This window comes from Phyllostomus hastatus, unplaced genomic scaffold, assembly GCF_019186645.2.
Source record: "Phyllostomus hastatus isolate PE091 unplaced genomic scaffold, TTU_PhHast_1.1 phas_scaffold_501, whole genome shotgun sequence".
NCBI lineage: Eukaryota > Metazoa > Chordata > Mammalia > Chiroptera > Phyllostomidae > Phyllostomus > Phyllostomus hastatus.
The window spans coordinates 32,433,499-32,505,587 of record NW_025334033.1 but is presented as its reverse complement, the minus strand read 5'-3'; the positions used below and the strand labels follow the sequence as shown (position 1 = coordinate 32,505,587).

Below are 72,089 nucleotides of genomic sequence, written 5' to 3'. Positions count from 1 at the left end.
ATTCCTCCCTCTAAGTGGGCCCATGGGCCTCTACAGGAATGCCCCAACCTCCCCTCGCAGGGCTCCTTTCTGTGGTTGACACCATTGTGGTGTCTCTGTCCTCTCCGCTGCCCCTCTGGCAGGCCCTTCTTCCTCCCTCCTCTCCACTGTGCCCTCTGCTCCTCTGTTTCCCCTTGAACCCCTTATCTTAAGGAGCAGCCCCCTTTCCACTGAGGAAACATGCATTAAAAAGGGGATGCAGTTGGGGATGGGGTGAGCTATGTGATTTTCTATGTTATTCCAGAATAGGTTTGTGGTTATTTTAATTGAAAAAAATAATCAATGTTCCCTCCAAATCTTTGAGGACATTTGATTGCAGGAGCGTGTGGGCCATGGCCAGCCTGTGGCTGCATGCTCTCACGGCACTCAGCAGAATGTGGCTGACCCCTAGATATGAGGACCCAACATGAGGAGCAAGAGTGATTCGGATTTTTACTTTTTAACAAGAATCTCTTTCCAACAAACTGTGAAACTCTAGAGGGCAGGGGTTCTCTGATAATGAATTTCATGGTCCTGCAATAGTGCCTGGAAAGGAGTAAGTGTTCTCCGGTGATTTGTGTTTGTTGGACTACTATCATTCCTTTAAAAAAAATTTAAAGTCACTCTCTATTCTCAAGATGCTGCATGTGACAGTGTTTAGGCCACGTGCATGTTGAGAAATTGCACATATATCGTCTACATCTCATATCACCGGGACCTGATGTTACCAAACCTCTTGTCTCAGCCACCATTTTATTATCTGTGCTTAGCAGACTCAGAAGTAGCAAACCAGAAGAGACTTTAGGAGATGCGCAGACTGATGAGGGCATTTGAGACAAAGAAAACCAATGGAGTTCTACAGCAAAATGTAGAGTAGAAAGATGGTCGTGCTGTGAAGTGGCCCCAAGCCTCAGACCTGTCCTCGAGGTCGCTGTCCACCTCGAGGGCCAGGGAAGATACTCACCTTCGGCCTCTCCACTGCGGTGGGACTTCCTGCTCGGTCAGGCCTGGGGGAGGCGGCGAAGGAAGTGCTGTGGGTGAGCTCAGCAAGGCAGATGAAAGCACAGCACACCCCTGGGGCGGCGCAGGGAGTTGGCTCAGGATAGAGGAAGATGCAGGGTGGAGCACCCCCTCTGCAGAAGTGGCTTTTGCCCCCTTGTGCCCCAAACACACACTCCAACTAAAAAGTAATAATTGTGCATAACTCTGAAGGCAGGTCCACACCTGTGTGTATGTGCTGCCAGATTTCTTTGTTCCTGAGGAGAAACATAAGCTACAAACATCACATTCCTTTTCAGTGTTGAATTACTACTGCTTGAAAAGTCAAAGGAAAAGCGTGCAGTCAAACCATCTATTAACAGATACATTTAAGTGAGAACAGTGCAAGTTCCTGCCAGTGGCTGATGGACAGTTTTCCAGAACAGGATTGTGTGCTGTTGAGGCAGTTGATAAGTGTGATGACAACCACCAATGTGTTTATTTATTTATTTTTAAATATTGAAGCCCTCTGAGTTATACGTGGATCACTTACTTGAAATAATTCCAAATAGTGGCATTATGGTGACAGAGAGAACTCAGCCACTTCCTGGCAATAACAAGTATTTCATTTTGTACTTTCTAAAGTTTAGAAGTCACTTCGAAATGAACTCTAAAGAAATCTTCCCTAGTCTCCCTTGAGTTTGCTGATCCCAACAAGGGGATCATGGGCAGGATCCTCTGGGATATATTCTGAGGAATGAGATTAAGGCCCCATCCCTCATGCTGTCTGTTGCCAACAAGCCATGGCACTGGGCCCAGAGGGCTGTGTGTTGGTCATAATGAGCCATCTGGCCACCTGGCAGAAGAATCCCATGGGAACAGCTGTCTGGGATGTTACTGACATTACCACTGACCTTTGCAAGGAGTTGGTTTGGTTTTAGCCTGAATGGCTCAGCCTAGAGGTAAGAATGGATCTTCTTGGTCCAGGATACTTTCAAGCACTAGGCTCAAAATTCTTAACCACCAAATTGAATACGTTCTTGAGCAATGGGGCCAGTGTTGCACTGGGTTGTACTGGGATCTCATCCTGTCCATGTCTCTCCCATTCACAAAGCCCTGACAAATCACAATGGCAGAGCCAACACTTGGCTCTTGGAGGTTGTTTTTTTGTTTGTTTGTTTGTTTAACATCAACCAAAGCAGGTTTATTTTTTTTAAATTTATTGATTATGCTATTACAGTTATCTCAGTTCTTGCCCCTTTGCCCCCCTCCACCTAGCACCCCCCTCCCTCAGGCAGTCCCCCAACATTGTTTCATGCCCATGGGTCATGTGTATAAGTTCTTTGGCTACTCCATTTCCTATACTGTACTTTACATCCCTGTGACTATTCTGTAACTACCTATTTGTACTTCTTAATCCACTCATGTCTTCACCCATTCCCCCATATCCCACACCTCCATCTGGTAAACATCAAAATGCTGTCTATATCCATGATTCTGTCTCTGTTCTTTTTTTTTTTTTGCTTAGTTTGTTTTTTATATTCAATTGTTGATAGATTTGTATTTTTTGCCATTTTATTGTTCATAGTTTTGATATTTTTCTTAAATAAGTCCCTTTAATATTTCATGTAATAGTGGTTTGGTGATGATGGACTTCTATAGTTTTTTCTTGTCTGGGAAGCTCTTTATTTGCCCTTCAAAACTAAATAATATCTTTGCTGGGTAGTGCAATCTTGGCTATAGGTCCCTGCTTGTCACGACCTTGTATATTTTTCTAGTCCAGTCTAGCCTGCAAAGTTTCTTTTGAGAAATCAGCTAACAGTCTTATGGGAACTCTCCTGTAGGTAACTAACTTCTTTTCTCTTGCTGCTTTTAAGTTTCTGTCTTTATCTTTAACTTTTGGCATTTAATTATGATGTGTCTTAGAGTGGGCTTCTTTGCATCCATCTTGTTTGGGATTCTCTGTGCTTCCTGGACTTGCATGTCTATTTCCTTCACTATATTAGGGAGGTTTCCTTTCATTATTTTTCAAATAGATTTCCAACTTCTTGTTCTTTCTCTTCTTTTTCTGGCACCCCTATGATGCAAATGTTGGAACACCTGACGTTGTGCCAGAGGATCCTTACACTATCCTTATTTTTGGGGGTTCTTTCTTCTTCTTGTTCTGGTTGGTTGTTTTTGCTTCCTTATATTTCAAATTACTGATTTGATTCAGGTTCATCCACTCTGCTGTTGTTTTCCTGTAAATTGTTCTTTATTTCAATTAGTGTATCCTTTGTTTCTGACTAGATCTTTTTTATGCTCTTGAGGTCCTCACTAAGCTTCTTGAGCATCCTTATAACCAGTGTTTTGAACTCTGAATCTGATAGATTGTATATCTCCATTTTGTTTAGTTCTTTTTAGAGTTTTGATCTGTTCTTTCATTTGGGGCGTGTTTCTTTGTCTCCTCATTTTGGCAGCCTCCCTGTGTTTGTTTCTATGTATTAGGTAGAGTTGGTTTGACTTTATGTCTTGGTAGTTAGCCTAATGCAGTAGGTGTCCTGATGGCACAGCCTATCACCCAAGCTGGGTACTCGAGGTTCACCCTTTGCATGGGCTGAGTATACCCTCCCCTTGTAGTTGAGCCTTGATTGCTGTTAGCAGATCACTGGGAGGGAATTACCCAGGCCATCCAGCTGCAAGGACTGGCTGTGACCACTAACCACCAACTTCCACCATCTGTGGAGGATCAGCTGTGCAGGGGCAGGGTGGTGGTTGCTCTGACATAGTCTGTAGCTGTCCACTGGGTGCACTGGCCCTGGGGTTTCCTGGGTGGTGCAGTCCAAGGTTAGCCCCCACCTGTGTTTTGCCTTGGCTGCCCTTCCTGAGCCATAAAACAGTCTGACATGGCTGCTACTTTTGCTGGGCTTAAAGATTCCCAGGCCAAGCTAAGCTATGATTCTAGTCTGGCTGCTGCTAGTGCTGGGCCTGGGAGCCACTTAGCAAGAAGTATGGGGTCTGGGGGCTTACTTAGATTGGCTGTTGCTTGTTTGATGTGATTTAAGGAATTGTGAAGCATGAGCCAAAATCAGCCATTCTTATGGAAAACTCACAGTTAACAACTTGGGTAGGCTCACAAGTTAGGTGTCATGGAGTCTCAGAGGATCTCCAAGGCAGGGAAAACAATGTTAGCCAGGTTGATAGTGTTTCAGATACGGCACCCACCTGCTGGCTCTGTAGTTCTGTTAGGGAAGGGCCCAACAAAGGACAATGGCCTCTGCCTGCCATTTTTTGTCTGAGAAAAAAACTGTCCCCCATCTCCCACGTTGATGTCAGACACTTCAGTTCCTCCCTGTGTGCCCCTGGTGCCTTTCAAGCTGCTACCCTAATGTGCCAGACCTCAGAGGGAGTGAGTCTGAGTAAGTCCTTGTGTGGGTTCTTGAAGAGGAACCACTTGGGACTCCAGCAATGTCTTCCACCAACTCAGTCCTGCTGGTTTTTATAGCTAGAAGTTATAGAGACTTATCTTCCTGGTATTGGAACTTTGGGTTGGGGGACCTGGTGTGGGGCTGGGACTCCTCGCTCCCGAGATACCCCCCCAAAATTTTATCTACCACATGTGGATCTGACACCAGCCTGTTCCACATTTCTTCCCCTCCTACCAGTCTGGATGGATGTTGTTTCTTTAATTCTATAATTGTCAGACTTTCATTCAAGTCAATTTCTGATGTTTCTGAGTGATGGTCGTTCTATACTTCCTTTAGTTGTAATTTTGATGTGATTGTGCGAGGTGGCAAAGCCATGTTTACCTATGCCACCATCTTGACTGGAAGTTCCTTTTTTAAAAAATAAATGTTGATTTATTTTTTTAAGAAAATGCCCTCTCCTCTCCTCCCCACAGCACATGTGCATGCTGCCCCCATTCCTGCTTGGGTACCCTGCAGGCAGTGAGGGGACACCACTCCCCTGTTCTCTCTGCCACTCCGAGGGAGTCTAGACACACATTCCAGATTAAAGTCAGCCCTGGGAGCCACTATGTAAAACATAAAAGCCTCCTCCCCATTTACTAAAGCCAAAGAATGTCAGGATTAAGCCATAATTGAAACTTTCAAAAAAAGAGCTAAAGGCAGCTTTAGCCTTAGCATTCCACAGTCCTGGGACAACTGGAGACACGTAACTGCATTCAAAAGCTCGTGTGAAGTAGACCTGCCTCACTGAGGCAAGGCCTACTTGTCAGGATTCTTGACATGCTCTTCAGACTCGAGGCTGACTCTGTGTCCCAGACCACAGCACAGTGGTGACAGGGCCCACATCTTCAGGAACAAGGCAGTAGGTGATCACAGTCAGGGCCAAGCACTGCTGGCCCCAGAGAGCCCTATTCTCAGGCTCCAAAGCTGGACCAGCCAAAAAACAGGTTTGTCCCGGAGCCCAAGCGCACCTGGCACCCCTGGAGCAGGACACTGGGCCACCCTGGCTGCTCCCTGAAGTCACACACTGACTTTCTCATGGGGGTCCACTATGAGCGCTGCCATTTCCTCTGGACTGAATAGTGTGGAATGTGCTAAAAGGGGCTCCAGAGTCAGAAAACATCAGACCCCTGTGAGCATCTTAAACAACATCTGCTCTGGGGTTACCAGTTGTGGCTGCTCTTCAGAATCACGTAGACCATGTTCAAAATACAGGTTCCCAGGCTGCAGCTCTCATACCTCCTTCCCCCAACACACACACACACGCACACGCACACACACGCACACGCACACACTGATTCTCCTGAGCAGGCAGGAGGTTTGGGAACCACTGATATTGTCCAAAGCCTTCACCTCTGTTTCTGAAATATAATCCCAGGTTACTTAACTTTTCCTAGGCCACTCAGCTGGTTCAACAGGACTGGGTCTCTTGACTGTAACCCAGGGCTTTTTCTATAGCACACCACCTCCTCCTGGATGTGCTCACAAAGGGGCTTCCAGACTACACAGAGATTCTGAATGTAAAAGAGGGTCAGAAGCATAGTCTTTGTGTATGTAAAGTAACTCCAGATAATTTCCCCATATTGGCTTCCGCTGTGGTTTATGACCCAGATGTCTCAGTCTCAAGTCATCTGAGCAGGAGATTCTGCTTCCAGCTCTATCGTTACCACAGTTTCACTTGTTCTTTGCAAGGTGGGGGAAAGAACTGTGTATGTGAGTATAGACTTCTCTGTGCCTCGCTTTACCTCTTTATACCATGGACAGAATGACTGGCACCCTTATGTCTGCTTGTTCAGCGCTCTGCAGACTGATTGAATGGCCACACAAAGGCATCTGGTGATTCACTCCTGGGGAGAAAAAGAAGCTTTCTGTACCCACACAAAGTTATTCTTGAAGTCCAGGTCACTCCTGCTACATTTTTAATAATTTGGATGTCAAAATATCATTGCGGTTTTTCTGGCTACCCTGCCTGTCCTCCAGGAAGGGCTGTCTGCCTTCTCTTGGTTTCTGGAGGTCTGGTAAAATATTTCCTGTGGGCGATCATGGGAGGAGCCCCAATTTTGAAGGACTGAACAAGATAAGAAATTAAATACTACCACTACTAATAAATAGCTAGCGCCGAGTTGTTATTAAGTACAGGCATTCTGCCAAACACTTCATATATATTATCATATTTAATCCTCGTATAAACAAAGTGTTGTGAGCATTCCCATTTACAGATGTGTAAAACAAGGCTCAAAATATTTGAACAACTTGCCCAAGATCACATGTCTGCTAAATGACAGAGCCATGATTCAAGCCCACACACTTCAGTGTCTAGGGGCAAAGATCTGACACAGGGGGTTGATGACAGGCCGCTGTCGTCATGAGCTTGACCTTTCCTGTAGCACTGCCTGATACTTCGTAGTGGATGTTACGCCCTGATGCAACTTAGGCCAAGGACAGTCGGGCACTGCAGCTGTGCTGGCATGCTGGGAGGTGAACAGCTCTGTCAGTTCAGGGACTGCCTGACCCAGCCTAACCAAATTAGAGCAAGAATGGGTGTGACATAATTTGACATGTACATTGTTAATTGAACCCCACAGGAGATGATTTTAAATAGAGACAAATAGCATGCTGTGTGAACTATTTGGGTTACGAAGCCCTTATTCCCTGACTCTTGCAGAAAGAAAGAATTGTGTCATGATAAACTGAAAAGCCCAGGAAGCTGTTCCAGGATCAGGAGAGCAGCAGACTAGCTGGATTGGGAAAGATTCTCCCCGGGAGTTTCAGGAATTTCTCTCACTTCCTAACATTTTACCCATAAAGCCCAAATGAAGAACCACTAACTCTACCCAGAGACTTCTGGGGGACTCAGAAGCCCAATCAAAAAGCCAGCCCTGGTAAAACAGCAAAACAGTCACAGTTTGAAGCCCCTACTTATTCCCCTCACATCCTGCTTTCCCTTTCTCAGGTTCATAGAACCAACAACCTCCCCAGGGGCCGTGGTGAGGGGCCCACACAGGTTCACTGTCTCTGGGCATCCCAATACCCAGCTCCCCCTCCGTTTCCTCATCACTAGCAAGGCTGATCTGTCCTATTTCCCACACCCTCATACTTGCTTCTGACCTTCATAGAGAGTATGTGTGCCCCCGTGGGCTAGCCACTAGTCATAATGTCCTAATATGTGCCCATCCTCTCAGGCAAGACCTGGTTGTATCACACAGAACCAGTATCCCAGAATGACCAGTAATGGATGACATTAAGAGGAGCAAAGATTCTCTGGAAATCCCATGCCTTACCCCAAACCAATGTTGGCATACTGGCTAGTAAAAATGAATTTGGGAGCAAAAGACCTTTGCCTTTTTAAAAGTGGAAAACTTTTAAATAACACTACCTGGTGAGAATGGCCAGGAGAGATACAGGACACGGAATGACCTCCCCACATGCATTCCCTCCCCCCTCCTTCCCATCAAGTTTCCATACTTCCCACCCATGCAGTTGGGAGGGATTAACGTAGCTGCCGTTGTCTGGGTGGACCTTGGCAGTCTTCAGCTATGCAGTGGGCTCCATGGTCCTCGCCATCCTTGCCACAGATACTGGTTTGGAGATGGCCCCCTGGCCCAGATGCAAGGCGACTTTAGCAAGGGCCTCTGGGATCTTGAGGTCATCAGGTGAGTCAGTCTAAGAATAAAGCCAGTGCTGTGGCAGGGTAGTAAGAAGCAAGGGAAATCCCTTGACAAATGGAATAAAGGAAACTGAGACAAAATAATTAAACAGGGCCAAATGATTTGAGCACTTTACAGCCAGCTAATGAAACATAAGATTTTATCTTCCTTAATCAAGGGCACTTAGGAGCAAATAGTTTACACATTCTACACTGTCCCAGGACAGAATGGCCTTGGTCCCCATCTTTCTTTGAAAAGATAATGAATATTCTGTTAAGACCCTCCCCTAGGATTTGGGTGGGCGGACCAAAGAACCTTTGGGCGCTCTCACTAGAGCACGCCCAAGCCTTGTATTCTGCTGTTTTTCTCCTAAACTGGAAGGGACCCCATGAGACTTGCAAAGAGGGGAGCATTGGGCAGAGGCAGCTCATCCCCAGCATACGCCCTGAACCTGTCTCCAAGGCCTCCTTTTTCACTGACTTTATCTCTCTCGTTGCTTTTTCTACCTTAAGCCCTTCCTTGTTTCACTGTCCTCAGCTGTAATAAACAACTCTCAAAAACACCAGGATTTGTGTTGTGAAATCTTTCCTGCATGACCTCAAGAACCCACACACTATCGGCGGGTCCAGTGCAGACCCGCTCCAGGTAAGGTAAACAGTGCCATGGCAGACTGGTACCGTGAAGTCACTGGGACGTCATTGACTTATCCAGCTACTATATAAGCCTACCTGATTTCTGGGCTTTTCACTGACATGACAAATAAAGCCTCTTTTTGGTTTAAGCTAAACATACAACCCAATATTATAACCCCTGGATTCTTTTTTATAACTGATCTCAGAGGCTGTATTTTTTTCATCTTAAATTACCTTTATCTTATAGCTTACATAACTTAAATAAACACACCAAAAAACAAAACTCCTAATTTTTCACTCTTTAGTCAAAGCCTTCCCAAGATCCCTAGGCTTGTGCTGTCTCAGGTGAATGAGGAAATAACAGTGATTTCAACAAAATAGAAATGTATTTCTCTATCATATGAGAGAAGGCTGGAATCTGGCTGGTGTTGGAGCTATCGTGTCATCAAGGTCCCAGGTTTCCTCTCTCTTTTTCTTCTGCTATTCTTACATAGCTTCTATCTTCAGATTCACTTCATGGTCCAATGTGGCAGCTGGAGCTCCAGCCATCACATTGATCTTCCTGTTCCAGGAAGGTACAGAAGGAAGGAAGAAGGAAAAAAATGAGTGTGTTTGTAGTCTAGCCCCTTTCAAGGAGTCTTCACAAAATACCCACCCAACAACTTCTGTTTGTATCTCAATGGCCAGTCCAGGTACAAATGTGACTGACAAATGTAGTCTTTTAGCTGGGTACCTTGCCACCCAGATTAAAATCTGGGTTGTGTTCCTACAGTAAAATGGGAGAGTAGACACAAGGTAGGCAACTAGCAATTTCTGCCCCACCCTACTTATCAAACAAGTTGGGCTTCTGTGTTTAGTTCTGCTGCTTGGTGCCTGTTTCCAAGGAGACCTCCTGGTTCAAACTGCAATTACCCTCTCCATGGACCCTTCACATCCCAAACTGGTTCCCTACTGCACCCCACCCAGGAAGCCCTGACCAGCAGCTTCTGATTTACTCAGTTAAGAAACATGTTTTGAGCAGCGACTGTCTTTTATTAGATACCATTAGTCTTTCATGAGAACCTTGGCTTCAATTTAACTCATTGCACACTTGAACTTCATCTGTGTCAGGCTCCAGTTAGACCCCATTCATATTTACCCTTCTTCATTCACTAGTCTTTCCCTGGAACTACTGGAACTATGTGCTTTCCAACACAGGTCTGTTCTTCAAGAGTCAGTTCCTAACTTCCTTCTGTCCTAAATGTTCTAAACCCCATGGATGAGGCCTGTGTGGCCCAGAGCAACACAGTCATGGTCAGCAACAGCAACTGAGTCAGGGCTGGGCTTCTCTGAATCTTCATGGATAACAGGTATGATTTTGCCTGGGTATGAGTAACAGAGAGAGGCCAGAATGATATTAGTTTTTTTATTCTCTCAAGTTCTTCTGACCCTAATTGTACATTTCAGGCCTCATAGAGAGCATTGCAGGGCGCAGTCATCCATAAAGAGCACACACAAGGAAAAGTCAAACAATAACAATGAAGTGAATTATTGTCTAGATAGAGACAAAACATCTCCTCCCCACCTCACCTGCACAGAGCATACAAATAAAGTCTGATAATGCCAACAAAATGTGTTACTTTGTGTCCTCATATAAAGAATACCTTTCAGAATTATCTAGTTCTTTCACGTGAATTTTCCTATTTTGATTTTAATAATAAACTAAAAGCTATTGTAAAAAATGTAAAATTTTACTTTCTATTATGTCTTTTCAAATAAAAACATCATTAGGCAGACATGAACAATTATTCTGAACTGGGTTTTTTGAAGTTCTAGATTTCAGAGGAATAGGTAAATTATGCATTAACATTTTATTTTTATTTTTTTAATCCTCACTTGGGGGCATGCTTATTGGTTTTAGAGAAAGGGGAAGGCAGGAGAGAAGCACGGACTGGGCGCCTCCTGACAAGGGAACCTGGACTGCAACCTTTCCGTCAATGGGACAACACCCAACCAACTGAGCCACACTGGCCAGGGCTAAATTATGCTCTAAAGCATTGCTTTAAATTTAAAACTAAACCCATGAGACCTGACTTTGTAGGTTTAACCCAGAGGGCTTGATTTGGATTTAGAAAGCTTGTTGATTGGTCTGGTCATATTCATTCTAAACAAACATTTGTGATAGCGCGTTTCAGGGCCAGAGCATTCGTTATCCTGACAGCCAAATGCTACATGGTGGAAAAGTCCGAGCTATAAGAGGCTCTGTTCCTATAATGAGAGGGCAGATAAATTCCAAAAGAAGGTGTTGGCATATGTCCCCTCGGCTTTTCAGTTTCCGACAACAGATGGTGACATCGCAGTCCCAAGTGTTTCCCATATAGTACTTGGCTCACACAGGGCTCTATTCTCTGGGGCAAACAGGCAGCATCAACTAAAAAGAGGTGTGTTTTGCTGATAAGCTGGTCTTTTCTTGGGCGTCACAACACTGTCAGAAAGGCAATACTGGGAATGACTCCACTCCCCTAGGAACGCAAACAGTCCCCAGCACCCAAGGACACCGGGGAACTGGTTGGATATGAGAGGATATGTCCTTTTGGTGCTGATGAAGAAATACTGAGGAGCGTAGACAGTGAAACAGACAGGACTTATCTTGGAAAGGTCATTTGAAGGAGAACTTACCGAGGAATGACATTCGCCTCTGTCGTTGAGTGGAAAACCAGCCAGGACCTGGCAGCCCGACAGCCTGGGCTCCTTTCCAGGGCTGCAGCACCCTACAGGCAGTTGAGCAACGTGACCCTGGCGGCAAAGAAACCCTGGACAGGCCTCTGAGGCTGGGGAGGTTGACCACTACCTCACTGGTGAGACATTGCACTGTCCTCAGAGACACTGTTCTTGCCTTGACTTTAAGGACCTCCCTTTGTTTTTTTTCCACTCCAGCATACTGCAGCCTGACGTCCTCTCCCCTCCCTGCTGCAGTATTTTGCCCAGAGGACCTTGAGCTGTGAAGCTGGTGGGAGGTGGGGATGAGAGCTGTGGTGTACATCATTTTGCACAAGGGACATGGGACCTGTACAACCAGCTGTGTGATGTTGGGCAAGTCACTTACCTTCTCTGTGCCTCAGTTGCCACAAACATATAATGGGACTTATAATCACATTCACCCCATAGGACTGTTAATGAGCATTTAACAAAATCCTGCTGTAAAGCACTGAAGGACCGTGCCTGGCTCCCAGTCAGAGTGCCACAGATGAGAGCTATTGCCACAAGTAAGAGGGGAACAGTTTCTACTGCACTTTCTCCCTGGACATTTCACTAAAACACACATGAGCCCCCCGACACAGGACAGAGATGATAAGAAAGGGAAACGTCTCATGATCCTTTAACTCTGTCAGTAGTTCTTAACCTACCAAAAGACACCTGTGTGCCCATGTGTATATGTAGATTCTCTTAATTATACAAAGTCTATGCTGATCTGATTCCATTTTAATCTAATGATGAAAGGCCAAGTCACATTTGTTCAACTGGAAGTGCACGGGCTTCAGGAGCACGTGGATAGAATGTAACTAACGTTATCTCGGTTCAAATTCCTTTCGCGTGACCAACTGCTGTCTCATTGAACCTTTGCAGTTGTTTGGTTTTTTTTCTCAGTTATGGCAGAGAGTAAAATAAGCGCATCCAGGTCTTTACACACCGCAATAGACTGACACCGAATCAGGTCTGTGGAGGCCTTGTTGCAGCTTCTCTGGTCCCAAGCAGAGCGCATTTTTCATGCACGTTGAAGACCGTCCATTAGTTCTTGGCAAGGAAGCTAAGTTCTCAGAGCCTCTCTCTGTAACCAGTCTCCCCTTTCTCATCCTCACAGCTCCTTGCTGAAGGGCAGAGGCTCTCCCCGCTTACAGGACAAAGGTGAACAACTGTGGCCAGCATACTCCACGACATCCCTGGACCTGATCCGGGTCAATCATTAAGTTCCCAGTGCACTGCCCAGACCAAAATCTTGCCCTCCCTTTCCAGGGAGAAACATTTTTTTTTCTTTTTAAATTTCAAAATCATGAAATAAGGGCCTTGAAAATTAATTTGCAAACTTCTTTGCCTCTGGGGAAGGCAAGTCCATTCACATCTGAAATTTTCCCTCAATGTCTTAGGTGATGCACTGACTGAGCTACTGAGCTCTCACGATGCAGCTGAAAAGAAAATAAAGTTATGCCCTGTCTGTTTCTGTGGAAATGCAAAGCCATAATGATGTGGGTTGAGCCAGGATTCTCAATGGAATCCTTAGACTGGTTCCTGGGAGGAACATCCAGTCAATTTCTGTTATCATACCTACTCACCACTGGGTGTAGGCTCCTTGACCTAAATGCTCTGAGCAAAGCCTCTTTCCGGGAAGTGGGTGAGCACTGTAGTGAAAGGTGCTAAGGATCAATATTTACTGGCAACCAGCATTTTGGAGCACGGTTGCCATGGTAACACTGTCAGCCCCAAATGACTGTCATGAGGTGAAAAAATCTTCTTAAAATAAATGAAAGCAGAAAAAGTTATATTTATAAACCTCTTACCGAACACCTATCCATTCACAAAATAGAATGTGTCCTTTAGGCTATAGGCACTCAAAGATTTGGGGGAAATTTCATGACATAAACATTTTCTTAAAAGAATTGTTATTCTCATCTCTCAAAAAAATAGTCTGTAAAATAATTAATACGGATTCTTTAAATGAAGAGAGTTCTAAGGATTTATGGGCTTGTACACTTAGATATGTAATGCAGTTGTGACATTAAAATTCTGCACTAAATTACCAATGGCTTAATATGTAAAATGGTACTTAACTAGGAGTTTTCTTCTAAGTTGTACAAATTATTTCTGGCAGGTTCAATAAATAAAGTGTCATAAAATGTGTTATGCACTGGGGAAAAGACATCAGGAACACAGATGAAGATAGTTGTGCACAGTTTTTGCCAAGCTCCATGCCTCGCTTGCATTCCCTTACTAGCAGAACCACAATTTTATTTAGAGTAGCAATGTGCTCAGCCAAAAATACTCAATTTCATACCCTCCCTTGCAGCTCGAGGTGGCCACATGATGTAGTTCTGGCCAATAGTATTCAGGCAGAAGTCCCTGAGGAGGGTATTGTTAGGAGACAATTTTCCCTGGTCTCTTGAGTATCTGTTTATCTTGCGAGCAGGGGCACTATCTTTCATTTTACATTCTCTTCCCAAGGATGGTTGCATGGCATACAATCCTGGAAGAGAGGCATACTGCCTCTCCAAATCCTGGAAGACAGAGATACTGTTTTACTCCAGGTCAAAGGCCAAGCTTACCTACTGACCATTTGCAAGATTTGAGTTTCCTAAGTTTAGTTTCTTCTCCTGTAGTGCATTCCTGCGGGCCTCCTTGTGTTGCTCCCTTGGGTCTTGAGGGCAAGGAGAACTGCTACAAATAATGCTGATACTCCTGCTACTTGATGTGTTGTGGGTAATAAAGTCCTTTACCTCTGACCCAGCAGTCTCGTGACTTCTGCCAGCATCCATGAAACTGTGGCAGACTAACTTTTAGTTTGTTAATAGGGTGAAATCTCAGACTCTCCATAGTTCTTGACAAGATATTCCTTTCAGAATAAAAAAGTGAGGTAGGCGAAAGCTCTTGCCTCTTGGCCCTTCCCCTTTCCTCCTGCCTTGAGGTACAGCAACCAATTTGGGACCATAAGGTGCCAGCACAAAGACAAAGGCTACATCTGAAGGTGGGATGGCAGAGAAGAAACATGAAGAATCTGGGGCCCTAACAAAGAGTTTTTGCCCCAGCCCTGGATTGCATAATTCATTTCAGGGTTCTGGTTCTTTGAGGTAAATGAGCCTCTAATTTGGTTATGTCAACTTTGTTTTGTTTTGTTTTGTTTTTTCAGGCAAATGCATCCCTAGAGTCTATGTCAAACTTAATAACATAGTAATTACATAACAGGAACTGTGTCAAACATACTCAATTTACAGCTAGTGTGTTGCTGCCTTCCTTACTTATTGGTCCTGTTTCTATCTTTCTGTATGTTAGCATTATAGTATGTATCTCTAATAAACTAACAAATCTTTCTAGGAAATTTGTGTAAAAAATCAATTCGATAAATACAATTTGGTCCCAGGCCAAATGTGTCCCTGAACTTTCCTGAGTTGTCTCTTCAGTTATTAATCAGGAAGGAGAAACAATGGAACTATCCCTTTCTGCAAACTTATACCTGGGGCTTGAGTCTTGTCCACTCACCGGTGTTACCTAGCTCCCAGCACAATGGCTGGTTGATAGGAGGCTTTCAAATATTTACTGACAAAGTGCTCTTGAAAGGTGTCTCTTTATCAAATGTCTCTTTATCTTTTGGGTAGGCCCAAAGAAAATTAACATTTAACAGAGTATTTCAATACATTCGATCTGTCCTTTGACTACAGTTAAGTGTTTTAAGAAAAAAAAACTGTGGCTTATCTTCAAAGAAACAATTTCTTATCTTTGTTCCTCAGGACCACAGGATGCCACATAACAATGGAATCAAAAGATTCTTGCCCTGGCTGAGCACTCAGTTGGTTGGAGTGTCATCCTGTACACCAAAATGTGGTGGGTTCAATTCTCAGGGCACACACCTACGTTGTGGGTTTGATCCTCCACTGTGGTGTGTATGGGATGCAACTAATTGATATTTCTCTCTCACATCAATTTTCTCTCTGCCTTTCCCTTCCTCTCTCTCTAAAATCATTAAACAGCCCTGGCTGGTGTGGCTCAGTGGATTGAGCACTGGCCTGTGAACCAAAGAGTCACTGGTTCAATTCCCAGTCAGGGCACACGCTTGGGGTGCAGGTCAGGTCCCTAGTGGGAGGCATGGAGAGGCAACCACACATTGATGTTTCTCTCTCTCTCTTTCCCTCTCTCTAAAATTAAATAAATAAAATCTTTTTAAAAAATAAAATGATTAAACATATCCTCAGGTGAGGATTAAAAATGAGAAAAAAAAGTCTATACAACCTCAAAGTCTGCTGCAGTAGGATACCAGAAGTAATAACAATTGTCATCAGAGGCCAAAACATCTTTGAAAGTCATGTACAAAAATTATTTTTAAAACATTGGATACAATTTGAAACTCGTATCAGGAAGAAACATTAAAACACAAGATGAGAATATAGAACAATGCAGACTTTTACACCAAAAACAGGATAAACAAAAAGATACTGTGCATAATAAGATGAATTACAAATAGCCTTAGTTTGAAGGCTGTCCGGAAAAAGCCCAGCCATTGTTAATATAATGAGAACAGTTTGCACGACATCAATGTAACCTGGCAGCCAAGGAGAGAGGATTGGAATGAGTATGTGTGAACAATGATGACTTCACTGTACTAGTCAGTGGGGACAGTAGACGCCATTGAGTGAGCATGTGTACTGTGTGGCTGTCACATTCAAAATGACTGAGCTGGTAGAGCAACAAATCTGCATCAGATTTTGTGTTAAGCTTGAACATTCCTCTGCAGAAACTATTTGGATGATTCAGAAGGCTGCAGCTATGGGCAACTGATGATTGGCAGCTTCATCATGACAACGGGCAGGCTCATTCATCATGTCTCATACAGAGTTTTTTGGTGAAACATCAAATCACTCAGGTTACACAGCTCCCCTATGGCCCAGATTTGGCACACTGCAACTTCTGGCTTTTCCCAAGCCAAAGTCACCTTTGAAAGGGAAGAGATTTCAGATCATTGATGAGATTCAGGAAAATATGATGAGGCAGCTGATGGTGACTGCGAGAACTGTGTGAGGTCCCAAGGTGCCTATTTTGAAGGGAACTGAGGCATCATTATCCTATGTGCAATGTTTTTGTATCTTGTTTAATAAATGTCCCTATTTTTCATATTGCATGGCTAGATACCTTCTGGAATGACTTCATATAATTTTCAGTACATTATGATTCCTAGTTTCTGTTCAAAAACCTAAACTATGTGAAATTGCCTGTAATATGTGCCTTCAGTATGATTTCTGTTTAAACATCTATCCAAACCACAAAGAGATACCATCTCACACCCATTACGATGACCATTATTTTATTAGGAAACGAGCAAATATTGGCAAGAATGTGGAGGAACTGGAACCCTCGTGTGCTACTGGTAGGAATGTAAAATAGAGTTCCACCAGAGAAAACAATTTGTGGTTCCTCAGGAGTGAAACATAAAATCACCATATAACTCAGTAATTCTACTCCTTGGTATATACTCAGAAGGACTGAAAACAGGGACTACAGCCGACACTTGCACACCAGTGCTGATAGTGTTTTCACAACAGCTGGCAGCAGAAACAACCCCACTGTCCATCGCCACAGGAAGGGATCGACAAAATGTGATATTCCCACAGACTACTTAACAGCTGAATTGAAAATCTCTGTCTACATTATAAAAGAAGGAAAATAAGAAGGTGATAGCAGTGGGAGGAATCTGAAAATAATATTTTTACAAACAAATTCTGTCCCCACATATGCCTGAGCAGGGTGGTGGGGTGGGGTGGTCCAGTGGTATACACAAGTGAAGAACTGGAATAAAATGCGGGCTATGTGCAGTGGAAAATTACTCAGTCCTAAAGAGGAGGGGAATTCTGGTGTCCATACTACAACATGGGTGGACCTTGAAAACATCAGGCTAAGTGAAATCAGCAGACGCAGAAGGATAACTATTATGATTCCATTTATATGAGGTACCCAGAACAGGCAAATGTGCAGGGACAGAAAGTAGAAGGATGGTTACCAGGGACTGGAGGACGGGGGATGGGAAGCTGCTGCTCATCGGGTACATAGTTACCGTTAGGATGATGAAAAGTCCTGGAAAGAGACAGTGGGGACAGTTGCACAACATTGTGAATGTGCTTACTGGCCGCTGAGTTTTACCTTCACACATGGTTAAAATGGTGATTGTTTACGTTATATATGTCTTGCCACAATAAAAAATATCTCTGAAAGAAATTAAACCAAAATGGTGGGAACCAGATTTTAAATTTTGTACGTGGGTTTTGTTTTTTCTTGTCCTTGCTTTCTGTAAGCCCTGCCTGCCTGTGCTATGAAGCAGAGTAACTGAAATGACCCCAAGACACTGCCAGCGCCTTTCGGGCTGAGGGATCGGGTGGTCATGTGCCTCAGGAGGTCCCACGTCATTTGGAAAAATTTCCGGCTCAGCAATTTTATTCTGTTCCTCCACCCCCACCCCAGACATATGTTGGGCCAGAATTGTTTGTGAAAATATTAATTTAGGATTCCTTTCACTCTTATCATCTGCTTATTTTCCTTCCTGCATATTTCATAATGTAGAGATTTCTGATCAGCAGTTAAAATAGTCTGTGCATTAGTTATCACTTCCTGGTGACCCACTTTGTACACAATTTCTCATTCTGGCATAGAAAGTTCAGGTTTCAAAAAAAAAAATTCCTATGACTAAAGTATGTGTCTGAGCAAAAAAAGGAGGGGAAGAGGTGTTGACTGAATTTCTATGGTAGCACTCCAAAGATCTCAGCAGTCTGCACCCCAAATCAGCCCTGAGAGTTCCCATTTTATTTACTCTCCTACAACAGCTCTCAAATTACACCCTCTTTAGTTATTCCACACCCATAACCCCATTTTTTCCACTTCCCCCTCTCTCATTTCCTTCCTAAGAAATTCATCTCTGCACTGAATTCACCAAACACTGTGTCTGCTGGGCATCGCGGTGCTGAGTGCACTGGGGAACGCAGAGGGCCCTGCGAGAGCCCCACTCTGAGGAGTGGGCTACTAGCACCACTACGTGTTTGTGAGATGCAGGTTCCCGGGCTCCATCACCAGTGGATGACTTGGTCGGTCTGTGCTTTTAGCAGCTCCCCAGAGGATTCTGACTGGGAGCGTAAGAACACATTTTGAGAAACACTTTGATGAGTTGGAAGGCAGTAGGGTATCTTCTGTGCTGTACAGAGGTAGCTCCAAAGCATCAGAGAAACAGAGAAAGAAGAGACTGAATTGGTCTGAGAGACTGAGGGAAGGCTTCATGGAAGAGGCACTGCCACTTGCTGCCTCCCAACCCCTGAAGGTGAGGGCCAGACTTCGGGTCACACTGCCCCGCCCCATCCAGGGCCTTTGGAGAACTGGGGGAGAACAGGAGACTCTGGGACAAGGAGTTACACTCATCTCTGACAGGGTCCAAGTGGATGAGGTCTTTTCCTGGGGTACCCACCCCTACACTGAGCCCCAGTCCCAGACCAACCTGCCAGCTCTGGACAAGGTCCTTAACTTTTGCAGCCTCAGGCAACGGATGACGTTTTCCGCTCTCTAGTCTTGGCATAAGAATTAAATGAGCCAATGTGTGTAGAGTTCTTGGTACACAATTAAAATTCAGTATGTGATAGCTAATGTTATTCTTATTATTCTAGATTTTTCTTTAGGATAAATTCCTAGAAGTGGGGTTACTGAAACAAGGAGTGTGTTACTAAAAGGTACACATGGAAACCATGTATGCCATTTCTGAGTTTTATGGAAGTGTTTCAATTTGACTTCTAGAGGTAAAGATGTTGATTCATATCTATACAAAATATTAGTAGGGTTAGCCTCTGAATGGAAGGGATAGAAGGTACTCTCTATGTTCTTTTTGTTGCATTGAGCCACTTATTTCTGCCTCCTCCTCCTCTTCTTCCTTCTTCTCCCCCTTGTCCTCTTCCTTTATCTCCTCCTCCTCTCTGACAGACAACCTTCCCCTCACCCCACCCTCAACACAAACCAACTTATTCAATGCCTGGAGACCCCTTTAAATGAACAGCTCTTCCCCACAGGAGACACTATTAAAATGTAAACATATTACCTGTGAAAAGTACCACATTCAACTCGAAGACCTCAGCCTTTCCCCCAGGTTATTGATCCGATCAGCTGGCTGTTAATACCTGGCCCAGAATAAGGCGTGGACAGAAGGTCTGGGACAGGACTACCAACCCCAGAAGGACAAGCCCAGAATAAGAGGTAGCTTAGCAGTGAAGGTCCTGAGAGCTAAAGGGACATAAAAAAAAATCAGATGCTCGAGATAAGAAAACCAAAACCAAAAGGGAGGGGAGGTTTTCAGAGGAGTCCTTGAAAGAAAACAAGCACCCCACTGTCTGAGATGGCTCGCGTTCAAAGGCTGGAAGCAGAGAAGTCAAGTGAAGGGCCCTCGGACAGCCCCCGCGCAGGCCTGTGGAAGTCTGAGGACTGAGTGGAGACAGAAGCCATGAGCTTATTTGCCCATGCCTATTCTTACAGGCACGTGTTGCGGGCCAGAAGGTTACAGTTTATGTAAGTGGGTTCCAAAGCGTTAGTAAGAAAAGCACTCAGAAAGCAATTCTAACATCTCAGAGGAAATGCCCTAACAGTTTGGACTGATTCATTCAAATGTTTTTTTATATGAAAACTTTCCTTTCTTGATTATCTTATTTCATAGCTGTGTTACTTTTGAATATAGTATTGGTTTTAGAAAACCAAAACCATTTTACCATTTCTATCAATAGATTTCATACCATAATCAAAATCTACTTTTTTTTTTTTTTTTTGGAGAAAAGCTTTAGAGACATTGATATGTCTGAAATGCAACTTTGTAGTTTTGGGTCTTCCCAAATTGTCTTAATTTCAGTTTGGGACAAAAACAATTTTACCACATCCTCCAGATGCTCACCGGTTTCTGCTGCAGGGTGGCTCCTCCTCTGGACCCTCGGCTTAGCCAGGGCCTCAGCCCTTCTCCCGGGTGGACTCAGCCTGCTTAGCTTCCCCTGCCACCCTGACTCTGGGGGTTCTCTGTCAGCCACCCCTCCAGCCGGCAGCCTGAGAGGCCCACCTAACCTCTGTCATGGGCTCACCTTGCCCTTCATCAAATCAGACCCCGGAGAAGGCTCTCTGACTCTCAACTCAACCATCTCCCATGACATATGGGAACCTCTTAGTGCTGTCCATGCCACAGGGAAGTTGAACTCCAGCCCTTCCTCTGCCCAATCACACAACTATTTTACTCTGATAGGTCAGGGCAGTTTGGAAGGTATTCTCCTTTCAGATCCCAAATATGAGACAGAGCAAATCCTCTACATCTGGTGTTCACATCAACCTACCTGACCAGCAGACAAGGTTGTCCTTCATCTGCACCCTTCTTATCTCTGTGGTGGGAGTCTGCAAAGATAACCACTGTTAATTCATCTCTCCCTGTGTGTGTTTATTGCTCCTCCCATCAAGAAGGAGAAGCTACTTCCTCTCTCTGATTCAGGGCTGGCCTTGTGACTTGCTTTGATCAACAGAGTGCAATGGAAGTGATGTTCTGGTACTTCTGAGCCAAGATCTGAAATGCACTGGCAGCTTCCTCTTTCTCTCAATGAGAAGCCATCCACCATGTAAGAAGTCCAACCACCCTGAGATCATCATGCTTTGAGGAAGTCCTAGCTATCCACAGGGAGAGGTGAGGGAAGGGGGACGCTGGGGGTGGGGGTGGACAGAGAGAGAGAGAGGGAGAGAGAGAGAGAGATGCAAAGTCAGTACCACCTATCCCATGTATCCCAGACATGGAAGTTGAGAAGTTTTCTTGGATGTTCCAACCCCAACAGATACTCCACAAATGGAAGAACCACCCAGCTGAATTCAGCTCAGATTGTGCAATCATGCTAAATGCTAAATGTAGTTTTAAGCCACTGAATTGTGGGGGTAGCTTATTGTGCAGCAACAGCTAAATGAAACACCTCTCCAGCTGCATTTCTCCCCATTGCCTGCCTTACACGTTACGCTCCAGCAACTCACACCAGCTTGTGGCTTGTTGTATATGCTATGCTGTGTCTCACTTCCTTACTTTTTTTTGAGCTGTAACTCCCTTTCCCATCTCTTTCCTTTGCTTGGTTAACTTCTGTTCCACTTTTGTTCCATTTGATTTTTTTTTCTCCTAGGCACTCATGGTAACTTGTGAGTTACTACAGGTTACCAAACCACTCTCATTGCACCGAAGACATTATATTGCAATTGTTTCTTTATGTATCTGCCTCCATACTGGGCTTGAATTCTTTAAGTGTGGATACTACATCTTATTTGTCTTTGAGGTACCTCTTTATTTGGAAGTGAGAGCAAGTCCCTTAAACTCCTTCAGCTCAGTTTTCCTGCATTCAGTTGCCTATAACGGAAACCGACTTCACTGTGTTAAACAAATAATGTTGGGTTTTTTTTTCTTCATATTAAGAGTTTAAAAGTAGTGCTTCCAGGACAGAAACAGTGGCTTTGCGATGTCAGCAATATCCCAGTTTCCTTCTGTCTTCCTGCTCCACCTCCCATAGAACACAGCTGTCCTCCACATCCCCACAGCTGGACTGCTCTGCCAGCAGCCTCGTCTCTATGTCCCAGGCAGGGAGAAGGAAGGAGCAGGGAAGAGAAGGCAATGCCGGTATCAGGAAAGCAGCACTGTCCCTGAAGTCTCCCAGAAGACTTTTACTCAGGTCTCACTGGCCAGCATGGACTCACATTGCCATTGATAACTGCTGAAGAGGCTACAGTAATTGTTCTGAGAAACTAAACTTTGGACCGGAAGCAGTACCTGTGTGGGGTTGACTCTGCAGGGAACAGTGAAAAAATGGATGCTGCAGAGCAACTGGGAGTACCTGCCTCGCTCCTCACCTGTGACACAGGATTAGGGTTAGGCCCGACCAGGTGGAGTTGATGGAATTAAGGGAATGCAGGCAATGTGTTGTTCTTAGTACCAAGGACAAATAAGCATTTGATAAAAGCAATCACCTTCCCACATTTCCAGATGTGGCATTTGATCTTAAACATCCAAGAATTTTCCCTGAAGGGCCAGAAAATTAGTTGGCTCGAGGCAGTTGTCCCACTCTCTGTTTGCCATGCTCCAGCAGTGGATTCGCCTCTGGTGATTAACGAGCCTCTCTCAATCATCTGTTCAACTGTTAATAAATCCAAACTGAATTATCACTGCGACTCTTCACTTACGACGTGTGACCCAGGGAGAACAGAGCTTGGAGAGACACGAAAAGCAAACGAGCTGTTTTCATTGCTTTGTGGCTCCAGCGCTGCATATTTCATTTCTGATTCATGGAAAAATATCCAGCACACGAGAGTCAGCTATATTGGTGCGAGGCGCCAGACCAGGGGGGTTAAAAATAAAGTTTCCAATATCTAAGTCACTGGGGCCCAAAGAAGCTGACCTGGAAAAACGTTAGCAATAGTTAGATTTCCTTTTGCTAGTAACCTGCTCTGTGAGTCTGCCACCCCCTCTTACCCTCACAGTTGTCTGTGTATTTTCTGTTACTTGTTTGTTTTTGTTTGTTGTGTGTTTGGGTTTGTTTTTTGTTGTTGTTTTTGCTTATTTGTGCAAATTATTTTAAGATTTTTATTTTGGCGAAGACTTTTTTGTTTGCCGAGGAAAACCATAAAATGGCTTGTGAAAAAGTAAATTTATTGGCTTGAGTGACTAAAAAGCCCAACAGAAGTTTCAACGACTAAATCCAGGTGCTCAGGAATTTCTCTGTAGCTCAGGTTTTCCCTCTTGGTAGCAAAATAGGTCCCTTGCAGCTCCTAAATTACACTCTACCAGTGCAGAAACCCGAGCAGAAAGAGGAAGCCTTTTCCCCAGTGGTTCCAGAAAAAGCATCAGGACTCACCCAGCATGGGTCATATGCCCATCCTTGAGCCAATCAGCAAACTAAGGAAATATGGTTCTCTTACTGGCTAGTGTGGGTCACATGCCTAAGCCTGGAGCCTGAGGTGAGGTCAGCCTCATTTAAACCACTTAGGTTGAGGGTGGGAAAAAGATGGTCTTCCAAAGACTCGTTGGGACGCTCCTGCCAGCATGATAGTGTGCTGAGGCTAGGCTTTGCAAAAGCTCAAAGCGCCCTGTGCATGTCCAGATCCCTTTAGATGTTATCAAATGTAAATACTATAATAATGCCAGGGACACTCTTCCCCATCTGTCAAAATCCTACTCGTTTTTCAGGGTTCTTTCAAATATACCACAAACAAATCTCCCTAATGAGATTAATTTTCCATCAGCACTCTGTTTATTTTTCTCTCATGGCATGTATCATATCTTACCATGGATTATGGTGAGTTACACACCCATGTGTCTCCACTTGGGTTTGAAAGAGAATTCAGGCCGAGTTTGAGCAGGGCACGCCTTCCGTTCATCACCAAAAGCCTGGGCATGAGGGTTTCTGTCCTGATGCGACCAGGCCTTGGAATGGAGAGACTGTGGTGTGGTGTGGAGGGAGAAGTCACATGGCCCATCCATGGTGCGAGGTGGCATTTTACAAGTCGACTGGCTTTCCTTTTTCATGTCATCCTGGAACGTCTTTCTTTAACATGCATGGCGAAACCTGGAGGGAAGCTGAAAACAGATTCAAACCCTCAGATGGCAGTAGTCTTGGAAATGTCACGTCCTGAATGAATTAGAGAGAAAGAGAGTTGTGAGAAGCCTTCCTCCCTCCAATAAACAAACATGCAAATACCCCAGATGCCTACTACACTCTCTCCAGGGCTAGCAGCTTATTAATAAGTTCAGGACCTTTCCATGCTGCTCATACTTTTTACACACCATCTGTTTCCTCTCCTGTCGTTGGCGGCTTCATTCCAGGGACAACCCTGGGGAGAAGGAGCCGACATACCAAGTTTCTGCTATTGTCCCCCTTGCTTGCAAGTACCTGCAGATTTCTCTTAAATATTTCCTGTTCAACTCAACAGGTTTTAATTATGTGAACTAATATTTGCTCACTCTGAAACCATATTTGCCCTCATAAAAGGCAAGGTCTGAAGGCCTGGGATTAGGCAAGCCCAGAAAAATCTCAACGTTTATGCAAACAAGCTCGTGCTTCCTGCCACCTAGCATTTCCTCACTGCTCGAGTCTTCTGTATTCTGCTTGCGGGACATCTATCTCCTTAGTCTTCCCACTTAAAGCAAATGACCAACCACATGTTCTCTCCTTCCAATCTCCATCTACCCCTGGCGGAAGCAGGACGAAGTTTTCCTCCTACAGGCCTCTCATCTTTCTGTGCAGAAGTATTTTCTGTTGGCTCCTTAGTGAAAACTAACTGTTAATGGCCCTAATGAAGCTGTAAGGTACTTCCCTTTTGTGGCTTCTTAGTGTCATTTATGAACCTAAAATTGAAGACTGTCTCAGAAAATCTTCAATGTATTGTTTCTCAATTCTTGTCAAGCATATCACATAATTTGTTCCACTGCCAAGTTTCTCCCTCATATTTCGGACATGTTTGTCCCAAAATGCACTCCTTCCCCCAAATCAGAAGAGCTTGATGAGATGGGGGGGACAGACTTTAGAACTCAAGAGATATAAAAAATGGACACTAGTTATGTGAGGCTTCATTTGTTATAATAGCAAACATGAAAGTTCCTAGGGTATTGTTTTTGGTCATTGTTAGAGTCCAGCATCCTTATTTTGAACTTAGACATAATGAAAAGTCATTCCCCTCCCTCCACAATTACATACCAGGCTGCTCACATGAGGAGGGGGGTGGCATTTTGGGAAAGGAAGCAAGAATCAAGTCAGACATCTATCAATCAATTGGAAGTAAGCCACTTGATTTGCAAAGTAGGCTGAAGGAAGAGTGCAAGCATCCCATTCATTGACAATGGAGCCTGGGTACAGATTGCCAGAAATCTGAACTGCATCAAAAGCTCTTAGTGCAGTAGATGTTTAATAGGGCAAAATGCATGTCCTTTCTCTTCTCAAAAAAGTTTGGTGACAGTGGTGGAGTGAAAGTCTTCTGCTTTCAATACACATCATTCTGATATAAATAACTGCTTGTGGTAGTCTCACACTTGACTTCCTTAAAGCTCACGTCTTCACTTCCTCCAATGTGTGGCCAAACATACCTGTCCCTCCAAAAAATGGTACGTGAATTCCCCTAATTATCCTCAGATATTTCTGAGGTAAGGTCCTGTGCTTAGTGGATCAGTTACACTTACATGCAAGATTCTCCACTGTGTTTCCCCCCAAACACTGACTTACAAACTCAGATGTGCGATTCTTGAAATCAAAGAAAACTGTTCTTTAGTCACTGCTGCCCAGTAGACGTAAAGAGTTCAGCTGCAAAACATGCCTGTGCAGACAAGCCCAAGCCCTTGTGCACTGCACATGTCCATGCACACACACACATATGCACACACTCAATGACATGAGCTACTAACAGTAGAGAATTCTGTGCTTTCAGGACAGGCACCAGCCAAATCTTTAAATTGCAAAGCTAAGAATGCAAGCAGTAAAATGTGTGATTTCAGGCCACTTTTGATTACATTTCTGGAGCTTGGCCAGCAGAGCAATTTCCAAGAAAACCAGCTAAGCAGTTCACAGTTGCTCATCAGCTCACTAGTCTTAAACCAAGCTCTTTGTCACGCTAAGGGGACGTTTCTTCTCCTCACCCCAGCTCAAGCTCCAAGTAATCAACTAAATCTCAAGTAATCAACCTTCCCAAAAATGTGTAAGGAAAAAGGAAAGAGGAGGGGCAAGCTGGACAAAACCACCTCACACTATGAGCAACTGGAGAATATGTATGCAACCAATTAATTCCACGCTGAGTGCTGCAAGTTAATAGGCAGGGCAAGCCAGTGCTTGGTTTTAGACAAAGGGGGAAAATGGACTGAGTTCACACTTCTTCCATATGTGACTCTATACCCATCACCAAGCCAGCCAAGAAAGTAGTTTCCTTCAGGCGGGCAGTCTTGCCTAGGGAAGTCAGGTGAGTAAACCAAAGCTGACCCTGGGGGTTGCAATAAAGTTCGAATTGGACCTCTGTCTATACTGGAGATGAGCTCAGAGCACATAATCCATTTCAGGGTATCTACTCAGATTGGGAGGATATGGGGTTTTAGGAGGGAAGAAGCAGTTGTGGTTTTCCCGACATAGGTCTGGTGTGCAGCCCAGCTGCCTGGAGGGTGTCAGGATGGAGTCTTCCTCCTCGTTGGACACACAGCCTGTGAGAACTGCACTTTGAAGTTCCATACATATTCGGTGAATGGTTAGTCAGTCACTGGCCATTCGTACGCATGGCAGTTTGGGGGCCAACCGCCAATCTAGAGCATGTGCCTATTGAGATGTTAACTTAGACTCAATGTAGAGGAGGCTGTCCCACAGTAAAAACAAACAAATGAAAAAACCCTTAACTTTTTATGGCTTCTTACCTCTTTGGTGTTATCATCTGTCTTGAGAGTTTGAAAAATAAATATTTTAAAAATCTAGGCAACAAATGGTATAATTTTGTTCATTCCCCAAGTGTTAGATAATAAATTAGCTTCTGTCTCTCATCCTCACAAAATAAATTCCAGACTGATCAAAGAGCCTAAAGTGAAAATCAAAATAAAATGAGTATTAGAAGGAAATGTAAGAGAATATTTATCACCTTGACATAGGGAAGGATTTTCCAAGCAAGATATATAATCCAGAAACCATAAAGAAAAAGATTTACAGATTTCACTGTGTAAAGTTTTAAGCTTTGTAAAGTAAAAGGCAATATAACTAAAGACTAGGAGAAATACTTACAACAGATATAACATAGAATTAATATCCAGAATAAATGCAGCACATACAAATCAATAATAAAAACAAACAACCCAATATTTAATGTGCAAGGAATATTCATAGGAAATTCACAAATATAATTGGCCAGGGTAGGTTGGTAAAACATTGCTCATAACCCCAAGTTTTATTTTTAGATATGTACCCAATAGAACTTTATGTGCATATATACAAAAACACAGGCATAAGAATGTTCATGGCAACATTATTAGCTAATAGCTTTAAGTTGGAAATAATCCACATGTCCATCAGTGAATAAATTGTGGTATATTAACATAATGGAATATAATAAGAAATGTAAGTGAATATATTACAGTTACAGGCAAGAACATGAATGACTCATAAACATAATGTTGAATGAAGAAAGCCAGATGCAAAAGAGTGCATGCTCTTTAATTCCATTTATCCAAAGTTCAAAAATAGGCATAACTAATCTATAGGGGTTAGGTATCAGGACAGTGACTACTTTGGGGGAAGTGGGAGAAGGGCTGATAATATTCTATTTCTTGATCTGGGTGGTGATTACAAGAAGAATTCACCTTGTATTAATTCCTTAGGTAGTCCACTTATGACTTGAGTACCTTTTTTGTATTTTTATAATTCAAGAAAAAAATCGAAAAAATCCAAATGATCAGTAGGCTTATGAAAAGATGCACAATCTAACTAGTAAATCATAGAGATGAAATTTAAAATGACATAGCCTTTTCTGTACATGATGCTAGTAATGAAAAAAAATTGATAATGTCCATTGTTGATGAGTATGATGGTAGCTATCTAAATTAGAACAGAATTTTAGGAGAGAGCCTTGATATTATTTACCAAAAATTGAATGTGCATGTCTTTTGGTCCAGAAATTCCATTTCTCAGAATATATCTTTTAGAAATACACATATGCACACAAATTTGTATACAAGAATATTTGTTATAATGTTGTCTGTAGTGGTAAAAAAAGAAAAAAGCAAACCAGCTGTGTCCTGTGCTAGAATAGTAGGTACAGAAACTGTAATACAGCTGCACAGTCTGGGAAGAATGTGGCTGTTAATGGGGGAAGCCTATATGCACCAACACAGGAAGAGCTACAGGGAACATTGTTAAAGTAAAAAGGAAAAAAAAAATCCCAGAACAGAACATGTTGCGTGATCTTATTTATGTATAAATGACTTGAATGTAAACTTTAAAAACTTACAAAAAATAGAAAACAAAACTAAAATCTGGTGCGGCTCATTTACTCAAATATCTTACAAAATAAACTCAGCTTCCCTCTTGAAACAGATTGCACGGCACGAGAGCTCTCCGAGACTGTCTCTCTGAAAGGACTGCCCCATAGCAGGAAGGAGCTGTTTCTTCTTGCACAGCCTCCTAGAAGAGCCTTGGCGTCTCCAAAATGCCAGCTCCCACACAGGCCTGAGCAACAGCACAAGCGGTGTCTCCAGATCTTCCTGCTGCAGAGGTGCTTTCCAGTAATTAACTAATCCGCCTAAAGGAGGGGGCTGGGCTCCCAAAGACTGAGCACTCCCTCCCCTCTGCCCCCCTGCTCCACTCTTTGGAATGCCAAGGCATCCCCCAGAAATGGCTGTTCCTCAGCCCCTGCCCTCCCTCAGCTCCCAAACTCCCCTGGGCAGGATGAGGAGGGCCTTCAAGGCACTGTCCCAGACCAGACAACTTCCTTTCTGTCAGTTCTCCAGGAAGAGTTATACTGTTCTGTACCTTCCTGGCCCCACCTTCACCTATGTCCTCCTGGTCTAACTTTCCTGTGGGCTGAGGAAGAACACTGAAACAAGCAGCAAGAGAAATAACATCCTAATGCTGTCAATTTTGACTCTGCCATTTTTTTGCTCCAGGATCCTATGAACAACAGAGAATGTACTCGTCCTTTCTACTTCTTATGTGCAAATAAAATAAATAGCAGACATAGTCTCTACTACATTATTTTCAAAATGTTGGTGTCTGGAGCAAAGTTTCCCAGACTTTGGAATTTCAGTAACCATTAAAATTCCAAAAATTTAGGATGGCTCATTTTTTATTTTGTGAAGTACAGCCTGAACTATTACACTTACCTGGCAGGGGAGATACTGTGATCACAGTGGTGGTTTTCCCAGGGCCAGGCTCACCCACTGCACTCCGGCTGTGCTGACCCCTACGATTTCCCCAAGTGGGGGAAACTCAACTGCATAACTTGTTGTGGGGGACTGTGTTCATGCTCTCCCCTGAAAAAAATAATAAAAATAAAAAGCAAACTGAATGATTGTCAGCATCACTTAAATGAGTGGGCATCTTACCATGAGTGGTCACAGTGATCTCAGACTTTAAAAACAGCCCTTTAAGTTTTATACACTTAGATCTATAAAAATACACACATATTTCACATGGTTTGGTGAACATTTCCTCACAGAGAGCCACCGGTTCTCTTAGAAAGAACTGGCAGAGATTAAATCCTAAATTTTCAAACGTAGCCATGCCTGAGAAAGACAGGAAGGCATTTTCAAAAATACCGATTCCAGGTTCCCAACCCATATTCACTGCTTCAGTTGATTAGCCTCTTCAAGGCTGGGGTATGTGTACTTCTTTTTGTTGCATATAAAATTAAATTTTATTTTAAGAGGTTAAGCTTTATACATACTTTTAAAACATAAAATTTCAAAATTATTAGGCAAGTCAGTCATACAAAGCTGTTTACAGCAGTAATTAAAGAAGTGGTAACATTTTACCAGTGTAAAACATCACAGAATTCAAATCACAGCTTGGATCTTCAAGATTCAAGTGTTTTATTCCATGCAGTAAAATGTGGCCAGTTTTTGTTCTGCATGTGTGTGTGTGTGTGTGTGTGTGTGTGTTAACAATTATTTAAGATCTTTATTAACAGGTGCTTGCAGTTTGTTGACTTTTTGAGGAAATACTAAGTTGTAAACGTTTATCACAAATTCAAAATGAGGTTCTTAAAAATCTCAGCTTGACCCGATATGAAACAATTAAAAAACTTTAAAGGTGTACTGAGACAAAACAGGTTTATTAAAAAAAAACCAACAAACACATTTGTCATTACCAAAAAGAGACATCTTTAAGTAAAAATAATAAAAACCCCATGCTGCCTAGATAATGCAGATAGTTCTACTTATCTGATCAACAGGCAAAAAGCAAGCACTGAAGGTCTTCAGCTCCAATCTTCTGTTCACTTCTTATTGCTGGAATTTCATATTCCTTTCTTCTGGCTGGATGACTAAACCGGATGATGGTAGAGACAGTAAACTGGCATCTACTCAGCCCCTCCCTGTTCAACCTTGGGAGCAGACGAATTCTCAGCTGGTGGATTTGCTGCTTTTGTCTCTTTGCCATCTTGTGGTTTAGGGTTTTCTGGATGTCCCCATCAGTAATTAAGGTTACTGTTGAGGTGGCTGCTGACCTTCGGTCTCAGCTCCTAGATTTCCTTATCTTCTTCATTGCCGTCCCCTCTAGGCTGTCTTTGGTGAGAAGGGTCCCTGCAAAATGTAGTCTGTAGGCCTGATACATACTCTGTCTCACTGGTCTACCCTGTTCTCCCGTACCCTGGAGAACCTCCAGGATCTAGCACCTCCATCACTTCTCCCTGCACAGGAGGGTTGGAATATTGTGGTCAAGCCCATAGGATCTCCTCACATGGTAAGGTAGGAACCGTCGCCTGCAGTAGGGCTGGCGCCATTGGGCCTGGCCTTCAAGAGCACTCTCTGATGCCTCATTCTTTTCCCCACTCTCATTCTCCTGGTAATTCTGCTGGTTATTGCGTGGAGGACCCCTGCAACATGGATAGCGTCTATAATGGTTACGATCTGCTGCATATTTACTGCCTTGCATTGGAACTCACCCAGGTTCTGTAACATTTGCTGCCTGCGCACCCTTTTCTCTTTCAACAGCATCAAACTCCACAGTTTCCATCTCCTATACTGTGAAGGTACTTCCTGGGGTTATTCTTCTGTGTAGCAGTCTGGTGGTCAAAGACATCTTCCTTAGTGTCATTCCTGTTGATGAAACCATAGCTGTTCTTACATTGAACCATTTTAGTGTTCCCAAAATCTTCGTTGCAATGATCTTCTCGTCCCACCAATGTGACGCTGCTTGCTGCTGCTCCCTACACTGCTGCCCATGCTACTGGGCTCAGTGTACACAGTGTTGAGGATGGGGCTCTGGGGGCAGGAAAGAGTACGGGCAGCTGCTGAGTTTCGGCCTCACTGCTCACTGTTGCAGTGATGGTGACTGGGGTCAGTTGCTGCAGCTGCAGCTCCCGCGCAGTGTGATGGTAACTGGGCCGGTGGCCATGGGGCTGCTCAGGGCTCTCTGAAGGTCTGCTGCTCTCTGCTCCTGCTACTGATCAACCTAAAATGTGGTCAGTTTTAAGACAAAATTCCTCCTCTGGATATCCTGTTCTCAATGAAAGTCTTTCTTTGTCACCAGCATCTCACACAGTAGCATAGCTGGCCTGGGTGGCGGTTCCACAGTGGTTGTTCCAGTCTTAGGCCATCTTCGTGAAGCCATTCTTGCCCCAAGCCATAGCCCAGCTGCCTTTGACAATCCCATGTTTATTGTTATTTGATTCTACTCCTTTAAAGCGATAGCAAACCACCAGAACACCATGATCTAGGTCTTCACTGCTGCAGTGTGGATCATAATAAATGCCTTGTTCGTAGGACCTGAAGCTGCCATAGCCTGCCTCTGTAGCAACAGAGATGGGCCTCACAGTTGTCTCTGCCTTCATGAGGGGCCGCTGTTTCTGACGAATGTCAATGAAGCCACTGTCATTGGCAACAGAATTGTCAGGCTTGTGTTTGCAGGATCCAACCTTTGCATGATATGGATAGGATTCCTCCGAGTCCAGGCCTGGCGGGACTTACTATCCTGGAAGACAATATTCATTAGGCCACCACTGCAGCCCTCGTTGCTTTAAGACTGAGAGCCGTCCACAAGGTTCTGCTCGCTCAGTGAAATAAGTTTGACAGTTTTCTAGAATACCTGTCTTTCAGGAGTACCGGTTGCACTAAAAGCCCAAGAATCACAGTAGCTCTGACCCTTCACAGGAGTTACATAGACTTCCTCTCTCCAGTCCACAGTTAGGGGAATTTCAGCTTCTTGTACTTTTTTTTTTAAGATTTTGTTTATTTACTTTTAGACAGACAGGAAAGGAGGGAGAAAGAGAAGGAGAGAAACATCAGTGTGTGGTTGCCCTACTTCGGACCTGGCCCACACCTCAGGTGTGCGCCCTGATTGGAAATTGAACCAGTGACACTTTGATTCGCAGGCTGCACTCAATCCACTAAGCCACACCAGCCAGGGCTGCTTTTGGTTTTGAAGACCATTCATCACCTGCCTGAATTCTTCATTGGTCATGTCACCAAAGGCATTCGCTGCCATGGCGAAGCTCTGTTTCCCTAGATTGAATTCCCTGTTATGCTGTTTGATCATTTTCATATTCTTCTCCCACACTGCTCTCCTCCATCCTTCTTCATTCAAGCCACACAGTTTCCTGTGTATGGCCTTCCACTGGTTCCATTGTGCATCTAAACTGCCATTAAGTTTTTGAGCAGTTGAAGCTGTTCCTGAGCAAAAGGCACTCAGGAACAGTGAAAGATTTCTGTTTGAAAAACCTGCGGTGGGTGCAGCCACTCAGGCGCAGTACGCATGCAGGGTCCACAGGACTTCAAGCAAGACTGCAAAACCGCATGTGCATGTTTTTTAGAATATTTTTGTACTGTGGTAAAATATGCGTAATATGAAATTTACTGTTTTAACTAACCATTTTAAGTGTACAATTCTATGCCAGTAAGTACATTCACCATTTGTGTCATCATCACACTATCCTGATCTCAAACAGAAATTCTGTACCTGTTAAACACTAACTCCCCCAAACTCCTGGCAACCTCTGTTCTACCTTCTGGGTACCTCAGATAAATGGAATCAAAAAATATTTGTCCTTTTGTGTTTGGCTTATCTCACTTAGCATGATTTTTCAAGGTTTATGTATCTCATAGCATGTATTAGAATTTTATTCCTTTTTATAGCTAAATAATATCATTCATATATATATATAACATATATATTCATATATATATATATAACATTTCATTTATCCACTCACTATGAACACTGGTGTATAAGTATCTATTTCAGTCCCTGTTTTCAATTTTTTAAATCCAAATACCTCTTTATAAATTAAATAATGCTACCTGTTTGTTTTACAATATGAATTTAAGCCCTCATTTGTTTAACTTCAGGTTTGACTGTGTTCTTGGTGGTGTCAGAAATTTACACAATTTCAGGTATCATTAATTTGCTTCAGCAGGTCTCCTACACATTCACCCTCCACCTTCAGGATGGACTGAACATTCCTTGGTTAGTAGGTGCTAAGAGTAATAGTGGGGTTTTGAGGACTCAGTGCCTTTTCCATCTTTTGCTGCTAATAGTCTTTTTTCACAATAACCTGTTTGATGGCAGAGCCCAAATGTCAAAAATTGCTCAGGTATTAGCTGTAATTGTTTCTTCATTTCTCTCTCGCTATCAGAGAGATCTGGGAGCTGAGAAGAAAAACTTGAAGTACTTTATTCATCCTGTTCATGATATATTCTTGTTTTTCCTTGACTTCCTCATGTTTGTCAGCTAAGTGCTCAACCATTTCTCACAGACTTTTCCTCTCCTCTCAAGATCTTCTAGTTTTTTCTTTTTTTGGTCACATAATAATGTGACCTACCGCTGAGTCGTTTTCTTTGCCAAGTCCTGTTTAAGAATGTACTGTTCTCTGAACACCTGGATGGGTCTGCTGATGAGATGAAGACATTCTTCGGGAGCCATATCTTTTTCAGATGATTTAAAAAATGCTAGATTTTCAACACTATGTTGCAAAGTGCTTCTAATGTGTTTTTCAAAGGAATTGGGGTTTTAGCCAGAATTCAGAGGGAATACTCTACCAATTCAACATTTTCTTGGGTACGAAGGGGAGGAAATACTGGATGTGCTGTGCTTAATAAAAGCCTTATGAGGCATTTGCAGGCACTAGTGGTGCAGATCATCGCGAGCCCAGCCTTTGAATTGGAGCTGGCTGCCTGCATGACAGTGCTCTGTATAAAGGATGTGTTCTACAGGGCATTTCTGTTCAGTTGCAAGTTCCCAGACTATCCTTATCTTCTTTATCTGATCCAAGACATTTTGGAAGTTTATAAATCCAAGTTAGCCCAACAGTATGTACACCAGCTTCCTGAGTCCAGTTATATCTTGAGGAACACTTGGGATTTCTCTGAAGATTAACTGGATGAGAAAAGTCAGAATCAAAGAGGGATCATCCTCTACAAATGGCAGTTTCAGGACAAGCTCCAACTCTGCACACTCCAACACATGCAGAGAAGGAATGAAGTCAGCCCTGCAATTCCAGGGCTTTTCTGATGATTGGTCTTCTTCTTCCCCTTGCAGCACAACACAGCAATACAGCATTCCTGACTCAGCAGCAATCACGAAGAAGTTGGACACATAGGGTAAGCAGAGTACAGCACAAGCATTATAGCCGTAGTTATCTTCAGCTGCAGGATGCATGGGCAATGGACCTAACAGTTCCCTGATATTCCCAGGGCTGTATAACACACTAATGTATGTAAGAAAAGTCTCCCCATTCTCACATAAGATGTACAGTGGGTATGTCACAACTTAATCTTTGCCTTTTTATCCAAATATATTTTTTGGGACTGCTGCCAATGGCCCCAAGTCAAATGCAGCTGCTGGCTCTCCTAGAGATGTGGTATATACCCTTCCTTTATTTGAGTATTAGACTTTCCTCTTCTGCTTCTAACAATATGATGACCTTAGTGGGTGTCTAGGGCTCACATAGAGAGTAAATTCTTACCACGTGGTCTCATGTTCACAGCACTCTGCAGGGACACAAGATTTCATTTGGATACCAGGCAGCATACCAGAGTCAGAGAGGTAGAACTGGTGGGAAATCTCAGCAATTGCAATGGTACTATAGTTCATTGTTAATTTTCCACCTTCAAATTCAGAATTCTTTTTTTTAAAGAAAGAGAAATATCCATTTATTGTTCCACTTATTCGTGTAATCATTTGTTGATTTTTAAGTATCTTTTCTTGATTATGCTATTAAGAGTTGTCCCAATATTTCTCCCTTTGCCCCCTTTTGGCTGGTACCCCCTTCCCTCTAGCAATCCCCCTCTTAGTTCATGTCCATGATTCATGCACATAAGTTCTTTGGCTTCTCTATTTGCTATACTATGCTTTTTTTTATTGTTGTTCAATTACAGTTGTCCCCATTTTTCCCCATTACTCTCCCTGCCCTACCCACCAGCACCTCCCACCTTCAATCCACCCCCTACTCCATTGTCTATGTCCATGAGTCCTTTATACATGTTCCTCCATTTCCTGTACTACTCTCAACATCCCCCTGTCTATTTTGTACCTACAAATTATGCTTTTTAATCCTTGCACATTTTGCCCCATTCTCCCCCTTCTCCCTCCCCACTGATAACCCTCCAAATGATCTCCATATCTATGATTCTGTTCCTGTTCTATAGTTGCTCACTTAGTTTGTTTTTGTTTTTTAGGTTCAGTTGTTGATAGTTATGAGTTTGTTGTCATTTTACTGTTCAGAGTTTTGATCTTCTTTTTCTTAAATAAGTCCCTTTAACAATTCATATAATAAGAGCTTGATGATGATGAACTCCTTTAGCTTTACCTTGTCTGGGAAGCACTTTATCTGCCCTTCCATTCTAAATGATAGCTTTGCTGGACAGAGTAATCTTGGTTGTAGGTCCTTGCCTTTCATGACTTTGGATACTTCTTGCTAGTCCCTTCTTGCCTACAAAGTTTCTGTTGAGAAATCAGCTCATAGTCTTATGGGAACTCTTTTGTAGGTAACTGTCTGCTTTTCTCTTGCTGCTTTTAAGAGTCTCTCCTTGTCTTTAACCTTTAGCATTTTAATTATGATGTGCCTTAGTGTGATCCTCTTTGGGCCCAACTTGTTTGGCATTCTCTGTGCTTCATTCACTTATATGTCCATTTCCTTGGCCAAATTAAGGTTTTCTTCAACTATTTTTTCAAAAAAGTTTTCAGTTTCTTGTTCTTCCTCTTCTCCTTCTGGCATCCCTATGATTCGGATGTTGGCCCTTGTGGAGATGTCCCAGAGTCTTCTTATTCTCTCCTCATTTTTTAAATTCTTTCTTCATTTTGATCTGGTTGAATGTTTATGTCTTCCTTATGTCCCAAATCATTGATCTGAACCCCAGCTTCCTTCCCTTCTCTGTTGATTCCTTGTGGATTTTTCTTTATTGCTCTTAGTGTAACCTTCACTTCCTCCCTTATGCTTTTGCCATACTCAATGATTTCTATGAGCATCCTTATCACCAGTGTTTCAAACTCTGCATCTGACAGGTTGGCTATCTCTGTTTTGTTTAGTTTCTTTTCAGGGATTGTTCTGTTTTCCCTTTGAGCCATAATTCTTTACCTCCTCAATTTGGCAGCCTCACTGTATTTGTTTCTGTGTATTAGGTAGAGCTGCTTTGACTCCCTTTGTTGGCATACCTGTTATATTGTATGGGGTGGAGCCTTAGGTAATTGCCAGGGCAGGGCGACCCGCTTCACTGCTTTGTGGCTCTATATGTGGAGGAGGGGTCGGATAAGGGACAATGCCACTGCCTAGCTGCTAGAGGTTTGCTTGGCACTCACCCCATTCCCAGCCACTTCACCCACTCCCCATATGCAACTGGCACCCCTCTAGCTGTTGCCCTAGTTATGGTTCCCAGAGTGGGTAGGTTTACATACATTCTAGGATCATGAGGGTCCTTTAAATGGACCTTCTGAAAGACCAGCATTTTCTTCTGCTGCCCTCATCCCCACTGGTTTTTACAGCCAAAAGTTATGAAGCTTTATTTTTCCAGCACTGGAAATCTGAGCTGCACATTCTGGGCTGGGGCTGGGATCGTTTGTTCCCCAGGTATCCCTCCCAATTTTTATCTGTCACACATGAATGTGGGACTGCCTGTTCTGCCAGCCACTGCCACCTCCATGCCATGGCCATGCCATCGCCACACCTTGTCCTCTCTGCCCAAGCTCCCCATCTCTGCCCCTCCCACCTGTCTGGATGAATATAGCTTCTTTAAATCTTTGGCTGTTGGGCTTCCTTACTGTTCAATTTTCTGGCAGTCCTGGGTGTTTTTTGTTTGGAAATTAGTAGTGATCCTTCTTATGTTGTGTAAGGAGGCAAAGTGTGTCTATCTACACCTCCATCCTGACCAGAAGTCTCCAAATTCAGAATTCTTTCACCAACTTTTAAGTAATTCTAATTACATACAAGGGTCTTCCCAGAAAATGTCCAGCCATGTACTACGACAAATAGAGACATTTATTGAAGAAGATACATGATAGAAGAAATATTGTACATAGGACAATGACACCTCAGTCCCCTTCAAAGTAGGCACCTTGGGGCCTCACACTGTTCTCCCAATCACTATCAGCTGCCCTGTCATATTTTCCTGAGTCTCATTGATGGTCTGAAATCTCTTTCTTTTCAAAGGTGATTTTAGTTTTGGGAAAAGCCAGAAATTGCAGGGCACCAAATCTGGGCTGTAGAGAGGATGAGTGACCCGGGTGATTTGATGTTTCACCAAAAAACTCTGCACAAGGCATGATGCATGAGTGGGTGCATTGTCATGATGAAGCTGCTAATCACCAGTTGTCCATAGCTGTGACCTTGTGCATGAGCCACATAGTTTCCATGGAGGAATGTTCAAGCTTAACACAAAATTTGATGCAGATTTGTTGCTCTACTTGCTCAGTCATTTTGAATGTGGTGGCTACACAGTACACATGCTCACTCAATGGCATCTACTGCCCCCCTGACTAGTACAATGAAGTCATCATTGTTCATGTATGTGCATCCCACTCCACTCTTCTTGGCTGCCAGGTTATATCAATGTTGCACAAACCAGTCTCATTATATTAACAATGGCTGGACATTTTCCAGACAGACCTGGCTAAGTCCTTTTATTCCTATCAGTGCTACAGGATGTTGTGTTGGACATAAGCCTTAATAGATTTCAAACAGGCAGAATTATGCAAAGCAATCTCTAGTTCTAAGAGAGGGAGGTCTCCTTATCAGTGCCACTGAGACCCAGAAGGCAAACCACTAAAAAAGAGATGTCTTCTCTATCCCACAGAAAGAGTTCTCCACTGAAGCCTAAGACCAGGTTTCTTGTCAGCAACTGTGGTGGCAGTGGTGATGACCAAGGCAATGATAAGAAGCTGGATTCTCAGCCTCTTGTGAGCTCTGGATTTTCAGTCCCTCCTAGAGCTATAAGAACATGGCATGTTTTCAATTCCTTTAGGAGAAATTTCTGGGTCATATGATAATCCTGTGTTTAACTTTTGTGAGGAAGCACTAACCTGTTTTCCATAGCAGATGCGCCATTCTACATTTTCATTAGCAATGCACAAGAGGTCTAATTTCTCCACATCTTTGCCAATTGTTGTTATTTTCTGGTAGTCTTGTTTGTTTGGTTTTTTTTTTCGTTTTTTTTTTTTTTTGTAATAGCCATCCAAAGGTTTGTAAAGCAATATTCCATTGTGGTTTTGATTTCCCTAATGACTAATAAAGTTTAGCATCTTTTCATGTGCTTATTGGCTATATGTATATCTTCTTTGAAAAATATTTAAGTTTTTTGCCCATTAAAAACAACAACAACAATTTATTATTTCTCACAGTTCTGAAGGTAGAGTGGGGATAATTCTGTTGGCTGGGGTCACTCATGCAGCTGCATTTATTTGGTACCTGAGCTGGGCTGGAAGAGCCAAGAAGACTTCACTCATGTTCTTTGCCCATTTTTAAATTAGGTTGTTTTGATTTTTCTGTTTTTGAGTTAGATCAATTTTTAATATATTCTGGATATTAAGCCTTTATCAAATATGAGATTTGCAAATATTTTTCCCATCCTGTGGGCTGCCTTTTCACTCTCTTAATACTGATTTTTGATGCACTAAATTTTTAAATTTTGTTTAAGCTCAATTTTTCTTTTTTTGTCTGTGCTTTTGATGTCATATCTAAAATTAATAATACCAAATCCAATGTCATAAAAAATTTTTCCTCTGTTCACTTCTAATTTTATAATTTAGATTTTAAGTTTAGGTCTTTGTTCTGTTTTGAGTTGGTTTTTGTATATGGTATAAGGTCCAATTTCAATATCCAATATCCAATTCTTTTGAATATGGATATCTAGTTTTTCCAGCACTATTTGTTAAAAAGATTGTCTTTTCCCCACTGAATGGTCTTGGCACCTTTGTCAAAAATCATTTGACCATATATGCAAGAGTATCTGGCAGAAAGACTTTATTCTATTCATTTGTTCTATATGTCTGTCTATATGCCAGTATCATGCTGCTTTGATTACTGCAGCTTTGTAGTAAGTTTTAAAATCAGGGAGCATGAGACCTTCAACTTTGTTCTTTTGCAAGATTGTTTTTGACTATTCAGGGTCCTTTGAGATTCCATGTGAATTTTAGAATGGGTTTTTCTATTTTGTATAAATAGTGCTGTTGGGATTTTGATTTGGATGGCATTCAACATGTAGAGCAATTTGGGTAGTATTTTTATCTTAACGATATTAAGTTTTGCAACACATGAACACAGTATGTCTTTCCATTTATTTATATTTTCTATAATTTTCTCAGCAGCCTTTTATAATTTTCAGTGTACAAGTCTTTAGCCTCCTTGGTCAAAAATTTATTCTTATCCTGATTGGTGTGGCTCAGTTGGTTGGGCATTGCCCCACAAACTGAAAGGTTTCCAGTTTGACTTCCAGTCAGGGCCAGTGCCTGGGTTACAAGTTCAGTCCCCAATCAGGGCATGTACAAGAGGCAACCATTCCATGTTTCTCTCTCACATTGATGTTTCTCTCCTTCTCTTTCTCCTTCCTTTCTCCTCTCTCAAAAAAATTATTCTCAAGCATTTATTGTTTTTAATACCATGGTAAGTGGAATTATTTTCTTAATTTCCTTTTCAGATTTTTTATTGCTAGTGTATAGAAATATAATTGACATTTGTTGTCAGTGTGTATCCTGCAGCTACTAAATTTTTCAGCCCTGGCTGTGGTGTGTGTGCACACAAGTGTGTAAATCCTTAGAATTTTCTACATAGAAGATTATGCCATCTGTGAACAGAAATAATGTTACTCTTTCCTTTCCAATTTGGAGGCCTTTTATTTCTTTCGAATGCTTAATCATGCTGGCTGGAACTTCTAATATTATGTTGAAAAAAGTGGATACCCTTGTTTTGTTCCTGATCTTAGGAGAAAAGCTTTCAGTCTTCCATCATTGAGTATGATGTTAGCTGGGAATTCTTCTTTTATATGCCTGGGGCATGACTGTCCACCATGACCTGCCCAGTTAGGAATTTATGATCAGATCACCCTGTAAGGTTACTACCCTAGAATCACTTTATTGCCCACAGAAGGAACCAGGGTGCACTTGTGTGCAGCTTCATCTGACTGTGGCAGCTCCCATTCAACTAGCTTCTTCCCACAGTTGTAGCAGATCTATAGCCACTAGAGTTCTGCACAAGCCCTTAGTCTGAAAGAGAGTGAAAGGAAGAGGTATTATGTGCAAAATGCCACTCAGGAGAATCAGATGGCCAGGGGCCAGGTCCCTCTCTGAGCTCTGGGCCAAGTGGATGGTACTGTGACCAGAAAGAGGAAGCTTCTTGGTACAAATTAATGTGAGGTTACTCTCACTAAAATATTTTCTTAGTCTGTTTATGCACAAAGATCACACACAATGAAAAAGTGTCATCAGACTTGTAATTAGGCAGAAAAGCAATTTCCTACAGGTTCCTTTGCCTCCTAAACTTAGTCTTTCTTCTCCTCACCCCTTTCCTCAGGCACTAGTCGGTGTTTCCAGTAAAAAACTTGTTTGGCTACTTGTGCAGAAAGAGGAATTGATTTAATATTTGAACACTCAACTGACTGGTTCTCCTTGGCAGTAGTAGCCAAGTGAATCTAAGAGAAGGAACAAGAGAAGAAACAAAATGGTGCCAGGCTGGAGTGTGGAGTTCCTCAGTCATCCTGCAACACCCTGGACGTGCACACAGCTCATACCCTCTCCCCCGATGAGTCACGCCTCCCACACCCAGCACAGTGTTGAAACATTGAGTGAGACCTGAATACAATAGTGAGAACCAGTCAAACAGGTAAAACATTTCCCTGCTGTCAATCTGATAAAATGCTGGACCGTGCTTCAAAATGGGAGGAAGACAGAGGAGGGTTTTCAGCAATACAAGGTTTTATAGAATCCCACAGCAACCAGGGATCTGCAGTGAGGCTTGAAGACTTTTAGTCCCACAGACATTTCCGTCTTTAAATACAAAAGTGCATGGAAGCTCTGAACAGAGTTTTTGTTTGTTTTGTATTAAGGGGAGGGGTATTTCTACAGAGCTCTCAACCTTGAAGAGACGATAAAAGACAGTTTGGAAGACCTGAGTTTCCTTTTCCAAATACAAGGTGTAGGTATATCAACATTTACACTGTTCCTATTTCTACCTTTCCCCCACTTTTCACATCATTCCTGTGAAATTGAGAAGAGGCTGTGATAACAGCAACCCAGCCATTTAGAACTGGGTCAGAGATCAAAGGCCTAAAAGAGGTTATAACATTAACAGGAAAGGCTGTGATTAAAAATCCAAACTTAAGACCCAATATTCAAATATCTTCAACTACCGTTAGATCAGAAACGTTATTTCTCAAGGTAGAGAAGAGCGACTGAAAAACTCCGTGGCCTTGCAAGGTGTGCATTTACCTCCAGAATGCTGTACCCTAAGCTCTGATCTTGATGAACACAGAGATTCCTCTGCCTCTTTATAAATAGAAAATGTCCCAAATAAACTTGCCCTAGGTCATTTCATCATCATCATCATGGTTATTATCAATAAACGCTTATGGGGCATCCACTTGGTCAGCACTGACCCAATCAGACCTATCTCAACTTCCCTGAACCATCACTTGGATGGCAAACATATCCAAGAGCATTGCTCCATCACTGTTCTGGAGTTATAGCCTTTGAATTTGTGTATAGGTATGAGACACAAGCTTTCATTGTAAGTAGGCACAAAAATAGAGGCTTATAATGAGCTCTCTGGGGAGGCAAACGTATGGTAGAGCAGAACTCAGCAGGAGAAAAGTCAAGGCAGGTGTTGAAGAAACATTGTGTGGAAGATGGAGAAGATGGGTACAGAGGTGGTTTGAAGTGTAGGCAATGCCACTGAAGTAGGGGACGAAAAGGGAGTGCTATCACTGCAGACCTTTCTGGTTAAAATTCCCATCCACATTAGCATGTGGTTCTGAAAGAGTACTTGCACCTTATCTACACCATGCAATCTTGGAAACCTGTAGTAGGCTGGAGTGGAAGCCACACGACCCTAGACAGATCGATCACAGCTCCGTGAGGACAGCATCATGTCTGATGGTGTCTGTGTTTCCAGCCCCGTCTCAGCGCCTGCCCCATGGTGGGCTCTCACTTCATGTTTCTTGAATCACATCCTTCCAGACCTCCCCAATTATTACTTTCTTAACCTTTTGACATCTAAATCTAGGACTAGATGTCAACTTTAAATCCTCATTTCTCTACATTTAAGCACCCTGCCACTGTACATAGAACTGGCCTTGATACAGAAGGAGTAGTAAGATACATGTTGACCTCTGCTGTGCCCTGGTCTGAGCCTGGCTGACCCCAGATGAGGTTCTGGCCAGCTTATTTTCAAAACATCCCTCCCTTTCCCCTAGGGACACTCAGAGAGGTAACACATAGCACCAGGACTTAGGCCCAGGGCCCGCCGCTGTCCACCCTTTGCAACTTTTTTTTCTCACTTTGTACCAACTCTTCTTGCTACTCTCTTCTTCATATATTTGGAGACTCTCTTACCAGCTTACCAGCTCAGATGATCTAAAAATTCTTTGTTCAGGTTATTAAAATTGAAGTTACAATGGATTTGAGTGTTAGTTAAATTTTAAAATTTTGCACCCCATTATTCTTGATGGTGGTCTAAGTGATGCAGAGAAAGGTGCCCTGGAATTGCTAACAGCAGCATCAGGAAAATACTGTGTCCTCCAGGAGTGTTTCTTCTTCCCCCAAAATTCATGAAGTTGCATTTGCACCAGGGATAGAGCAGGGTTTCCAATGCACAAATCTGTCGGGAAGAATGATGTTCAGCAAAACTGTCTTTAGAGCAAATTAACAATTCCATTCAGTTCTCCTTACACCTCATTTTTTCACAGTGAGACAAAGCTTGGGCAAATTATACTAGCTGTGGAGTTTTGGTAATTACACGATGCTTCACACTACATCAAATAACAATATGGTTTCCAAATCAGTCTGAGTACAGTATTTTATTCCCTGCAGAACCCAGGAGCATCAGGAAGCATCAGTATGAACCCCCACTTTCAAGCAGGTGATAATTTGTCTGGCTCTATTCTTTAAAAGTTCACTGTAAAATGAATCAATAAACTAGGAAATATACCATACTCCAAAATAAAATTCAAGAGAAGCTCAAACCTGCTCAGAGGATTTTAACATGCAGACAAACAAGTTAACGTGATTTGTATCTTTGCCAAGCCAGCACGGGAGTGGACTGGCGGGAAGGATGTAGGCTCCTTTGACAGCAACAGCGCTCCGCAAGAGGAGCCCTCCAGAAGTCACCTGCTGTGACTACTCCCTGGTGCCATACATTTTCTTCATTTTATCTTCAAGACTCCCACCCTGAGCAGAGTTCTCAAGGGGTTTTGTGTAACGTACCCTGAAGAAATTGTATTCATCATTGATCCCACCTCCAAAAAGCCACATTTCTGGTCATTCAGTGGCAGGAGAGAAAATACTCATCCCCTGATGTCATTCCCGGAAGTAGTGCTAGAGAAAATATCACCAGTCAGGCGTGATGTTACCACACTGAGATGGACACACCCACAGGTGAAGAGGGTTGCCCTGCAGGGTGTAGAAGGTGAACATCAGGTGTGTAGGAAAGCATAAACCCACAGAACTGCTGTGCCTTCAGAAACTACCACATTGTAATTAAAGAGCTGGCAACGATGTCGATGTAGATGAACATAGCACGTTCTCTGTACTACTACACTGATCTGTTCACTCACAAAAGTAGAACTTATAGGTTTTCTTCCCAAAGACTAACACTGGTTTGAATAAATCATTTTATTTTCATAATGTTATTATTAATGTGTTCACTCACCACCTTTATATTAGATAGACTGTTCAGTTAATTATTTTTATAATATTAATTGTAATATATAAGAAGGGAATTTCAATTAAAAAAAAGCAAAACTACAAGTTGTGGTAACAGTAGCTGGTGATGATGGTAAATTTCAGCCCATTAGAAAAGTTTCTTTTGATTCCTTTCAGCCAAATTTTATCAATATCCTTGCGTGCTGACCAAACACTATGCTAGATGCTTTGGGAATAAAGAAGGCAGTGTAATAAATGGTCTATGTCCTCAAGGCATTGTCAGTTGAATTGGAAAGATCAGTGATATGTAGACATAGATACAAAAATCAAGTGCTCTAGGACACCAGTAGTGTGATGGTCAGGAGCACAGACTTGGAGTCAGATGGCTTTAGTTCGAATCCTAACGCTACCACTCAAGGACAAGATTAGAGAAAGGCACTCACTTCCAGCACAAAATTTAATGCAATATTTTTAAAAATCAAATTAATGGAAAAACTCTGATGCACAGAACAGCAAAAGTTCAAATAAAGATAGGTTCCAATAATGCTGTGCCAGGCCATACTGGAGCCCAAGGCTGAAGGAAAAATGCGCATCCCTTTGTACATGGTTCAGTGTATGTTTTAATGGTTGATTTTTTCCAGAACATTAATGTGGTTGATAAAACATTGAAAATTATAAAGTAGGTGTTTAAAACATTAAGTTTAAATGCTTTATTTTACCCCAAAAAGAATTTGTTATAATTTTATTTTCTTGGCTTTCATGGAAGCAAACTCATCACTTACTAGCTTTGTAATCCTGGGTGAGTTGCTTGACCTCACTCTGTCTTTGTTTCCTCTTCTGCAAAAAATGGTAGGGGAAACAGTGCTGAAATCTCACAGGGTCATTGTTACTGTGTACTAAGCACTTACAATAGCACCCAGCACAAAGCAAATTCTCTTCCAAGAAAGCCATTGTTATGGCTGTATCTGCATTATATAGACAATGAAGGTTTTAGAAGATCAGAAATGAGAAGTCAGTTTTAGCAACATGATTGAGATGATTTGTCACTCATTACCCGATACATCGTGACCTAGCTCTATGCTCACCACTCTATTCTCTGGTCTGCAATAGGTCAAGTCCCATAACGGGCACTTGATACATTATAGGGAAGGTGGGACTTGAACTGACTGGCCTTGAATAGATAAATATTAAGAATAGAACTGGAGATGATGGAAGAGGATATGATGACTTTAAGTGTACTAAGTTTGAATTAGTAGCAACATACTCAATTGGAAATATCCATCAGTCATATGGAAATGTGATTTAGCACATAGAAGAGAGAGAGAACCAAAGTGTAAATCTGGGCATAATTCATGTAGTTTTGATAGGAGAGTCAGATACACAGATGCCATCTTCAGGGGAGATGGTATGTCCAGAGAATAGCAAAGAGCAAAGCACTAAGTTGTGGAGACAATGACTGGATGAGTCTGAAGGAGAGCTAAGAAAGCCATCTGGGAATTTGGGATGATTCTCCTGAAGTAGGAACCTCCAAATCACATAATATCTCCCTAACTCCTGAAACAACTCTCTGAAAAATGTGAAAATGATCTTGAATAAGAAAGACCGATCACTAAGGGGCTCACTCTAAAATATTTTGTTTCTTCTGAAACTTCATGAAAATTCACAAGAAACATTCAGCAATGTACTGAATATGTAAAAGAATATACTTTAAAATGTAAAGAATGTACTTTAACATCATATATTTACTGCTAATTACAGTCTATATAAGAGATGTTTCTAATAAGATGAGTAAAGAACAAAGTCACCAACTGCTTTGAAAAGCTAAAGAATTTAACCTGTTCCCCTCATGCTTTCCTCTTAATATGGAACACTTTATATGGCTCCTAATTTGGAAATTGATTATTCTTCAAAAATTCATTTTTAAGCCATTAATTGGAAAACATCAGCAATGTGGCTTCATTCCCAATCCACCTTGCAAATACTTATTTTTCCCAGTGTCTCTGAACCACATTATCAGTAGTTCTCTTACTCCCTACTTATAATGTGGTTTCTATAACAATCCTCATACTGGATGGTTTGCCTATTTACTGACTTCCTCCACAAGTTCCTTGAGGGCGGAAGCTGTGCTTTAAGTACCTTTGTATCCTTAGCACCTAGCACTCTGCCAGGCTGACATATGGTAGACACTCAATAAATATATATTAAGTGAATAAAGAACTAAGAGAACAGACTTCTGAGCTCTCTGTCAGTCTTGTCAGTGGGTATGTGATGGGGTGTGGTCTAGAGAGAGAAGACACTTAAGGTCATTAGGGAAAGGATGATGGCAGGTGGGGTAACCCCAAGCACAGGGCATGTGGAGAGCGCCTCAAGAAACACAGGAACAGAAATGTATAAAAGACATTTACAAGCTATTTATAAGCTCATGGAGTATAAGTTGGTATGATATACACCGCTTGTTACCTGTCTAAATTTACCCCTTCTGTCCTCGGGAAAAGAGAGATACAGTTCCCATGGCCATGTGCTGTGGAAAGGGCACCCTGGGTCGAGCCCCAAGGGAGTGATCTTGATTCATTTCCAGCCAATGAAACAAGAGAAGGAATCTTCTGGGGAGGGGCATAGTTCTGAGAGAAGTTCTCTTGCTATTAAGAAAAGATAAGCAAGAAGAAATCATTCTTTTCCTCTCACTCTGGAAATCTTATTTTTTAAAGAATGTTATTGGTTTTTGTTTTTTTAGGGAGAGAGAAAGAGGGAGAGAAACATCAATCAGTGTGTGCCACCTAGGGACTGAACCCGCAACCCGGGCAGTGTCCTGACCAGGAATTGAACTGGCAACCTTTTGCTTTGCAGGTTGACATCCAACCAAACTGAGCCACACCAGTGAGGGATCACTCTGGAAATCTTGATGGTTACAAGTGCTTTAGCTGTCATGGCACCATAAGGGGAAGCGCCAACACATAGAGAGTGGTAGAGGGGAATGAAGGACCAAATCTGAGTTTTCTATGATGCCACTGACCCCCGGATTGACCAGTCTTAGACCTAAGCTACCTCTGGCCTTGTTAAATGGAACATAAATCCTGCTATGGTTTAAGCCCATTTGAATCAGTTTCTGTGACTTGAACTTAGTAGTAATTACGATTTTATGAAGATTTCCCTCCCTCTCCCCCTTCCTAGTGATTCATCAGTTTTACCAGGATCCAGGTTTCATATGTGTGGAATAAACTAGACCTGTAAATTCTCAAAATGTGGGTTTTTTGCTTCTTGGAATCAGCATATAAAATGAATTTAAAAATTTTGGCAAATGCTTATTTTGAAGGTATCAGTGAATTATGAGGCTCACCTGCTGGCAGAGATATGCCACCTAAGCCACCTTGCTACCCACGATTGAAGTGGATTCTATTCAAAGGAACAGTTGGAACATGGGACTCAGTAAGAAGCTTCATTGTGGATTATGTGGCACTTTCATTTCTTACACTCCCATATCTTGGCACTTTCATTTATAACACAAATATTTGTTTCTAGCTAGAGTGGAAGTCCCATATTAATTAGAGATAGAAATGCTGACTTGTTTTCCAGAATGTAGACAAGAAACACTCCTCATTCCTGACTCTAAAAAGTTAGGGTGTGAAAGGAGGGAGTGACAGTATTCATACCCAGATAGATTGCCTCTTTTATGAAGTTGAAGGAATCACGGAAGATAGTGACACCAAATACAATGAATCCTTCTACTAGGCAGCCCATAGCCTTTCACACTTCTATTTTATTTCCCCCTCATTAATTTTACATTTTATTGGCAAAACTTTAAAATCTATTAATTTGTTTTTATTCCTCCTACCCTATACTCCTCCCTTTTGATAGGTTCTGGGCCTCCTTGTTTCCAAGGAGGTTTGTGGCAGAGCAGAAAGCACAGTTTGCCTGTGAGACATCTTCTTTCTTCTTTTTTTTTCTTCAGAAGCTGCGTGTAGGGGTTGGTAAGGGAAACATGAGGAAAGTAGAATGTTCATCACACTGAAAGATCCTTAGAGACAGGCAAGAGGAACAGAGTTCTCTGGGTTCCTGAAGCTTCAGTGACAAGAGCCATCTCCTTAATAATGCCCTAAGGAGGTGACCGAATCTTCAAAAGTTTATCTCTGTGGTACACCAAGGGAGATAAGACTCTAGGCAGTAGCCTTGCCAAAGATTCCCTTGCCTACAGTGCCACAGGGGAACAAATAGCCTATAGGCTTAAGGGGACTCCACTGGCCAGGACAATGGGTGCCTCAGCAGTCACCAAGACAGTCCAATGACTGGTGACCACAGGGCTTCTCCCATATCTTGGCACTTTGAGACCCTGGGCTTCCAACTGACCCTTGAGGTGAGGGGACTTTGGGGCCAGTCAAGTATACCGGGAATGTATTTCCTTCTGGCTATGTAAGAAAAGATGAAGCTGAAATTAGGTTGATTTATACACATGAAAAACTTATTATCTCTTGCCACCTAGGTCTGTGGCCTGGGATTCCCACCAGCAATTGTTGACTATTTTGAGCCCATACTCAATTAAATTTCTCTCCATCATTGGTTGTGTCCATTTTGGGAACATGCCAGCTTCTCTCACACTTGCGTCCAAACAATTCCAAACAGAGACCAACTAACAGTACTGGAAACACCTCTTTAGATTTGAGAACAGAAACTTCAGGTGGCCCAACCTGATTCTTGGTCGCTGGCAACAGAAGTCAGCCCTGGCTAATTTTCTCTAAACTGGAATGTTTTAGAAAGATATTGAATAGTTCACAGATTGGATGGGAGGGCTGGAAACGAAGAAAGAATGGGCAGTAAGGATCATAGTCAAGGTCACAGCACAGGACTATCTGCCCCAGCTAGTGCCCCACTGCTGTCCACAGGGTGACACTGGTAACATAAGTGGCTTCTGAAATATTCTTGAATATTTATTGCATTCCTTTGAAATTCAAAAGCCCAGAGAGGAGGGACTGAGCCTGGGTCTCACACCAAACACTGGATGTCTGGGGTAGGGAGAGGGCAATCACCCTTGGTCCAATAACCTCCCCAAAACCACATGCAGTGGGGAATTCCCTCCAGATGAAAGGGGGATGCTGAACAGAACACAAACAAACCACACAGATGCCCATCATGTTCCCAACCACTTATGGAAAACAGAAAGCTGTTAAAGTTCTGAACGCTCCAGCTTTAAATTAGCTACCTTGGAAATGTAGTCACCTTAGTTCCTGGAATCAAGCCCCGTAAAAGCTTTATGCAGGCTCATAACTTCACTCTCAGATCAATTTGTAAGCCCTGACTGAGTCCCGCTGTGCACTTTGCCCTGCCCATTGGCCCTGGATTGCTTCTTCTGTTGATTTTAGATTACTGCAGCAATCCCGGGCTCCGGGCTGAAACACTCGCCAGGCCTCTAAGTGCAGAACAACCTCTTCACTTCACTTCTCGCCTCTTACCTCCACCCTGAATGTACTCGGGCCCTGTTGACTTCCTGGTAAAGTGAAGAGGGAAGATAAACTTAAGGACCATAGGTTGAAAAGGCTATTTTTACCTCCTTACTTACAAGCAGAACTAAATTCTCAGAAAAATAGGAATATGGCCTATTTTTTAAGCTCTTCAGAAGCAGGAAAACACTATTCTTGATATATCCAACCATAAATAAGATACAGGCTGTATTTGAAGATTCAGTAGAAAACCAGGAACACTCATTAAAAACAGGAAAAAAAGATCCTCATAGACTACCTTCAAATCCATTCATTGGCGCAGGAGGAATGTGGCCAAGAGATCATGACAATGACGGGGGCATGTCGTTCCCACATCTGTGACTGCTCCCCACTGCTTTGCTAGCTTTGAGCGGCGGACACAGTGTGCAGGCAGAGCCTGTGTTCCTTCTGAGGTGGAGAGAAGGGCTCTCTTACATCTGGCCGCACTGGAAGGAAAAAGCCTCAGGATATGTGTCTGACAAAACAATCTCCTATTTTCTGGAGGTCCATTGGTCTCCATGACATGACAGCGTATACATATGCTGTGGGAAAGGAAAAACTGGATGAGGTCTAAGGGCACATTCAAACCTACAGGTGCGCAACAGCGAGTGCCACCGAGTCTTCAAAAGTTTTATAAGCCACAAATGACCAATGCTTAGTAAATGTTTATTAGCTAATTTTCTTTTAAGAAGAAAAAGTTTGGGAAATTTTACATAAAGGCACAATTTTCCCAGTGCTTCTGGTTCTAATTTTCCTTAATTTTTTCACTTAGTTTGCTCCACATTTAAGGGTCTTGTGTTGCTAGTTTGGCCAAAGGAAGAGCAAAGTCCCCCCCGGCTGCCCACTGTCCCCAACCAGTGAGCAACTGAATGTGCCAATTAGCAGGACCTTGAGAGCCACAGTACCACTGGCCTCAAAGTTGGCCACTGGCCAAGAATAAACAGGTTCTGGCCGGCCTTACCTGAGGTTTTGAAAGCTACTCAGTACCTGCCCTGAGGTGCCGTGTGAAGCCTGGACAAGAACAGGCAGGCTTCTGCTGAGTGCTGGGGATGCGTGGGGTAGGCCTCCTCCAAATTAGGCTCTGCAATGGGAAACCTGGGGCAAAGGTAAGAAGTCCCAAAAGAAAAGAGATGAAAATTTTAAAATTCTAAGGGCTCCACTGAGATGCCAAAGTCTTTATCTCCTCTCCTCCCTTGCTCTTCCTCTCATGGCTGATCCCTCTGTGAAAGGAGGAGTTTCTGCCTCTTGTAGCAGCAGAAACATTAAAACAAAGGAAGAAAGCAAAACTGTATTTGTCTCATTTTCACCAGATTCAAAGCTAAAGTTATAGCATTTATAATTATTACATAAACTGTAAATAAAATATATGATATTGAAACTCCTCACATTTTCCTAAGGATGATTGACAGTGACTGAAGGTCATAGAGTAGGGACTTTGTATGACTCACATTTATTTCTTTCTATTTCTTAGCTGTCACACTCATCTCATAATAAAAGGCTTTCTAGCCTATTATTACTTCAGGAACACTAACATTTCTCAGGGGCCCTCCCTGCCCCAAGGAGTTTTTACTCTATCTCCAAAGAAGATATAACATTCTTAAAGACTGAGTCAATTTGTCAGATTAGTTCAGGCATAAATTACTCAGCCATCGATCTTTACATCTATCAGAGGTGCATAGATTTGCTATATTAGATCAAGTTCCACATTTGAAGACAAGCCTTCAGCTGGTCAGAAATTTCCAGCGTGAGTTTAATAAGCAGTGGTAGAGACCTTCATACTTCCATGGTTTTTGGTGTAAGTTGTTGGCTTTTGATCATGATGTTTTAGGGTTCAAAAAAAAGTGAAAAATGACTTATATTTCAAAATGGAAATGCAGTCTCTGAGTTCCACAGAATCCAGGTGCATCATGTATTGTAGTTTATAAAGACCTTCCAAACTGCACCAGTGTTCCTTTCATGCTCAGCCTCCTGCTTCATTGAGAAGAAAAAGGGCATCAGGACTGATAATGCCCATAATTACTCTCCTTTCTACTTCCTGACTTGTACTTTCAATCACGCCCTTCCTTCTAGCTGAAGGGATGTGGACCCCCTCCAAGACTCACCATGGGGCCCCTGGGACTACCCTCACCACCCTGAAACCTAAAGTCGTCAATAGGCCCCATTCTCTTCTTTCTTTAAGTTCTTTCTTGCCACGAATTCCCCCTCTTCCTCTTCTGCTTAAGAAACATGGTCAGCACCCTTCATCCTGAAAAACCTCTCAGTTCTACTCCTCACCTCCTCACTTGCCAGTCTTTGCGAATGTAGTGTCTTCTCTCTCACCAGTCACTCATACCTCACTCCACTGTTCTTAATACTGGCCTTTCTCAACGTATGTTTTCTCCCTTGGATGTTTACATCTATTCTCATGGTTTCGAGTATAACTTTTAAACTGATAATTCCAAAGATCTATCTTTATCCCTAAATTCTTTTCTGAGTTCCAAACCATTTCTAAGTGCATATTGGCCACATCTACCTGGGTATATGAGAGGCACCTAAATAAAGAAGTCTAAATCAAAATTCATTCTCTGGTTCATCTTTTCTTCTCAAACCCCACACATCCAGAAAATGCCTGTATTTTATCGACCCAAGAAGTATTTTCAAATATCAGAAATTCTATAAACAAGAAAAATATTACATTTACATTAAATAGCCCCAAAGGTACAGAGGAATATGGGGGAAATCTGTGACATCCATAAAAACAAACAAAACCAAAGAATGACCTAAAATGTTATTGAATAGAGAAACCCCAAAGGTGTATAAAAATATATTAAAATAGTGAATTAAAGTGGTGTCTGCGAATCAACTAGTGAGGATCAGACATGCCTGACAATTAAGAAGTCATTAACTGATGGTGCTTGCTTGGACTTAATTTGCTTAGTCCTACCATTTCCAATTGACAAGATCAAAGGACATCATTACCTAGAATATGATATCACTGTTGGCAACGTGGATTTGCCTGTGGGAGCTGCCCAGCACAGCAGGAAAGTTTACCTAAGGAAGAGCAAATGTGATTTGCAGCTTTCTGCACTCACTTACAGTAAGACAGACACCACAGCAAGCAAACCCTGCAAGTACCAAGGGAAAATGCCAAGAGAAAAGGGATGTCAAAAATCTTCACTTAGTCCATGTGCTAAACAAAATTACACACTTCATAAATTAAAGTCACTTATTACAAGTGACTCCAATATATAAAAGAACTGGATTTAAACAATATTCGTCAATTCCCAGCTCCAATGTGCAACCTTTGGCAAATAACTTTCCTGAGTCAATTTCCGGATCTAAAGAAGATGGTCTCACAGTTAAAAATCGCTTGACAAAATCAATCTCAGGCTCAAGAGAGATAGTTAAGTGTTTGAAATTCCCAGTCCTTCCAACTGACTTGTAGAATGCTCAAATGTAACTTTCCAGTTGCCAAAAGATGGAATAATGTTAGCTTACACTTCTAGGAAACGTCAGATGAGGCAACTTGGAAAACCCACCTGCTCTGCCTAAGCCTGAATCTAAAGCAGTAAGTGGTCCATTTTTCTCTGCAAGTTGAGTTCTGCTGAATTAATCTTGTTACAAGACGAAAGCCTGAAAGTAAATATGATGAATCACTCCTCCTACCCTGCCTGCTTGTCTGGGACCAGCAGCAGTGCCCTGCTGTCTTTCCAACACAGCTCTAGTAAGGAGCCAAGTAGCTGCAGCAAAGTGTGATCAACAGATGCTCGTTTCCATAATTGGCACTTTTCCAGTAGCCAACCCCAAATTTAATTAGCCACTTATCTGAAGCAAGAGAGGATTTCTAAAGCATTCTAGTAATCTGTGCTCATTCTCTCCACTGGTTCTTGCCCCAGTCCCACATGCCTCCTCACACAGAAGTTTTGAAGCATGCGTGGCAAGCACAGGGTGTGTGCTAATTCCTGTGGTCAATAAACAATTCTCTAAAAATATTCATGAGGTTTTTCTACTAGGCACAAATAGTAATATCCCAATGAACTGAAGACCACATATGGCACATGGGACAGACACTGGCAAGGGAGCTGTACATGTAACTCAGTACTAGTGGGTCAGTGTTTTGCCCAAGTTAACTCACAACTCTTTTCCTGTGACCTACACAGCACCGGGCTCCCACCTGCGGCCCATCCCAGGTGGTCCTGGTGGCTGCGTTCATTTAATACCGCTGGAGCCATACCCTCATTCCACTCTTTGTTCTACTGACCTGGTATTCAGTGGGTTCTGTCATAGCTCCAAATTCCTGGGAACTAAAGGACTACCTACACTTAGTCCTCTTTTTTTTTTTATCTACACTTAGTCCTCGTTCTTTTTTTAAGTTTAAATGCATTTTATTCTTAGACAACCTACATGATATGTTTTTTCTTAAAAACGATGTCTCCGCTCAAAATAAATCAAGGTCAAAGTAAATAAATGAAGAGCTCAAGATAACATCAGCCCCATTGTCCTAGTCCTAGTGTATGGATGAAAGCAGCAGATGGTTATGATAGATCCAAACTGCCAAATGTGTTAATATTTTCCCATTTCTATACCATCCTTAAAGAAAATTATATACAGGGTCACACTGCCCAGCAGAGCAACCATGCCATCTGGATTCGTGTTGACACCCATAAAGAACTGGCAGTTTTTGAAATTAGCAAGGATGTGCTTGATTTGTTCTGCAGCCCCTGTCATAAAAGGCTTTACTCTTCCTGGTCTCTGTTCTTCAAGTTTCTCTTTGATTGATTTCATGTAATCTTTGATGTACTTCTTGTAGGCTTCTTTTATGAAGCTGGTTTGCTGCAAACTATGGTTCATGACAATATCAACACCAGCGATTGTTGTGCTTTCCATTCCTTGCCCTCCGGGCCCTCCATGGAGGCATTTCCACCAACAGGTGAGTCATCAGTGTTACCCTCTGTAATGCTGACCATCTTCCCCTCTACCTCTAAACACAGTCCATCTGTGACCTCCTAGATCTTGTAGCTATCGGAGAACATCTCCTCATGGGTGATGAGGTGCCAGTAGATGATCCTGTTGGTGGCTGGGAGGAGACGACAGCTGCACTGGCCGAGCAGGAGACCAGAGCTCTAGCGAGTGGTGCAGCCTGAGTGGTGCTCTGCGGGTGGGAGAAATGGGCAGAAAAAGCTACACTTAGTCCTCTTGACAACTATCTTCTGTAAGATGGGTTTTCCAGGAACTTGTGTGAGCATACGACTCTACAATTGCCTCACGGGTTTCTGTTGGCTTAGGGGGCTGGTGTCAAGCTGAAGCAGAAGTTATGTCTGCGCAGGGAGTACTAGCAGATGGTGTGGGAGGTTAGGCAGAGCAACACCTGCTGTGGCTATGCTCTTCTTGCCTGCTCGGCATATTTCACCCTGCCTCCTGGGAGCAAACAAAACTCTTGGTGGTGGAGAACTCGTCTACGTGGTTCCATCAGCTGACCCTCCCCTGGCACTCCCCATTTCTTCCAAGGCCACAGTGACTGAAGAAAGTTGGACCTATGATCCAGGTTGGTCGAAGGCCTCTTTGAAATTTGATTTCTCAAAAAAGACTCCCTGGCTGGTCACTGAGCTGAAAACAATGTGTCTTGCTCACCATTTAGAGAGAATCAGACTACCAGGTGGAGGCAGGAACCATTCCATGCAACACCATTTGAGCCCTGTATCCAGCCCTGCCTGGAGCCAGAATTAGCCTGGATTTCATTTCCATGAATAATCAAGTCCCACTTTTACTAGGATGCAGTTCTTTCTCCCAGATCTTCCCTACTAATTAACACCTAACCTCATCTTCTCCCTAGCTTCTGCATGACTTATTTAGATGGTTATCTTCTCTCCTTTTGTGGTCTTTGCCTTAAATTCTCCACATCCTCCCCTGCAGCCCTTTCAGCTCAGGTCAAAATCTAACTCTTATTGGGACACTTTCTATAGTAACCCATACTTTCCAAAGGCGTAAGCCTTTGGAGAGGTTCCATCCAATAATCATATCCTAAGTACTAGTCCATGAGACCCATTCTTGAAACACTATTCTTTAACCAAGAGGTTTTAATTGCTGAAGATTCTCATTTGCCTATTAAAAATGGGCTCTCATAATGAAATATAGTGAGAATCCAAGGTATGTGTATGTGTTTTTAAATAAAGGCTAATATTTTAAAACTTGTGTGTCAGGCAAGAAAACCCCTACACACATTTTTCACTGGTTTTTATGACAATCTTATTTAGTAGGTTCTTTTATTTTATCTCCCATTTTTAAAAAGAGGTGTAACTAAACTGCTCAAGGTCACACAGCTGATAAGCTGAAGTGGCCAGACTAACTGAATCCAAAGGCCCTCTTATAGCCCCTGTGCCCACCACACATTCATCACATGCATTTGCCTTCTTGGAATGCCCTGAGGAGGCTTTCTTTGGAGTTGGTCTTCACAAGTAATTTAGGACTAGTAGGTCAGCGTTTTACCTGGGTTAACTCACAGCTCTTCTACTGTGACCCCCGCCCTCCAGCACTGGGCTCCCTCCAACTTGTAGCCAATGCCAGGTGGTCCCAGTGGTTGTATTCATGTAATACCACCGAAGCAGCATTGCATTATTCATTTCAGTAATAATATTATATCCACGTTTAGACTTAAATGAAATATGCTTGTGTGGACAAAAGAACATTCAAATCTGTAGAGAATTTTTATAAAAATTATTTGCATCAAACAGAGGATATGCCTGGAAGCAAGATCTCAACAGGCTGAGAGAAATGCTTCCGAGAAATGACAGTTTGCACCATCTTTTGTGCACTTGGAATTAAGGAGGGGACATAAAGAAGATTACATGAAGGTGGGAGAAAGCAAGACATGGATTGGATTACAAAATAGTTAAGATTATGTGCTCTCTTGAGGGTGGTCACACTTTCACTTTAGAAGGAGGGGTCTGAAAAGGGGCATTTCAAAGCTGTGTGAACCTAGATGGGCGGGAACAATGGACAGGGCTTGTTTAAGGCACAGATAAGCCATTTAGTAAAGAAGTTATGCGCCTGGGGTGTGACCCAGTTAGGAATTTATGATCAGATTATTTTCTGTGATATTACTTTCCATAGAACCCCTTTTGGTCCACACTTGGTTATTTCCCTTCCTGGTTCACAGCAATTCTGAAGAAATAAAAACTTAGAAGTGACTGTGCAGTAAAGGCTGACCACAGAAAACGTCGATAGATAACAGGTAGAGTTAGAAAAAGCTTGAAACACTGTTAAAGGAAGACACAGGTATTCTAAATGTGCCCAGAATCCACCCTTCCCAAGGCTCTTCATTGGCTGATTCACAGACACCTCTCAGGGCAAGAAGTCCTCCTACTGTGGACTCTGAAGGAGAGCATCCGCTCATGAAGTAGGTCCTTCCAGACACTGGGGGCAACACACAGCCCTGTAGAGTTGGCAAACAGGAATCTACTAAAGAGCTTACATGGGGATTAAGTAGGTATTCTTTTTTTTAATACATTTTATTGATTATGCTATTACAGTTGTCCCATTTTCCCCCCCTTCACTCCCCTCCACCCGTACACCCTCTCCCACCCATATCCTCCCCCTTTAGTTATGTCCATGTGTCATACTTATAAGTTCTTTAGTTTCTACATTTCCCATACTATTCTTACCCTCCCCCTATCTATTTTCAACCTACAATCTATGCTACTTATTCTCTGTACCTTTTCCCCCTCTCTCCTCCTCCCATTCCCCTGTTGCTAACCCTCCATATGATCTCCATTTCTGTGGTTCTGTTCCCGTTCTAGTTGTTTGCTTAGTTTCTTTTGGTTTTGCTTTAGGTGTAGTTGTTAATAATTGTGAGCTTGCTGTCCTTTTACTATACATGTTTTTTCTTTATCTTCTTTTCTTAGATAAGTCCCTTTAACATTTCATATAATAAGGGCTTGGTGATGATGAACTCCTTTAACTTGACCTTATCTCAGAAGCACTTGATCTGCCCTTCCATTCTAAATGATAGCTTTGCTGGATAGAGTAATCTGGGATATAGGTCCTTGTCTTTCATGACTTGGAATACTTCTTTCCAGCCCCTTCTTGCCTGTAAGGTCTCTTTGGAGAAATCAGCTGACAGTCTGATGGGAACTTCTTTGTAGGTTACTGTCCCCTTATCTCTTGCTGCTTCTAGGATTCTCTCCTTCATTTTTACCTTGGCTAATGTAATTATGATGTGCCTTGGTGTGTTTCTTCTTGGGCCCAACTTCTTTAGGGCTCTCTGAGCTTCCTGTATTTCCTGGAAGTCTATTTCTTTTGCCAGAATGGGGAAGTTCTCCTTTATTATTTGTTCAAATACATTTTCAATCTGTTGCTTTTCCTCTTCCCCTTCTGGTACCCCTATAATTCGAATGTTGGAACGTTTAAAGATGTCCTAGAGGTTCCTAAGCTTCTCCTCGTTTTTTTGAATTCTTATTTCTTCATTCTTTCCTGTTTGGTTGTTTTTTTCTTCCTTCTGGTCCACTCTATTGTTTTGAGTCCCAGTTTCCTTCCTATCACTATTGGTTCTGCGTGCATCTTCCTTCATCTCTTTTATGGTAACCTGCATTTTTTTCATCTAATTTGCGCCCCAAATCTACCAATTCTGTGAGCTTCCTGATCACCAGTGTTTTGAACTGTGCATCTGATAGATTGGCTATCTATCGCTCAAAAGGATGAGTCCTGGGGCATTGATCTGTTCTTCTGTTTGAGACATCTCTCTCTCTCTCTCTCTCTCTCTCTCTCTCTCTCTCTCTCTCTCTCTCTCTCTCTCTCTCTCTCTCTCTCTCTCTCTCTCTCTCTCTGGGCCTGGTCACTCCAGTTACAGTGAGGGGCGGAGCCTTAGGTGTTCACCGGGGCTGGGCACCCAAGTTGCTAGATTGTGATGTTGTATGTGGGGGCGGGGGCCGGGGCAGGAGGGAACAATGGCGGTAGCTCCATTCTCCTGGGACCTCAGTCCCTTCTCTGGGATCCTGGGTTGCGCACTCTGCCCTGGTCCATAATCACCGCCTCACTGGGTCTGCCAGCTTCCGTTTGCGTACTGAGGGTCCACCCGCTGTGATCTTGTGTGCCCCAGATGCCTTTCGTGCTCCCTCCCAGTTGCCTTACCCGCCCAGTTCTCCCTGTTCTCCGCAAGCTGCGACCCACGCCCAGCTGCTTGTCTCCGCCCCTCCTACCGGCCTGGATGAACGGGTCTACTTCAACTTCTTGGCTGTCCGACTTCCATTCAGATAAATTCTCTATCAGTTCTGGGTGTTATTCTGCCTGTAAATTGTTGTTCTAATCTTGGTTGTGTGTGGAGGTACGGTGTGTCCACCCATGCCTCCATCTTGCCAGAAGTCTTGGTATTCTTTTTACAAATACACAATCATCAAACTGTCTTTACAAATATATAAATGCGTCTTTGGCTCTTCTCTATGTAGTAGTTTTGAGGCCAGAAATCACTTATAATAAATCTAACTTCATAATGTGTCACATGAGTGCTTGATGCCAGAGTGTCTTTATTGCATAGATAATGAATTCTATTTCTTTTTTTTAATATTTATTTATTTATTTATTTATTTAGAGAGGGGGAAGGGAGGCAGAAAGAGAGGGAGAGAAACATCAGTGTGCGGTTGCCTCTCACACACCCCGCACTGGGGACCTGCCCTGCAACCGAGGTATGTGACCTGACTGGGAATCAAACCTGAGACCCTTTAGTTCACAGGCCTGCATTCAATCTACTGAGCCACAGCAGCCAGGGAAATAATGAATTTTTTTTCTTTTTGTGATGAACCAATTGCCTTGGATTGGCCAAAAAGTCTGTATGGTTTTTCCCCCTGTAAAATAAAAGATACATTTTTCATTTTCATGAATAACTTTATTGATTTGAATATTTTTAGTATGTTGGCTATCTCCAATGTGGAAGAATATTAATTATTCTCAATTAATGTCCCAATTTGATCACTATCAACTTTAACTGGTCTACCCAAACTGTGGAGCATCATCCAGAGAGAAATCTCCAGCATGAAACTTCTCAAACCGCTTTTGACACATTCAATCAGTCACAGCACATTCTCCATACACTCCACAAATCCTTTTCTGCATTTCTGATGCTTTTTTACCTTTCTTGAAATAATAAAGCATAATATGCCCAAAATGTTGCACATTTTCTTCCATCTTCAATATTAAAATGGCTATACAAAAACTCACCATTTTGATAAGTTTTTTTAAATGCATGCTGATATGACAGCTGTCACAATACAATCTAACAAAATTGTTTTGAATGAAGTTAAAGACAACTAAGCACCACTAGAGCCATCTTACAAAAAAAAAAAAAGGAACTATTTGGCCAACCCAATATATCCATATTTTAAACAGGGTCCAATTTGTGTTTTCTTTTATATATCATTCTAGAGAAATTATTCCCTGAGACTTAAATGTTTTACTCACTTCAGCTCCTTCATCATCACCCCATACTTTTATTTGCCCACAAATCCAAGAAGACTAGAATGTCAATAAAAAGAGGGGAGAACATTTAAAACACGGGCACACTGATAGGGACAAGCAGTGAGAAAAGTGGGAGAGAAAATTTATATCCAAAAGTAAGTATAACAAAAGAATTGGCTTAAAGTTGAAAATTACTATCTCAGAAGAGAAAGAAATCTCCCCACACACTCACACTCCCATCTCTACTTCACAGTGTGAAAAAGTGATTTTTTTTAATGTATCAAGCTTCATAGAATTCTGGTAGTTAGCCTCCAAGCTGACCCTAATGATGCTTGCCTGGTGGCATTCACACTGTTGTACAGTCCCTTTCCATATTGTATAGGCCTGACCTGTGTAAACAATAGGATATTGTGGAAATAATGGAATGTGGCTTCTGAGACAAAGTCATAAAAGATATTGCAGCTTCCTTCTCTCTCTGATCAGGTGATCTGAGGGAGGCCAGCTATCATGCCATAAAGACACACAAGTAGCCCTGTGGGGGAGCCCAAGTGGTGAGAAACTGAGACCTTCTGCCAACATTCAGCACCAGTTTGTCAACCATAAGAATGAGCCCCTTTGGAAGTGGATTCTCCAGCCCCAGTCAAGCCTTCATATTTTGTAATTTCAAAATGCCAGTGTCTTGATTGCAATCTCATGAAAGATCCCAAAAGACCCCAGAACCACCCAGCCAAGCTTGTCCCAAATTCTTGGCCCACAGACTGTGAGATAATAAGTGTTTTATGGCATTGAATTCTAGGGTAAGTTTTTAATGGAACAATAGGTTACCAATACAAAAACCATGTACATTACATACTCATGTAACTTTGATTTTTAAAATTCAAATCTGCTGTATAATATTTTGACATATTTTCTGGGATCCTTAACAAATATCAAAATTCAAGACTATAGGGACTTCCAGATGGTGATGTAGGCAGACATGGCTCACCTCTTCACACAACCATATCAAAATTACAACTAAAATGTGAAACAACCATCACTCAGAATCATCAGACATCAAGTTGAATGGAAGTCTGACAACTACAGAATTAAAGAAACAACCTCATTCCAGAGTGGTAGGAGGGTCAGAGATGTGGAACAGGCTGATCCCATACCCACATGTGGTGGATAAAAATTCCAAAGGAATATTTCAGGAGCAAGGAGTCCCAGCCCCACACCGGCTTCCCAGCCCAGGGTTCCAGTGCCAGGCAAACAAATCTCCACAAGTTCTGGCTGCAAAACCAGCAGAGTCTGAGTTGGTGGAAGAAATTTCTAGAGCCCAAAGCAGTTCCTCTTAAAGAACCCACACACGGACTCACCTACTCAGACTCACTTCCTCTGAGCTTCAGGGCTGCTAGGTTAGATGCTTGAAAGTCACCAGTGGTTTAATAGAGTAACTAAAGTGTCTGGTATCAGAGCGAGCAGAGGCAATTGGCCCTTCTTTAAATCCTTCCCCCACAGAGGCAGCAAGCTGGTGCCATATCTGAGACTCCATCAATCTACTAACATTGTTTGACACTCCTTGGAGATCCCCAGAGACTCTGTCCCACCCCACTTATGGGCCCACCCAAGCTGCTTTTCCACATGAATGGCTGGTCTTCGCTCCTGCTTCACAACTTCCTAAATCCTATCAAACAAGCAACAGCTGGCTTCAGATAGCCCCAGGACCAACACTAGCAGCAGCCAGACTAGTTTCACAGCTTGGCTTTACGTGGGAATCTCCAAGCCCAGCACAAGTAGCAGCCATCTCAGATTGCTTTATAACTCAGGCAGGGCAGCCAAGGCAAAACACAGATGGGAGCTAACCTTGGCCTGTACCACCCAGAAAACCCCAGGGCCAGCGCACCCAGTGGATAGCTACAGACTATGTCAGAGCAACTACCACCCTGCCCCTGCACACCTGTTCCTCCACAGACGGTGGAAGTTGGTGGTCAATGGCCACAGCCAGTCCTTGCAGCTGACTGGCCTGGGTAAATCCCTCCCTGTAACCTGCCAACAGCAACCAAGGCTCAACTACAACAGGAGGGTGTACTCAGTCCACACAAAGGGTGAACCTTGAGTACTCAGCTTGGGTGATAGGGGAGGATGTGCCACCAGACCCTACAGGACACCTACTACATTAGCCTACACTACCAAGACAGAGTCAAAGCATCTCTCCCTAATACATAGAAACAAACAGAGGGAGGCTGCCAAAACAAGGAGACAAAGAAACATGGCCTAAATGAAAGAACAGATCAAAACCCCAGAAAAAGAGATAAAGGAAATGGAGATAAGCAGTCTGTCAGATGCAGAGTTCAAAACACTGGTTATGAACTCTGGTTATGAAATACTGGCTCAAGGAATTTAGTGAGGACCTCAACAATGTAAAAAAAAAACCCAGGCAGAAATGAAGGGTACATTGATGGAAATAAAGGACAATTTGTTGGGAAACAACAGTAGAGTGGATGAAGCTGAGAACAGAATCTATGATTTGAAATATAAGGAAGCAAAAAACAACCAATTAGAACAACGAGAAGAAAAAAGAATCCAAAACAGCAAGGATAGTATAAGAAGCCTCCGGAACAACTTCCAGAGGTCCAACATTCTCATTATAGGGGTACCAGAACAAGAAGAGAAAGAACAACAAATTGGAAATCTATTTGAAAAAATAATGACAGAAAACTTCCCTAATTTGGTAAAGGAAATAGACATGCAAGTCCAGGAAGCATAGAGTCCCAAATAAGATGGATACAAAGAGGCCCACTACAAGACATATCATAATTAAAATGCGAAAGGTTAAAGATAAAGAGAGAATCTTAAAAGTAGCCAGAGAAAAGCAATTAGTTACCTACAGAAGAGTTCCCATAACATTGTCAGCTGATTTCTCAGAAGAAACTTTGAGGTTAGAAGCGATTGTCAAGAAGTATTCCAAGTCATGAAAAGCAGGGACCTATAGCCAAGATTGCTCTGCCCAGCAGAGCTATCATTTAGAATTGAAGGGCAGATAAAGAGATTCCCAGACAAGAAGAAACTAAAGGAGTTCAAGCATCACAAAACCATTATTAGATGAAATGTTAAAGGGACTTATTTAAGAAATAGAAAAAGATAAAATCTATGAATAAAAAATGAATGAATGGCAAAAAATACATATCTATCAACAATTGAATCTATGAATGGCAAAAAATACATATCTATCAACAATTGAATCTAAAAACCAAACTAAGCAAACAAGAACAGAGACAGAACCATGAATACATAAATCATTTTGTTGGTTGCCAGATGGGAGGGGGTATGGAGAAATGGGTGAAAAGGTGAGGCAATTAAGAAGAACAGACAGAACCATACCTAAAACAAAAGCAAACTAAGCAAACAAATAAAACAGGAACAGAACCACAGAAATGGAGATCACATGGAGGGTTAGCAACAGGAGAGTAGGAGGAGGAGAGAGGGGGAAAAGATATAGAGAATAAGTAGCATAGACAATAGGTAGAAAATGGGGGGGGCAAGAATAGTATGGGAAATGTAGAAGCTAAAGAACTTATGACACATGAACATTAACTAAAGGGGGGGAATATGGGTGGGAGGGGGTGGGCAGGGTGGAGGGGAGTGAAGGGGGAAAATGGGACAACTGTAATCGCATAGTCAATAAAATATATTTAAAAAAAGACAAACAGGTAGTTACAGAATAGCCATGGGGATGTACAGTATAGGAAATGGAGAAGCCAAATAACTTATACACATGAGCCATGGACACAAACAATGGTGGGGGGATTGCCTGAAGGAGTGGGGGTTGCTGAGTGGAGTGGGACAGAGGAGCAAAAACTGAGACAGCTGTAATAGCATAATCAATAAAACATAATTTTTTAAAAGATTTTAAATTTATTTTTAGAGAGAGAGGAAAGGAGAGAGAGGAGAGAAACATTAGTGTGTGGTGGCCTCTCATGTGACCCCCACTGGGGACCCGGCCCACAGCCCAGGCATATGTCCCAACTGGAAATCGAACCAGCGACCCCTTGATTCACAGCCCGCACTCAATCCACTGAGCTACACCAGCCAGAGCAATAAAACATAATTCGAAAAATAAAAAAAGGCTATGGACAAAATGATGTGTTACAAGGTCAGCTTGTATATACACAAACCAAACCTCTTTAGACTTTGTTTTGGCACATCAGTACTTAAATCCCAAGAGAACAATGAAACAAGGACCCTTTCATTCAGCCCTTCAGTCTTATGGTTAATCTTTTAGTTTACCTTCAGCCTAGCCAAGAATAAATCTGTAAAAGGGTATGTGTGTATTAGGGTGCAAGAGGGGTAGCGGGGAGACATATACATGTTTATACGTCCATGACTAGAAGGAAAAGATCAGAATTTAAAAGTATAAAAGTAATAAGTGTACTCAAGAAAGTTGAAATAGGTAGAAAAAAATTACTTGAGGTCCAGGCACTAAGAGAACTGTAGTTCACATTCTTGCTTACCTCCCTCATAGTTTTGCCTACTCAGGCTTGCACGTTCTGTATGGCACTAGGAGTTGGTGACAATGACAAAGGATGAATCATGTTCAGTCCTAACCTTCACAATCCTAGCAAAAGCTTTGCTAGACTACATTTTTTTCTTTTAAGGCTCATTCTCAAAGGTACAGAAATAGGTAATAAGGATGTCTGTGTGTATAAATATGTATAACATGCACTTCAGTAAAATACTTAAGCATCTTTCAGCACTTCTTGTGTATGCCACATTAGAGCAGCTGTTTCCGGAAATCTGAAAGAAGGTGTTTTCCACCCTCAGAGTCTGAATTTTATTTTATTTATATCACTACTCAACTAACATCAAAACTCCTTTGTTTCATTATAAGCAAGTGTCCATATGGTTCTGATCATTTGATATGAGAAGATTTTCTAAAAATTTAGATCCTTTATTATTCTCTAATGCATAGAGACCTTGAATAGAATCTTTACATATATATATATAAAAGCATTCTTAGTTTTCACCTCACTGCTGGATACAGGAAATAATACCAAGCGGGCTTAAACAGAATCAGGTCAGATGCTGTGTCTTCAGTTAATCTTGAGAAAAATACTATTAATGAAGGCCGACTTTGTACCTAGCATTTTACAAAGATTATCTTTAATCCTCACAACAGCCTCAGAAGGTAATATTAACCCCATTTCCCAGATAGGAAAAATGTGATTCAAAGGGTTAAGTAACTTGGCATAAAATCACCCAGCTGGTTAGTCCTGGAGCCTGGCTTGCAAATTCAGTCTGTAACTCCAAAGCCTTTGTTCTTTTCATGGCACCATCAGACCTATTAAACAGGGCTCTTATTTTCCATCTGATCCGCAGGCCTCCTGTTACCTGCACCAATATAGCTTTACAAGTCTTTGTCTTCCCATAAGAACACTGAAGTATGTCATGAGGAACAGTGAGTTGAGGACTGTGAGAGAGGTCAGGGATACACAGAGGGTGGATGCTTCCAACCGCCATAGCTCAGCCTTTCCACACAGACAGAAACGGAAACCAAACACCTTACTCAGAACTTTTAATTGTTAAAAATTTATAAGCCCTTCCTGAAAAGGAACGGAAAAGTTTTACTCACAAGAGTTAAAATATTCACAGAACAGACCAGATACAGTAACTTAATCTTATTATTTAATCTCATTCATTTTTTTTCCAGATGCTTACTTCCTGGACCAGTAATTTTTATTTGCTTGCAGAGTTACAAGTTGATTTCTTCCTATTAGAAACAATCCCTTCCTGGGTGTTCGGCACTTTATCCTTCCTTTTCTGTAGTTGGAATGAGTGGTTTAAACATTCCCACTCTGAAATAGTCTCATTAACTATGCAGATTCTACTGACAGCTACAGAGCACTCTTATGCCAGACACTGTTCTTGGAGATTTGAGGTGCTTTATCTTTTGAATGCAGCTTCCTGTCTGGCAGCTGTTGAGGTGAGGGTTCAATCTTGGAGTCCCATCCTTTACACACCACTTCTCCAGTCAGTGACTTGTTCCAGCAACGGTTTCTGAACACCGACTGTCACTTGGCCAGCAATTCTCGATGTAGTCAGTCAGCAGTTGCTGCTCTGCTGGTTTGGTTGCCAGTCCAGCGAGTAAATGAAGAAAATAATTAATGCTTGTCATGATAGCTTACACCCATACTGGTTAAGGTGAGCCAGGCACAGATCAAAGTGCTTTACCTCCATGAGCCAATTTACTCCAACACCAACCTAATTTTATAGATGAAGAAACAGAGGTGCAGGTAAGAAACTTGCCCAAGCTCAGATAGTTCGTGGAGCCAAGATCTGAACCCAGGCAGTTGGGCTCCAAGTCCACATTCATAAACACTGTGCTACATTGGTGTCCACATGATTAGGTTGATAGTAGCTCAGGAATGTTGTTATTCAAAATGCAGACAACCTCCAAATGCCAACCTTGGCGAAAATCACTCACAGAACTACACTTTACCTTTCATAGTCCTGAGCAAGGAAGTGGTTGAAATAAGCTGCTTCATGTGTTCTGTAATTCTGAGAAGTTCTGTATGCTGAGTGCATCTATTACGTAGCAGCGGGTAACTGCTGACTCTGCCATTCAGAAGAATCACATTGAAGCTGAAGTGATAATAATTCAAAATTGACAAGCTTGGACAGACTTGAACAGTCATGCTTGTTATTAACATTTAACAGAATCAGATATTTAGCAGACTATAGTAGAAAGTATTAGAAGAATAAGTCTCAGTAAATCAGCAGATTCCAGGAATATTTTGGGGCTAAGAATATTTTGAGTATTTTCTATATATAAGAAGTGATGGGTATTCCTGGAAATGAACTCCTTAAGTTGACAGAGTTGTTTCAATTTCTTAAAATGTTTAGAAAGATTCAACTAGAACAAAAATAATTTAAACTTTAAATTTTTTCAATAATATATAGTTATAAAGATACTACACAGACTTGTTATATACTGAGGAAAATAAATATTAACTTCTTAGCTATCATATAATTAAATATGACACTATTATACAAAAGTAAAAAATAATTACAATTGCATATAACCTCAATATAATCCTTATAAAATTATTTAATTCTCAATATAAGTAAATTTTAATAGTTTCTACCTATGAGACAGTGTTAGTAGAACTACCACACTAGACTGAGACTAGGATACTAGAAGACTACTTTGCTGAAATAATCACTAAAAATCATGTACTTTCCCTTTCTTATTCAATTCAGTGACCCCTAAAGAATGAGAGAGACCCAAGTCATTTTGAGTCTGGAGATGTCACATAATATTGGCATTTCTGTCATCTCTCAGAAACCACCCAACAATAAAAAAGGAAGCAAGAGATAGAAATAAAAATCCCATCTTCAATAAAAAATTTAAAAGAGGTGAGTCTCTTAAAAAAAAGTAGAATGGGTACCAAAAGCAGTGGAGTTTGAGAAAAGGCATGAAAGGAACCTAAATGAGGGTGCCCAAGGTTGTATCTCAGAAAGAGCTTAATAGTTCAACCTATAAGATGCATACAATGAGGTGAAAAATCAAAGATTCCGTTTGCACAACATTGGGAATGTGGTGGTATTATGGGTTGAATTGTGTCCCCCACTAAAGATGTGTTGAAGTTCTAACTACTGGTATCTATAAATATTATCTTGTTTGGAAATAGAGTTTACAGATGTAACTGAGGTAAGATGAGGGCACACTGGATTAGGATGGGCCCTAATGCAATGACTGGTGTCTTCATAAGACGACAGAGATTTAGACAATGAGACACAGAGAGGAGAATGTCATGGAAAGATGGGGACAGAGATTGGAGCGATGCATTTACTGGCCAAGAAACACCAGGGTTGCCAGCACCCACCAGAGACTAGGATGGAAGGAAGCATACAACAGATTCTCCCTCAGAGTCTCTAGGTGTCCAACCTTTTGACATCTCTGGGCCACACTGGAAGAAGAGTTGTCTTGGGCCACACATTAAACACACTGACATGTTATCACACACACAAAAATCTCATAACATTTTAAGTAAATTTATAGTTTTGTGTTGGGCCACTCATAGCCATCCTAGACCGCATTCAGCCCACAGGCCAGGGGTTAGACACCTCTGCAAGGAACCAACACTACTAATACCTTGATTTCAAACTTCTAGCCTCCAGAACTGCAAGAGAATATAGTTCTATTTTTTTAAGCCAACTAGTCTGTGCTAGTTTGTTACGACAGCCTTAACCAGCTAATTCAGATGGGCAGCTGGTAGCATGAGTTTCCCTGGATCTAGTTTGGTTTTGCATAGCAGGGGGAGACAGAACTAACTAGAGTTCCACAAATAAGTCATATTCCCAGGCGGTCATATGTTCATAAGGACATATGTGTAGTCTCTCTTCTCTCCTCTGCTCTGCAGCTCCCTGTCTTTACTGGCTGGGGAGAAGAAAAGTATCCAGCCATGTAATATGAAAAATAGAGACATTTATTGAAGAAGATACAAGATATAAGAAACATTGTACACAGGACAATGACACCTCAGTCCCCTTCAAAGTAGGCACCTTGGGACCTCACACTGTTCTCTTAATTGCCATCAGCTGCCCTGTCATATTTTCCTGAATCTTATTGACAGTCTGAAATCTCTTTCCTTTCAAGAGTGATTTTAGTTTTGGGAAAAGCCAGAAGTTGCAGGATGCCAAATCTGGGCTGCAGAGGGGCTGTGTGGCCTGGGTGATTTGTTGTTTCACCAAAAAGCTCTGCACAAGACATGATGAATGAGCAGGTGCGTTGTTGTGATAAAGCTGCCAGTCACCCTTTGCCCATAGCTGTGGTGAATCATCCAAATAGTTTCTGCAGAGGAATGTTCAAGTTTAACATAAAATTTGATGCGGATTTGTAGCTTTACTCGCTCAGTCATTTCTAATGCAATGGCCACACAATACACATGCTCACTCAATGGCCTCTACAACCCCCACTGACTAGTACAGTGAAATCATCATTGTTCACACATATGCATTCCATTCCAACCTCCTTGGCTGCCAGGTTACATTGATGTCACACAAACTGTTGTACTAACAATGGCTGGACTTTTTCAGGACAGACATTTCACATCCCTGGGCCCCCTCACAACACAAACCTCCTGTAAATAAATAGTTAATCTAGGAAAAATTATCCTCATTCAAAGATGAAAATAAAAAGGAATTGACAAAAGTATAAGGAAAAAAATTAAAAAACAGAACAACAAATGCAGATGAAGAGTCACCATGAAAATGTTACCTCAGAGCAGAGGACAATTTTGAACACATCTTTTACCTTAAATTTTAAAGAAATTTAATGAAGCAACTGTTTCCAGAAAACAAGCATTAAACAAACAACTCAGAAAACAGAGGATGAGATAACAAAAGATGAAACATAAACTGACAGAGCTCAGGAAAAAAGTGGATGAAAAAGAAAAAAACTAAAACCCTGGCAGACGTGGCAAAATTGGAGGGAGGACAAGAGTAAAGACTGTATTCCATACAGTATGGAATATAGGGTTTGGAAATGAGCAAAAGGTGCAAAATGAAATGTAAATAAAGACAAAATGTTTAGAGAGAAATATAAATATAAAAGCGGGAGTAAACAAGTATTCACAAAATAAGAGAACCTGAGAAGATAACATGAATAATAGACAAGAACAGACATTTAAAAATACATTTCAAGAAAACTTTCCTGGATTAAAATAGGACTTATATTTACAAACTGAACTGGCATACCGTATTTCATAAACATCTTCATCCAGAATGCTCATAAGTTTACTAAACTTTGAAGATAAAAGATTATTTTATTTTATTTTTTAAAAGATAGCTTTTTAATAATTGATTTTGAGAGAGAGAGAAAGGAAGAAAGAGAGAGGGGAACATGGATTGACTCTTTTATGTGCCATGAGCAGGTATCAAACCCACAACCTTGGTGGATCAGGGCAATGCTGTAACCAACTGAGCTCCTCCTCCAGGGGGGATGAAAGATACTTTTGAAATAAAGAAAGGCCCTGGCTGGTGTGGTTCAGTTGGTTGGGCATCATCCTACAAAGTGAAAGGTCACCAGTCAGGGCACATGCCTGGGTTGCAGGCTGATCCTCAGTTGGGGTGCATGTGAGAGGCAGAGAGGCAACTGGTGGATGTTTCTCTCCCTTTATTAATTCCTCCCTTCCCCTCCCCTGAAAATAAATAAATAAAATCTTCTTTTTTTAAATCAATAAAATAAAGAATTCCTTTACCAGCCAAGGTAGAAGGAGATGTAGGAAGAGAGGAATCAAGACATTTACAAGAGGAAAAAAATCAGATTGGCCTCAGATTTCTCCATGATAACAATCAATATCAGACAGGAAATGTAGCGATGTCTAGAAAAGTCTCCCAGAAAGTTTATACTCCAAACGGTCATTCACTTCTAAAGGCAATAAATAATTTTGAACATGCAATATTCAAACACTCAGGAAATATCATTCCATGAGCTCTTGCTGAAGGAACCATCAGAGGACAAACTGCAGTCCTCAAGACATAAACAGAAAAGCTTCAGGAAGGAATGACCTGTGAACATTGAATCTCTCTAATTGTGGGACTAGAACTAAAACAAAAGTGAGAATTGTGGTTACAGACCTGAATGTAAGTGCTGTAAACTTTGACAAAGTGAAAACAATCTGAGTAAGAAAGTGGAGAGGGGATTGGAGAAAAGGTAGGATCCTGATTTCTCTATTTTTTTAAAATAGCTATGGGCCAAAACATTTCTTCAAACTGAGAAACTGATTAATGAGAATACGGGCATAATTACCAGTTACTAAAAAAGATAATATAATCTTTCTTATAGTAATATAGTATAAATAATAGATAATATAAGTAAAATTAGGTGGTAGAAGAAAGGGAAGGAAGATAAAGAGGAAACATAATCTCATCGGTGTTCATATGGAGAATGAATAGATATTGGCTAAAGGACAGTATCTCAATAGACAAAACGTGGATCAAAGAGGAAATAAAAATTGACATTTCAGAATATGTGAAATATAGCAATAATGAAAACACTACAAATCGGGCCTTAGGGATACAACTAAAACAGTGGCCCCAGGAAATCTCATAGCTGTAAATAATAGTTATATCTAAATAAATAGGAAAGAAAAAATGAAAACTTTAAGCTTTGATCATTTGATATGTTAGTTTTATTTTTCTTGTTTCTTTTCTAAGGAAAACAGAATAAAGCAATAAAAGTAAAAGTAGAGATCAATGAATTAAAAAACAGAGAAAGGGTATAAATAAATCCCAATAGTTGAGGCTTTAAAAACAAAAAAAGGCAAATAAAATCGTATCTAAAAATGAAGGGGGGAAAAAAGAGAAATCTTGAGTACACAAAATAAATAAAACAAGGAAAAATTGTCACAGGTACAGAAGAAATTAAAACGCTCCTAAAAGCTGACTTTGTTCAACCTGGCAAATAAATTTGAAAATCCTGATGATGTGACTATCTGAGAAACTATAATTTAATGATACTTCCCAACAGAGAAAATCTAAGCAGACCAATTAGAATAGAAGCCAAGAAAGAGGTCAGACACTCTCCAACGCAAGCTCACCACCCAGATGGTTTCCCAGGGGGCCTTCTACTAAACCAGTGGGCCTCTGCTCTCCCATTACATTACCATTACCTTGGAAGCTTCTGAAAAATCTAGGACCCCAGGCTGTGTGCACCCCAGACCAA

General features: G+C 42.0%; 1 long non-coding RNA gene, 1 other non-coding gene and 4 pseudogenes across 2 annotated transcripts; 1 reads left to right on the top strand and 5 right to left on the bottom strand.

Annotated features, from left to right (window-relative positions):
• Nucleotides 1–9,005: 9,005 nt before the first annotated feature.
• Nucleotides 9,006–20,906, bottom strand: LOC123807940. The gene is made up of 3 exons (XR_006783732.1): nucleotides 20,796–20,906; nucleotides 11,380–11,471; nucleotides 9,006–9,283 (listed from the first exon to the last, which is right to left on the bottom strand). It is a non-coding gene; the product is annotated as an uncharacterized LOC123807940 (long non-coding RNA).
• Nucleotides 20,907–29,306: 8,400 nt separating this feature from the next.
• Nucleotides 29,307–29,467, top strand: LOC123809067. Its single transcript, XR_006783940.1, has one exon. It is a non-coding gene; the product is annotated as a U1 spliceosomal RNA (small nuclear RNA).
• A 1,043-nt stretch (nucleotides 29,468–30,510) lies between these two features.
• Nucleotides 30,511–31,685, bottom strand: LOC123807874 (annotated as a pseudogene).
• A 1-nt stretch (nucleotide 31,686) lies between these two features.
• Nucleotides 31,687–32,849, bottom strand: LOC123808709 (annotated as a pseudogene).
• Nucleotides 32,850–33,519: 670 nt separating this feature from the next.
• LOC123807873 lies at nucleotides 33,520–45,552 on the bottom strand (annotated as a pseudogene).
• Nucleotides 45,553–54,502: 8,950 nt separating this feature from the next.
• LOC123807872 lies at nucleotides 54,503–55,957 on the bottom strand (annotated as a pseudogene).
• Between the last annotated feature and the right edge of the window lie 16,132 nt (nucleotides 55,958–72,089).